This window comes from Rattus norvegicus, chromosome X (genome assembly GCF_021556685.1).
Source record: "Rattus norvegicus strain SHRSP/BbbUtx chromosome X, alternate assembly SHRSP_T2T, whole genome shotgun sequence".
NCBI lineage: Eukaryota > Metazoa > Chordata > Mammalia > Rodentia > Muridae > Rattus > Rattus norvegicus.
This window is the reverse complement of record NC_141554.1, coordinates 83,226,842-83,298,930: the sequence shown is the minus strand read 5'-3', so window position 1 is coordinate 83,298,930 and position 72,089 is coordinate 83,226,842. Positions and strand designations below refer to the sequence as shown.

Here is a 72,089-nt window from a genome sequence, read left to right as displayed (position 1 = left end):
AGGAAGGGGAGGGGGGAGGGGGATGTTTGCCCGGAAACCGGGAAAGGGAATAACACTCGAAATGTATATAAGAAATACTCAAGTTAATAAAAAAAAAAAGTTCATCTATCTTGATCAAGTGATCAAGTAGGCTTTATCCTAGGGATGGAGGGATGGTTCAATATATGGAAATCCTTTAGTGCAATCCACTATATAAACAAACATGAAGGAAAAAAACATGATCATCTCATTAGATGCTGAGAAAGCATTTGACAAAATTCAGTGCTGCTTCATGATAAAAGTCTTGAAGGGGCTCGAGACCCCTTATGAACAACAATGCCAAGCAACTAGAGCTTCCAGGGACTAAGCCACTACCTAAAGACTATACATGGACTGACCCTGGACTCTGACCTCATAGGTAGCAATGAATATGCTAGTAAGATCACCAGTGGAAGGGGAAGCCCTTGGTCCTGCTAAGACTGAACCCCCAGTGAATGCGATTGTTGGGGGGAGAGTGGCAATGGGAGGAGGGTGCGGAGGGGTACACCCATAAGGAAGGGGAGGGGGAGGGATTAGGGGGATGTTTGCCCAGAAACTGGGAAAGGGAATAACATTCGAAATGTAAATAAGAAATACTCAAGTTAATTAAAAAAATAAAAGTCTTGGAATGATAAGAAATTCAAGGCCCACACCTAAACCTAGTAAAAGCAATATACAGCAAACCAGTTGCTAAAATTAAAGTAAATAGAGAGAAATTTGAAGCAATCCTACTAAATCAGGGACTAGACAAGGCTGTCGGTTCTCTCCCTACCTATTCAATATAATACTCAAAGTCATAGCCAGAGCAATCAGACAACAAAAGGATGTCAAAGCAATACAAATTGGAAAGGAAGAAGTCAAAATATCACTATTTGCAGTTGATATTATAGTATACTTAAGAGACTCCAAAAATTCCACCAGAGAACTACTAAGTCCAATTTATAACTTCAGCAAAGTGGCTGGATATAAAATTAACTCAAACAAAGAAAGATATTAGGGAAATGGCACCCTTCACAGTAGTCACACATAATATAAAATACCTTGGTGTGACTCTAACCAAGCAAGTAGCTTTGTTAATTTCATGCCTAACCACTTACAGTGATTTTTCTTTGCATCTGTACTGGTTTTCTGCTTTCTCCTTTCAGTAAGGCCTCTTTGAAATCCTACTTTTTTTCTGTGAACTTGTAGAAATTCTAAATTTTCTACATATATACTGAGATAGTAGATGAATATATATTGTTTGAAATATAAAATATTATATGAGAATTAATATTAGTAAGCAAGATTTAAATAAACTGAAAGAGGTTCTGATGAGATGGAAAAATGGGTAAAGCGACTTCTTCACAAATTAAATCCTTAAGACCCACATGGTGGGAGGAAAAAAACAACTATTCTGACATGTATATTGAAGCATGTACACATGTCCTGAAATCATAATACATAAATAAATGTAATATAAAATCCTAAAAATTAAAATATAGTAACTTTTATTTGCCTCAGCTAGATGGCTGTCAAGGAAATTCTGGACTTCTTGGCAAACTGAACCAAAGAAACAAATGTAGTTTGTGAATTTATTGTTATTCTGACAATGGGTATAGAAACAAATTTATGTAACTGTGTTCCCAATGCTCTCAGAAGACATTAATAACACCAAGAAATTTTCTTATGCTAGCAAAGTCTTTTAAAATTCAATTAAATTCTGACACTAACTAGAGTTAGAAGAAACTCTAAGGAGATTACTTCTAGTTTTAGGTAACCTCTGAAAGTTCATGTTATAACCAATTCCTGAATAACAAGGTGACTAGAAATTAGAGGTTGCCATGACCTCCATTTCGACAGTTCTTGTTTGCTGGAGTGGGTCATAGAACTCTGGAAAGCATTTTATTTGCCATTCATTATTTATTATGAGATAACACTGAGGAGAAGTGAGATACAAGAGATGTACAGTGCATGGCATCGGGAAACAAATGGAAACCGTACATACTATCTCAGTGCATATGGTCATGTTCAGCACTTTGAAAACCCTTCACTTAATTTTTTTTATTATTTTAAATGAAATTTTCATTACATGAGCAAAGTTGGTCAGGATATTTCCCTTTGGCCACTCCTAATTAAGCTAGTCTTAGACTTCTTTCTCATTCCTGAAGGTTGAATAGTACTCAAATTTCTTAGCATGTAGTTAGAATTTTGTTTACCCAGACATCTAGTGTCTTAGTTACGGTTTTCTGCTGTGAACAGACACAATGACCAAGGCAACCTTTATAAGGACAATATTTAATTTGGGCTGACTAAGAGGCTCAGAGGTTCAGTCAATTAGCATCAAGGCAGGAGCACAGCATCGTCCAAGCAGGCTTGGTGCATGCAGAGATAAGAGTTCAACGTGTTCATCTGAAGGCTGCTAGCAGAATACTTGCTTCTAAGCAGCTAGGATGAGGGTTTTCAGTACTTCTTTGAAGTGGGAACAAAATATTCAAGGAAGGAATACAGGGACAAAAAGTGGAGTAGGGACTGAAGGAAAGGCTCTTCAGAGACTGCCCCTCATAGGAATCCATCCTATATACAGCCACCAAACCCAGTCACTATTGCTGATGCCAAGACCTGCTTGCTGGCAGGAGCCTGATATGGATGTTTCCTGAGAGGCTCTGCCAGAGCCTTACTAATACAAAAGAGGATGCTTCTAGCTAACCATCAGACTGAGAATGGGGACCCCAGTGGAGGAGTTAGAGAAAAGACTAAAGAAGCCAAAAAGTTTTGCAACCCCATAGGAAGAACAATAACAACCAACCAAACCCCATGGAACTCCTGGGGACTAAACCACCAACCAAAGAGTACACATGGAGGGACCTATGGCTCTAGCCATATATGTAGCAGAGGATGGCATTGTCTGGTATCAATAGGAGGAGAAGCCCTTGGTCTGCGAAGGCTTAATGCCCCAGTGTAGGTGAATGCCAGGTTGTTGAGGAGTTGGTGGGTTCTGGAGTGAGAGCATCTTCAAAGAAGGAGAGGGAGGGAGGGGAGTTATGGGAGTGGGGGGAAAGGGGATAACACTTAAAATGTAAATGCCCGAAGTATCCAATAAAAAATGAGCATAAAAGTTTCAAATGCAGTTTCCTCTTGGGCCAGGGATGTGGGCAATACAGAGGTGAATGCTAGCAGCAAGCCACTGAACTGAGAACGGGACCCCAGTTGGAGGAACTAGAGAAAAGACTGAAAGATCTGAAGGGGCTTGCAACCCCATAAGAACAACAATGCCCAACAACCAGAGCTTCCAAGGACTAAATCACTACCCAAAGACTATACATGGACTGACCTAGGGCTCCAACTGCATATGTAGCAAAGGATGGCCTTGCTGGGCACCAGTGGAAGGAGAAGCCCTTGGTCCTGCCAAGGTTGGACCCCAGGTGTAGGGGATTGTTGGGGGTGGGGCAGGAAGCAGTAAAGGGGGGTGGATGGGGACAGAAACAACCTTATAGAAGGGGAGGGGGAGGATTTAGGGGGCTTATGGACAGGAAACCTGGAAAGGGAATAAAATTTGAAATGTAAGGGAGGGGGAGGGGCTAGGGGGATGTTGGCCTGGAAACCAGGAAAGGGAATAACATTTGAAATGTAAATAAGAAATACCGAATTTAATAAAGATGGAAAAAATACCCAATTAAAGAAAAGAGAGAAAAAAATTTCAAATGCTTCTAGTAACTCTCAAATTATATAATTGCATGTTTTCACTATTAAATGTACTCAGCCAAGAAAATAAATGTACTTAATCATTATAATTAAGATTTATATAGTTAATTCCAATTAAAATCTATAAACGTTATTTACCTAATTTTTCTTTTAATATTCTACTGCTAGTAGGCCTGGGTTTAGGCAAGTCATAGAGAATTTGCCTAACATGTATAGGACCTTGTGTTCAATTTCCAGAAGGACAAACACAAACAATTATAATTAGTTAGCTTATGTTATTGGTTACTCTGACAAATATTTCTTTTTTTTAATTTTTTATCTTTATTAACTTGAGTATTTCTTATTTACATTTCAATTGTTATTCCCCTTCAGGTTTCCGGGCCAACATCCCCCTAGCCCCTTCCCCTCCCCTTCTATGTGGGTGTTCCACTCCCATCCTCCCCCCATTACCACTCTCCCCCCAACAATCATGTTCACTAGGTCTTGGCAGGACCAAGGGCTTCCCCTTCCACTGGTTTGAAAAATATTTCTTAAGAATCAGAATAATAAATTATATTTTACCCTTGCTTTGTTACTAGGTATTAAGTTTCGTTTTAATTATTCATTGTAACAAGCAACATTACATGTGTTTATTCATTTTGGCCTATGTATTGGATAAATTTATTGGAATAAGATAGAGTTAAAATAATGAATTTGGATAATTACTGTTAAAATTTTTTTGTAATACTGACATTAAAGACACTCATGAACTGTCATTATGGGTTAGAAAGTGCTAGGCTCACTACTCTTTTGCCAGGTTTTAAATATTTCTCTTTATCTATACTTAGTAGAAAACTTGTCATAGTCTGTAGTTTCTATTAATAAAATCCTGAAATGTTATTAACATAAAATTTATGTAGGTTTTTAGTGTGAATTTTGTATTGTGCAATGTTCTTGTTTTCGTTTGCCTATTTGTTTATTTAAGTTTTGCACACTGTTTATAAATATTTATAGATAACACAGTTTTGGTTCTCTTTCATCTTTAGATGTTAAAAAAGCCAACACTCACAGTGACACACCTACTCCAACAAGGCCACACCTCCTCCAATAGCACCACACCTTCTAATAGTGCCACTCCCTGACTCAAGCATACACAAACCATCACATGTAGTTTCTATTCTAAGTATCCAAGTTGAGTTCTCAGTAACGCTGAATGTGGCAGTGTACACCCTTAATTCCAGCATTTGGAAGGTAGAGGTAGGCCGATCTCTGAGAGTTCAAGACTAGTCTAGTCTACTTTGGCATCTCCAGGCCAGCCAGATGCATAGTCAAAACTTGTTTCCAAATGAACAAACAAACAAACAAACAAAATTAATTTCTAGCTATTAATCACTCAGTAGCATATGAAAGATGCTTACCACTTTAAGAATCCTAGTACATTAGGAGTTAGAAGCCAGAAAATGAGGACAAACTACAAATATGTGCTTCTAATTTTAATCATGCAATTGAAATGGAAAAAAGTCTCATTGTCTCAAAGTATTTCTCTATAAGATACTGGTATGTTATCTCTCATAAGCATGTTCAGAAACACAGATGAATACATTTGTAGTTATCCACAACTTGGGAGACTGAGCTAGACATAAAGGAGTCTCTGTGGGACAGGTGACATAACAAACCAAAACGCTCTGGGATTCTGTTGGAAAAACTGCAGGCAGAGATAGGAGGAGAGATAAAAAGTCATGCCCACCTACAGGAACCATGTTTGTGCTATATGGGGTGTTTCAGAGACTGGGCTGCTTCTGTGTTCATGTAAGGGTTCATTCATTCTCTATCCTCAAAATGGATAAAAACTGCTTTGAACATGACCTCTCAAGACAAGAAAAACTCCGAGTCACTGTTTTATGCAATATAAAGCAACTAAGGGCAAGGCTCATCCTGGTCTCAACAGATACTTATTAAAACCACTAGGAAGAAGAATAGATTAATACCAGTACCAGTGGTTTAAAGTACATTTTCTGGACAGTGAAATGCGTTTCAGACTTACATAAAAAGAACTGTTTAAGAGATGTGAGGTATGCATAATTAAATATTTCTGGTTTAGGTGTGGTCTCTTTAATCATTGTCTCATGTTTCTGAAGTGTTCTAAAAAGGTGCTATTGTTTAAGTTAATAAAACAGAATAGTCATTATTCTTGCTGTAAGATGCAGCCTTGACCATAAATAATTGTCCTTGTTTGTAGGTGGTCTGCATTGGAGACATTGTTGTTCCTGAAATCCAGCTTGACTTTAGGTTTAGAAAAGTGACCTATTACTTTGAGTTCATCTTTCAATCGGGAAGGCAGGTTAGATAGACACTCCTTGAGATATTAACATGCATATGTGTAGAGATGAACAGATGAACCAATGCAAGGGCACAGACACAGAATTAACACAGAGATGCCAGCCTTTATTTTCTGTATTTTGTATTTCATGCCCAAATGAGAAGTCAGTATTCCCTAAAGGCACATTCTAAGTGCCAGTTTTAATTTATGATTGGAAGGGCAACAATGAATTAAACACCATCCGTTTTTTAGTACTTCTATTCACTTCTCTCAGAAATGCTATTGAAAATATTTTTTATGTACTTAAAGACGGTTATCGTGCAAACAGTAAAGATTTATTTCGGATTTGCTTTACCTTAGTACCTGAGTATAGATATGATTGGTCAGGAAGGAAAGGAATACTTGTTTAAAAACTGAGCAGTGATTCAGGATGCATTGAAGGTTTAATAAAGCTAAATAAAGCAGAAAAAAATAAAATGAAGCAAAGCTCTGTTATTAGAATTTTATAGTTGTTCCATATATTCTTTTAAAGACTCTGTCTCTTGAGTACTGAGGACTCTCAAGTTCACAGAATGTTATAGGATTCGGGGTATTGTTAGCATTCCTAACGAAAAAGACATTAAAGAAAGAACAAATAGCCAGAAAAGGACCAGTTTCACTCAGAAATAGAGGTTGATATTTGCTTTGTGAATTGAATACAGTGAAATGGATTAGCCTGGGTCACAACCCTAGTGTTGCTTTTCAAATCAATTGTACATTTCTTAATGCAGCCTGCTTCTCCATGCGGGAAGCTCAAGACAAGTAGATTTCTATCTTTGATGTGCTTATTAAGCTCGATAAGCAGTCTAATGCAAACAATGGATATTTAATTGCCATATTATCACTTGACTAAATTTTAATTAAATGCTCATTTAAAGCACCTCAAATGTTATCATTCATGTTAATGTGAATTTGATTCTTTATAAATCTACTTAAACTTTCTGCTCTCCTATTTGACAATGAAACATGGATAGTTTAAGATTTAGCATAGAAGCACATTTTCCATTACATTATAAGACATTTTATACACTGATAATATTCACCACAGTATCATTTTAACATTTATATAATACATGAAATTCTGTTGCATTATATAATCTATTACATGTATATTGGACATACTTAAGCTATATTAAATGGGGTTCATGTATTCTCATATTTTCCAACTTCATTTACACTATATGATTCTTTCTGTAATTCCTTACTTTGAGGCTACAGTGTTCATTCTAATTTATTTGTTATTCACTCATTCCATCTTCGGTACCTTTTAAGAGCAAGGGGTCATGTTTAATGTTATGCAGGGTATAGAAGTAGACAGGTCCCACTTTCCAAGTTCCTTATAGCATTTGATTTAGTAGGGGAAGTAGGGTGAGAATTAGAACAAAAATATACTCAATTAGTGAAATTAAAATTTTGAAAATGATATATGAAGTTATAGCTATGTCACAAAATCAAACACACACTCTGTACAATTTAATGTGTTTACATTCACAAAGAAATACTCATGTGTGTACATATATACATAGGTATTATACATATATTATTGTTTTTATGTTCTATTTGTTTTGTGGTAAGATCATTTCAAAGGAGATATAAATTCTTAACATGTTTTGTGGTCCAACAAATGTTCAAGTTTTATTCATCTGAATAATTTGAACTTTATCACACTGAAAAATTCTCCATATCAATAAGCTCTCCCAATTCAAAATAATTGCTATTCTCACCTCTTTTTTGAGTTTTATTTAATATGTCTCCGATGAGTGGGATCCCTGCTATTTTTCATTATTTCACTAAGCCTGCAATTATTGTGTCTCTGTGATTGGTTTATTATTTAGCATAATACCAACCTCCTAATGTTCATCCATATGGTATTATGTATTAACATTACTTTTATGAGATTTTTTATTAGATTTTATTTAGGTTTATTTATATTTTTTACATGTGGGGGTATTTTATCTGTAGATATGCCTGTAAACCTGTTACATACCTGGTGCCTATGGAGCCCAGAAAAGGACAACAGGAATTAGAAATGGTTATGTATCATCTTTTGGATGCTAGGATAAGAAGTGTTCTTAAACACTGAGCCATTGCTCTAGCAACATTTATACCGTTCTGTGTATATGTCATTTCCTTACAAAGACTGAGTAGTACTCAATTTGCTTTACTTAGTTTCCATTGCTGTGAGAAAGTACCCAAGAAAATAACTTGGGGAAGAAAGGATTTATTTTATTTTAGCTAATAGTATCAGAAGTTTCATTTCATGCATGGCTGACTTGGCTGCTTTTGTGCCCATGGCAAGCAAAAATAGTTACAGTGAGAAGTTTGTGTCACTACTGACCTGTTAATATCATGACAAAGTGGGACACTAAAAGAGAGTAAAAGAAAAAATCAATTATGATACACACACATCAAATGCTAATCACCAGTGACTTAGTTCATCAAAATAGATGTAACCTTTCCTCTTACTATTCAACAGTACCAGCACTTTATGATTTCATGAAATGGAATAATAAACAGATTAAATAAGAGCCTTTGTTCAATGATCTGTTAGTGGTTTGTTGCTCAAGAGACCAAGAATTCAACAGTTGTCATGTTTTACATATAGTTTGTATTCACAAGGTAACACTGTTCTGTGCATATGTCATGTTTTCTTATCTAACCTCCCATAGGTTGATTCTATGTGTTGACTGTTAGGAATAAAGCTGAAATGAGCATGACATTCATTGGCAATATTGCTTATTTTAAATTGTGCTTATGTGTATCTGTTATGTATTGGGGGGCATGAGCACTTTCAAATGTGTGAATGTGGGTGCATTTTGCCATGGTGCACATTTCAAGGCCGAAAGACAATCAGTGGTGTCAGTCTTAGTGTTCCTCTTGGTGTGTGTGTGTGTGTGTGTGTGTGTGTGTGTGTGTGTGTGTGTGTGTGTGTGATCAGGATCTCTTTTTTGATGTTTGCCTTTGTACATGCCAGGTCAATTGAGCCATGAGTTTCCAAGAATTTTGTATCTTTTTCCTATCTCATCATAGGAGTACTGTGATTACAGATGCTTGATACTGAAACCAACATTTAAAAAAGTCCTATTACTGAAATTATAATATAATTGCATTAGTTCTTCCTTTCCTTTCCTCCATCTAAACTTTTCCATGTACAATTTCTTCTCTTTCTAAAATTTGTGGCCTCAAGTAATAATATGCAGACCTCAGCTTGTACATACATATGCATGTTTTCAGGGCTAACCATTTGGTATCATGTAATCATTTCAGTGTGCTATATCCTGTAGAGGATGGTTTCTCTAGCTCTCATCATTCCTTAGTTCCCTGTAGCTCTTTATGTAAGATTGAGCCTTTCTTTCATTCATGTTAGCTTGTCTATTTTGCTGTCCTTTTTTCAGATGAGCTTCAATTAATCATGTTGGGGAGTATAGTGGTTCTAATAAGAATGTGTCCCAAAGGCTCAAATAAAAGAATGCTTAGTCATCAGTGAGTGACACTAATTGAGCAGGATCAGGAAGTGTGGCCTTATTGAAGTAGGTATGGCATTATTAGAAGCGTATTACTTGGGGTGAACTTTGGGGTTTCAAAATCCCAAGCCAGGCTCAATGGTGGTTTTCTCTGTTGTGGAACCAGAGGCTAAACTCTCAGGTACTTCTGCAGCAACATGTTTTCCTGAGTGCTGCTTTGCTCCATCATGATTCAATTAACTAAACCTCCAAAACGGAAAGCCACAATTAATGCTGTCTTTTATAAGAGTTGTTACAGTCATGGTGTTTCTTTTCAGCAATAAAAACCTAAGTAATAGTTTATGAGTGTAGTTTATGGTATTACTAGGAGTCACAGCGTTACAGTAAACACCCAGATTCTCTGGTCCTTACAATCTTTCTTGCACCTCTTCCACAATGATTCCTGAACCTTTGTCTGTAGGAGTTGTATTGTAGATGAATTATCCACTAGAATGGGGCTTGAAAAACTGCGTTTTTATTGGCTATGGTTTGTTATCATGGTCTTCATGTATTGAAAAAAGAAGTTTTCTTTTTTTCTTTTTAATTTAAATTTATTTTTTTACTTATTGACTTAACATCCAACTCACGTTCACTGCCCCCTCCCGATTACCCCTCTTTCAATCTTTCCCCCATTTTCCCTCCCCTCTGCATCCCTTGGGTATCCCTACCCACCCTTTTACTTCAATTCAGTTTGAGGATAGGCACTTCCTCTCTCAGTGAGGCCAGACAGGGCAGCTCAGCTAGTAGAACATATCCCATAGATAGGCTACAGCTTTTGGGAAAGTCCCTGTTACAGTTGTTCTGAACCCTCACGAAGGCCAAGCTGCAGATCTGTAACATATGTGAAGGGAGTCCTAGGTCCATCCTTGTATGTTCTTTGTTTGGTAATTGTGATACCAAGAGCCCCAAGGGTCCAAGTGAGTTTAATTTCTTTGTCTTCCTGTGGAGTTCCTATCCCCTTTGGGGCCCACAATCCTTCCTCCTATTCTTTGATAAGAGTGCCCAAGCTCTATCCACTGTTTGTTCATAGGCATCATATCTACGTATGACTGCTGGTTATCTCTTGTCTATGGAAACTTGCATGGTGCCCTTGGTTACAGTGAAAGCTAGTCCCCAGAGAGGAGGCTTTCTGGAGAGATCCATTTCAGTAGCCTCTATGATCTATGTCTGAAGTGTACAGTTTCTTTCAGAACAGTGACTTACATCCTCCCTCTGAGACACAACCAAGATCAACAGCATACCTATAATGTTTGGAGACTCTCTTGGAGAACCCTGACCAACAACTCAAAACAGAGCTTGTCATGCTTGCCTCAATTATATGTGCAATTTAAATATTTGTTCCTGGATCCCATGCTTGTGTGGCAAGCATTTTATACACTAAATTTTCGTTATAGTTTCTCATTTTGTTTCTTTAGACATGATCTCATGAATCCAGGTTGGTATTAAGGTTGGTATACAGATGAGGAAACCTTGAACATATTGTCATTTTTCCTTCCAAGTGCTAAGATTACAGTCCTGTACCATATATCTGAAAATGCATTATGTAGGAAATGGTATAGCAATTTTTTAGTTTGATAAACATCAATATATTTTAATTTCTTTCAAATTTTCATTGACATATTATTATAATGCACATACATGGGAAACAATGAGACAGCTGAACATATGGGCATAGTATGAACTGACAACATAAATATAGTCTCTTTCGTTCTTTCTTTCTTTCTTTCTGTCTGTCTGTCTGTCTGTCTGTCTGTCTCTTTCTTTAAAGTTATAATATTTTAACACTTTTGTCATACTTCTTCATAAAATATGTGAGTGTATGTGTGTCATTTGGAATTATAGTTATCCCACGCCTATACTAGAAGATCAGCTTTTGTTTGTATTATAATTTTATATACATATTCATACCTTCTTTTATTCCACCTGCTAAACTTTCCAACCTATAGCAATCAACAATATGCACTTTGATACTTTTAAAACAACTCACATATGACAGAAACCATGTTTATTTGTGCCTGGCTTGTGACAACTAATATTCAGTCTAAATTTCTAAACAATCTACTTCTTTCTAGTCATCTGAACATTCATTTCATGTGAATCTCGTGTTCTTTTGAATATAACAACTTTGTAATGTTTTGAAACCCAGTACAATAATATCCTATTTTATTTTTAAGATGAGTTGCCTATTAAAAAGTTTTTGTCATTTTGTATTAATACTAAATGTGTTCTCATTATTTGAACAATACTACTTGCATTTAAATAGTGATTTTTAAGACTTTGTGCAAGAGATATATGTAAATAATTTTGATTGCATAAATTTATGAACATGGGTTTATTTTTATATGGTGTTTCCTCCTAATATTATAATCATTTCTGTTCTATAATTTTCTTTCATTGTTACTTCTTTTTCTTATTTTTATTAGTTCTTTAATAATTTTGTAAAATGTGTTTTGAAAATATATACCTACATATATATCTATACTCCTTCTAGATCTGTCCCTCCTCTCCACCCACCCATCTCCAGGTCCTCCTTTTTATTTCATTTTTGGTGAAATCCACAAAGTTTAGTCAGTAATAATCATACATACCTGTGTGTATGGTCTTCACTGAAGGGTGGTATATCTTCCAGGAACTGCACATGAAAGAAAACTGACTGATTCCCTCTCAGTAATGATCAACTACCAATAGGTCATTAGCTAGGGGTGCAGGACAAAAGGGGTCAGAAAGATTTTGAGGAATGAATGGTTTCAGAATAAAAGGCAATGGCATTTTTCAGACATAGGTGAACAGTTGAATATATGAATTCATAGCACTTAAAGTAGCATGCACAGACCTCCACAGGCTCAGAATAGACAAAATCCCAGCATGGAGAGGGAAAGAGGGCATGAAAGTCAGTTCTGCAATTTTCATTGCAGAGATATTTCAATGCTTTGCCATATTTATTCTTAATTATTTCAAATTTTGTAGCTATTTTACATAAATTACTTTTCCCATTCCCAATTTAGAGAGATCACTATTGGTATATACTCATACTACAGTTTTTTATGTTTGTTTAGTATCCTAAAACAATCTTTGATTCACTAATTATCTTTATTTCTTCTTTGGTTGCTTCTGGGGATATGTATACATAATCTTGTCACCTACAAAGAGTCATAGGTTAAAATTTTTCTTTAATTTGAGTGGCCTACATTACTATTATTTGCCTTATTATTCTGCCCTGGACTTGAGCAATACTTTGACTAAAATTGGCTATATTTTGTATTTCATTTTATTGATATGATTAATATTTTTATTGATTTCTACATTAAACTATTCTAACATCCCTGGAATAAATACCACTTAGTGATGATAAATAATATGCTTCTAATGTTTTAATGAAGATTTTCCACATTTATTCCTCAATGAAGCTTGTCTGTAAGTTTCTGATTTGTTCTATTATTGTTATCTAATTTTAGTATCAGGGAAATAGTAGCCTTATATAATCTTTCTGAGAGATTTTCTTTCTCCCTGGTTATGAAAAACCTTAATTTGAGTTGTTCATTCTATCAATTACTTTTTTATTTCTGTAGCTAAATCTCTGACTTAACTTAAAGTCAGTAATGATTTCCCTTAGCTAATGGGTTTAGTGGAGTTAGCCTATGGTTGTTTAGATAAATGTAACTGGGTAGAGCACCCTAGTGGCAGAAACATGTGATGAAAATGTCAACAACATGATTGCCAAAAGAAGCCTCGTACAGTGACAGCACCAGTTAAAATGCCAGCAAAAATGGGGAAAATTTTACATCAAACCCAACCTTAGTATGAAAAGGTACAAGCAATCCGTGATGCTGAAAGAGGGAGATTCAATTTTCCCCAATTGTTATAGACAATACTGCTATTAAATTTGAAGTATCAGTCTTAAACAAATGTACATTTTTACACACAAGTAACATTAAATAGACTCAGTAGAAATAACAGAAGAGGCAATGAAGTAAAAGGGAGTGAAAGAGGACATGAAAGGAGGTATATTAGGGAGAGGAAGGGGTGGAAATGAAATACACAGTACTCATGCATGCGATTCTCAAAAAATTAAAGAAAAATTGCCTAAAACTGAAAGAAAAATAAACCCTGAATCCAAAGCCTTGTTTGTATTGGTAGTATATGATATAAGCATAGATGCCTTCCAACATTTCTTCTTAGGAAAACTGCTTATCTAGAATCCCCCGTAGAAATAGAAAAGGAAAGTTAAATACATGTAAGATAGAATAGCACAGACTGTGCACTTTGCATTATCATTCCAGTGAATAGAATATTAAGGGACATTAAGACAAAAAGTCCAATGTTTTAGTTAGAATTTTACTGCTGTGAACAGACACTATGATGAAGGCAACTCTGATAAAGACAACACTTAATTGGGGCTGGCTTACAGGTTCTGAGGTTCTGTTCATTATCTTTAATGCAGGGAACATGGCAGCATCCAGACATACATATTGCTAGAGGAGCTGAGGCAAATGCCCTCAAAGCATTTTTCCCAATGATCCAGTGAAAAGTGTTTTCTTCTTTTCAAGAGCAATATTTTTAATGATCATATGTTACATAAAATTTTCTTCTGAATCAAAACTTGTATTGCTATGAACAGCCACCATGACCAAGGCAACGCTTATAAGGACAACATTTAGTTGGGGCTGGCTTACTGGTTCAGAGGTTCAGTCCATTATCATCAAGGTCAGAGCACGTCAACACCCAGTCATGTTGCATGAGGAGCTGAGAGTTCAACATCTTGTTCCAGAGGCAAATAGGAGAACACTGGCTTCCAGGGAGCTAGGATGAGGGTCTTAAAGACCATGCCCACAGTGACACACTTCCTCTAACAAGGATACACCTTATTTAACAAGGCTACACCTCCAAATAGTGCCATTCCCTGGGCCAAGCATATGCAAACCACCACCACATACAAATAACCCCCCAAAAGACTGAACCCTATGTTTAGCATTGAGAATACTCAATGATGAGCTTTAAGTAGCCTCAGTTTTGCAGTCTTGGTATTTTTGGTTTAAATAGTTACTCTCTTGATTCACTTATTATCTATAGTCTGTTTTTCTAGATTTTCCATATTTCTTGGATCACCATTATTCCTGGACCTATACTGAAGAATATTTCTCACCTTTTGTGCTTCATTCATCTGACATTCAGGCAGCCCTTGAAGAAAACACAGCCCTGCTACAAATTAACAGAATTCTACCATAAATACATGTCACTGGAAGACTTTTTGGCACTTTAACCCTTGTATTTTTTTTTTTTTTGGTTCTTTTTTTTCGGAGCTGGGGACCGAACCCAGGGCCTTGCGCTTCCTAGGTAAGCGCTCTACCACTGAGCTAAATCCCCAGCCCCTAACCCTTGTATTTTTAATACCTACGAAACCAACAGCATCAGGATAATAGCAAGGTCAATTCCTTGTAAGTGAACATCCAGAGACCATAGCTGCAACTGTTTATTATTATCTTGGTAGCTAAGATCTGATAAATAGTTCCCTATGTGGGCATTTTAAAATTAAGGGATAAGAACTAAGATACTCAACAGTGGTATCCTGCCTACAAGATACAATTGTGGCACAAACTTTGTGTGAGTAACCAACTAATACATGATGTGACTCAAGACCCATTCCGTGAAGTGGAACTCATACCCAAAGATACGTGCTTAACCAAGTACCTGAGAATAGATAATCCTGGAAATTAGTGTAAAGTCAAGTTCTACTGTTCTTTAAAAAATAGCAAAAATGATTCCTAATGACATTTTCCCATATTCATACATCAGTGCCTTGCTCAGTCAGCATCAGAGAAACCTTATCCTGCAGCAGATAAGGACAAATACATGGGCAGACAATGTGCAAAGTGAGTAACCTTGAAACACTTGTCCCTGTGTGTGATACCTCTAACAAATCCTTCCTCTCAAGGCTCAGGGAAGGAACCCTTTGGAAGAGGATTCAGGAAGAGTGTAAGAGCTAGAGGAGATGGAGGAAACCAAGAAAACGAGGCCTTCTAAACCAACATTATGATTGCACATATGAACTCAGAGATGGAAACAGCATGCACAGGACCTTCAGGGGTCTGTACCAGATAGAACCACATAGCTGAAGGGAAAAGTGGACACATGGCCCAAGCCTAACTGAGAAGCTATCTCCAAATTATGACTATTCTCAAAGGAAAATTTATTTCCCCAATGGAGTCTCACTGGTAAAACAAACTACTCATCAAGGTAGGATTCATGCTCAGCACTAGATGAACAACAGAAAATGAACTCATAGGCATCACTGGAGGTTCCTTGTCTCATAATGCTGTGTCAGGACTTTTTTTTTCTTACATTTTATATTATTTCTTACTTTTACTTTATTTCTCGTATTTGCACATTTTTCTCTCTTTGTACCCCACAGGTCCTTCACATACATACAATGGATTAATTATAGCTCAGTGTTTTCATGGAATGCCTAAATATGCAAATGAGTGGGTTTCTGCATCTGTGTCTGTTTCATGTGCCTTTTGGGGGACTCTTTTATGTTTGTTGTTTTTCTCTCCTGCAATGTATTAGTTTTTGTTTTATTTTATTATATTATACTTTGTATATTTTAGTATTGTAACTTAAAACAGGTAGTATTTTAAGGAGAGACAGAAAAGGGGTGGATCTAGATGGGAGGGCACTTGGAGAAGAACTGAAAGTAGTAGATGGAGAAACTGTAATCAAGATATATCATGTGAGAAGAAAATGCTATTTTCAATAAAAAGGAAAAGTAGTAACAGAAGACAAACTGAACATTGTGTTAATGAATTTCTAATAGGCTTTAATACCCAACAAACAATTTACAGAAGACACAAATAAGAACATTGTGTAAATTGAAACGATTCCGCTTTATGTAGGAGTTATTAGTTCTCCTCTTCCATTCCCCCTGCAATGTATGCTTTACCCTTGCAAAAATTTATAATGAAGATGGAAGTTCTCTTAGCTTACATATTTGTTCAATACAAAGTAAAGACTTATGGTGCTGACCTGGTGACTGTATTGAAAATGTAACTTTTATTAGCCAGATGTAATTGTTATCACCGAACCTTCATGCTGAATAAGTGCAACCTTTCTAGCCCTTTTCTAAACTCTGACTGGCTAGTACAACTTAGCTGTCCCGGTTCAAAACTCCTCTCCAAGCTGAGTGATTTCATCTGGCTTCTCTCAGCTTCTCACTGAGTTGCTTTGCATAGCCTGAAACTAACTCTGTGAATTTGTTCTAATCTTCTGTTTTCTTCTTATACTCCAGTTTCAACTACCTCTGCACAAACTCACAAAGGAACCCAACTCTACTGCACTGTACTCATTCAACTGAACTGTACTTAACCCACCTTCACTCAGCTGAACTGACTTGAACATCCTGGCATTTTCTTAATTCAACTGAACTACTCTCACTAAATTGCCCTCCACTCCTGACTCAGTCTTCACTGGCCTTAAGTCCTCTCTTTCCTGTGCTGTTCTCTTAAGAAGCCACTTTCCTGGTTGTTCTTGTGAGAGTTTGGTGTATTCTATCTCTGACTTATTGTGTCAAATCTTTCTCTGATTAGACGTCCCTTTCAAGTATGGTTGCTTCTTTCTACAAACTAACTTTTCCTTCATTATTTGAGATTTAAAAGTGTATACTAAGGCCATGTTGTGGGGTGTCGGGCAATGAGAGGTACCCTGATTTCTGGTCGAGACAGGTTAAATCCCCAGGCAATCCTAAAAGGGATGGCAGGCATTCCCAGCCTCCCCACGCCATGTCTGTATTGCAGCCAGAGGGATTCATCCCAGCTGGATCACATAGACCTAGAAGGTCTTTGGATGTGATGTTGGATGTGATCCCTTGCCAGAGCAGCCAACTTGCAGGACTAAAATTCCTCCACACTGTATGAACTGTGGATCTGGATCCAATAACAGATATTGAAGTCTAGAAGAAATTACTTGGGCCTGAGCCAGGCTGGCTAGTATTGACTAATTACATTGCTATCATCAGGAGTGATGAGATATACAATGACTATTGCATCTTATCATGTATCTTAGCTGCTGGATTAAGGAACCCAGAAGGCTTAGAAAAAGTATCCATGAATTACATGATTTCTGGATGGGGTAGTGTTTTCATTCATTCCATGGTATCTAAAAATCACTCTTGAGGAAAGAACTGAGTGATAAATATTTCTGTAGTATGTTGGATCTTGGTAACATTTCTGTTTCTTTCTTTTTTCTTCCTTCCATCCTTTCCTTCCTTCCTTCCTTCCATCCTTCCTTCCTTCCTTCCTTCCTTCCTTCCTTCCTTTCTTTCTTTCTTTCTTTTTCTATCCTAGACAAACAGGCACTTATTAGGAATGTAGGACAGTCTTCCTTCAGATATTTTGTTCAGGGTTTGTAAAAATATGTTGTTACATAATTTTAACCTCTAAAGGCTTTGTTGATTTTTTTCTTTTAAAGATTTTATGTGCTCCTCCAGCCGAGCAAGATGCGCAAAGGAAAGAAGGCTAAGGGGAAGAAGGTGGCCCCGGTCCCCGCCGTGGTTAAGAAACAGGAGGCCAAAATGGTGGTCAATCCTTTGTTTGAGAAAAGGCCTAAGAACTTCGGCACTGGGCAGGACATCCAGCCCAAAAGAGAGCTCACACGCTTCGTCAAATGGCCCCGCTACATCAGGCTGCAGCGGCAAAGAGCCATCCTCTATAAGCGGCTCAAAGTACCTCCTGCCATCAACCAGTTCACCCAGGCCCTGGACAGGCAAACAGTGACTCAGCTGCTTAAGCTCGCCCACAAGTACAGGCCAGAGACAAAGCAAGAGAAGAAGCAAAGGCTGCTGGCCCGCGCTGAGAAGAAAGCTGCTGGCAAAGGGGACGTCCCAACTAAGAGACCACCTGTCCTCCGAGCAGGGGTCAATGCAGTCACCACCTTGGTGGAGAGCAAGAAGGCTCAGCTGGTGGTGATTGCCCATGATGTAGACCCTATTGAGCTGGTGGTTTTCCCGTTTGCCCTTTGTCGAAAGTTGGGGGTGTCCTATTGCATCATCAAGGGAAAGGCCAGTCTGGGGCGCCTGGTCCACAGGAAGACGTGCACCACTGTTGTCTTCACACAGGTTAACTCGGAGGACAAGGGTGCTCTGGCTAAGCTGGTGGAAGCTATTAGGACCAATTATAATGACAGATATGACGAGATCTGCCGCCACTGGGGAGGCAACGTCCTGGATCCTAAGTCTGTGGCTCGCATTGCCAAGCTGGAAAAGGCAAAGGCTAAAGAACACACCACTAAACTGGGTTAAATGTACACTTAAGTTTTCTGTACATAAATATAATTACAAAATTAAAAAAAAGATTTTATGTATGTGAGTTCCCTTTTGCTGTCATCAGACACACCAGAAGAAAGCATTGTATCCCATTACACATCATGAATCACAATGTGATTGCTGGGAATTGAACTCAGGGCCTCTGGAAGAGGAATCTGTTCTCTTAACTGCTAAGCTATCGCTTTATCCTGCTTTATAGATTTATCAAAGCTTCTAAAAGTTACAGGCACATCTCAAGAAGTGAGGATGGGAAATATTCTTGGGAATTCAAAGGGATTCAAGGCCTAGGCAGAGTTGTAAATTTATTATGAGATTGAGAGTATTATGGTAGAATAAGATGTATATGGTATCTAACAAGTTATCTTTAAAATTCTATAACAACAACAATGACAATAATAATAATAATAATAATAATAATAATAATAATAATAATAATAATAATACAAAAGGGCTGCAGATAGTCTTGTGATCCTGGGTAAATAGTGGATTTCATTCATTTTCACCACTGGCAAAGTTACCTATTCTCTATATAACTTGATCAAGAGGGATGTTGACTTATTTAGGGTATTATTGCTGTGAAGAAACACTATGACCATGACAACTTTTATAAAAGAAAAGGTTTAATTGTAGCTAGCTCACAGTTCATATATTTAATCCATTGTCATCATAAAATGGAGTGGGAAATATTGTGGCAAGTATAGCAGCACACAGGCAGACATGCTGCTAATGTAGAAGCCGATAGTTCTATATAGTGATCATCAGGCAGCAGGAAAAGAGTGACATGACCTAGATTGAGCATCTGGGACCCCAAAGACCACCCATAGTGACATGCTTTCACCAACAAGGCCACACCTACTCTAACAAGGCCACAGTTGCTAATAATATCACCCCCTATGAGCTTAATGGGGTCATTTTCATTTAAACCACCACAGATCATGTGAGACTGGGATAAAAAAGGATCAAGAGCCTTTCAAATAAGCCAATATCCTCATAGGATAGATAGGCTAAGCAGATGTGTGGCTATTTGTTCCTCTTTCCCTTTATCCCTTTCTGTTAAAAGTCACTATGTGCTTGTGAATCTATAGCTCAGAGCTGAGAATGAAACAGCCTAACCAAGTTGTTTCAATACAGTTTTTGAACCCAGTCAAAAAGGGGGAAGAATCTTAATATACATTATTATAACAGCAATTTCTATCTGTATATAAAGCACTGAAATAAATGGAAACTATCACTTGCCCCATCTCCATAACAATAAAAATAGTACATTAAATGTTACATTGGAAGCTGGCTTAGTTATTTTTCTGTTGGCATGATAAAACACACTGATAAAAAAGCTTTATGTTGATTTATAATTTCACCTTATAATCACAGTCCATTTTGTTAGGAACAGGAGTCTAACTGGTCACACTGCTTCTGTACTCAGGGAGCAGATAGAGAATAGGAAGTAAAATAGGACAATAAACACTCAAGGTTGATCCATAATGATCCAATTCCACTAATGAGGCTCTGTCTCTTATGAGTCCAACAATCTTCCCAACCTATACCACCCTTTGGGGACAAACAAGTAAGCCTATACGTGATTTTTTTACAATAAAACCACAATAAACATCTTTTGATAAAGACTTTTCCTATGGTGACAGCAAATCAATACCTATAAATACTTATATAAATGGTGTAGTGTCTGTGTATACCCAATCGCTAATGCAATACAGGCTGTTCTATGGCCAGTGTCTTATTGAGCCACTGAGCACCTTCCAGAGACTGGATCAATATAGATAAGGCAGATAAAGTGTTAAAAATGGATAATGCCCATTCTTGTAGATGCCTGGTACATAAATGGTATAAGTAGGATCACCAAAGTGCATGGGTAGCTATAACAATGCACGTAATCACTGATACCATGTGAGGAGAAAAGAAGAAAAGGGAAAGAGTAGCCAATGGAGTGAAATAAAAACTACAATGATAATAGTAACTCAAGAGATTTGGCCTCTGACAATCTGTAATGACAGTTGTGTTGTATTCAAAGGTCTAAATTTGTGGATTGTTCAGTGGGAAAAGGAAACCAAGCAAGCACTTGGTCAACTCTCTGAGAACCACAGATGTACAAGTGAGTATACAATAGAATTCAACAGAAATCAGAACCTTATGTGATAGTCTGTTGCCTGATGAAACTATAGCCCCTGCTGTTGGTTACAAGCCCATACAACATAGGTAGATCCTGTTGCTGAAGACATTACATACTTAGCTGATGGCATGAAGAAATCAAGCTAGGACTAATTGAAAGCACCCTCTGTGCTAGTTTGCTTTCATCATCCTAGAAGTTGTCATGTGGCTTGCTCAGAATGAATTTGTTATCAACAATTTTGCCTCACTATAAATCTTGTGTGCTATAGTATTAACATGCCAGACAACATAATTTCACTCACAAAAATGTGACATGACTATTACAGACACAATCACCTGCTTTCTGTTTGGATTAAAGGCCTTGTTCATATAGTGGAATTCACATCTGGTACTGTAAGCAAATGCAAAAATCTATGGCTAGTCATTTCATAGACCCCAGTGAAGAAACCATGGAAATTGCCTTGTAAAATGTATGTGATATTCTTATCACATGGTTTTCTAAATATTTGTGTTTATACTCAGAGATCATTGGGATTCTCAGCCTCAGTTGACCATAGAAAAACTTCATTGTACAATAAGAAGTGTACCATATAGATCTGTGAACACATTTCTGTTTCTGTGATACAATTGCTCAAAATTTAGCCATAATTGGACATTGGACATCTACGTTACCACTCCAAGGCTAAAAGCATCACAAAAATGGGGATCTAACAAATAGAAGTGGTAGAGTATTTTGCTGCAACTTCTTCAAAATTGAAGATATCCCTTCCTACAGGAAGAAGGCTCATAAAACTCAGGAAGTAAACAATCTTAGAGATCCTAAGAAACAGAAACTAATGAGGTTTATGAGACATTTCCCCAAAGTGATAAAATCAGGAAGCAAGTGTTGGAAAAGAGGTTTTGATCAGTGGACCTGGTCTGGGAGTCTCTCTGACAGGCTTTGTACAGGGACACTCTCCAGCCAATTTGGAAAACTCTTTGAAAGTCATGGGGTGAAATTCAGGGATATGGCTCTTGTAAGTCACCTTCAAGTTGTGTTTTGGGGGTTTGTTTTGTTACATTTCAATGATTATGCTGCCATTCAGTACCCACTCCCCCATACTCGTTTCAGTAAGTCCAGTAAATTCATTGGTGTGCAAAGTTGGAATTCAGAATTGCTGCCTAGGTTGATCAGCTGCTCTATCTGCTGGAAGAGATGTTTGTATACAGTTTTCACATTGCTGTGATAAAATACGCTCACAAAATCACCTCATGGAGAACAATTTTATTTTGGCTCACAGTTAAACACACAGCCTATCCTAGCAAGGAAATTAACATCGCATCCATAACTAGAAAGCAGTAGAACAATGAATTCATGCATACTAATTCCCCCTCTCAATGGTCATTCTTTGCCTATACTATTTTGTCTAGGGGATGGGGCATGAGATTTCACCCTTCAGGTTACCATGTCTATTGGTGTTTTCTTTTCTAGGTGGCTATATCATTGAGTTATTGGTGTAGCATCCCTGTCCTTTTTAGGTGATACAATCTCACAGCTGACTTTCTGTTCCTGAGGCTCTTACAACCCTCCCATAATCTTCTGTGATATTACTTGCGTCCCATCTCAGGTTCAGGAGTTGTGTTGAAGATACATCAGTTGGTCTCTGAATTTTGTTTAGTTGTGGTTTTCTGAAATACACTGCATATATTTCTGAGAGAAGCCTCCTTGATGAGGGACAAGAGCTACACTTATATGTGGATGTAAGGGTAAATATTTATAATGTAATTAAGAATTATACTGACTTAGCAAGGTCATGATAGTAAGTTTTACTTCAGGATCCAGGAACACACTAGCTGCAATTATTTGGCTAGGTTTTTATACTAGGTATTATTTTCCTCTTGTTAAGCTGACCTTATATCTAACTAGATTAATTCGCAATCTAGGAGGGCCACTAGTGCACCTTTAGTGATATCTTGCCATGTTGGTTATTGTGGTTTATAAGCGTCACAGCTGGGTAAGGCTATTGCTTACTTTCCTCCATTGGAAGGCTGTGTAATGCCTTCTAGTACTATAACAAACTCAAGAATTAAGCTTTCAGGACAGATACATTTAGAATCTTCTTAGCATTGTCTCAAAATGTGTAATGTCTTCAATAATTGGGACTTAACGTCATCATTTAGGAAAGCAACTAAGGGCAACAGCAATAGTCTATATTGTTTTTAGAGACACTTGGACTAACCTGGGCCACCATTTTAAAGCATTTTTTGTACCTGTCATATAATCTATGGCACTTTCTTGTGGGGTAGCATTCCCAGTCGAAATGGTATAACTTCATTTATGTGTGTGTGTGTGTGTGTGTGTGTGTGTGTGTGTGTTTGTGTGTGTGTTGCATGTGATTTTAGGCAAACAAAGTAATGTTATCCTTTAAGGCTTTTTTCAAACATTCTGAGAGTTATTTGCCTATCTTTCCATCTCCTTTTGTATGGAACTTTCTTTTTTTCCCCCATCTTTATTAAATTGGGTATTTCTTATTTATATTTCAAATGTTAGTCCCTTTCCCAGTTTCCAGGCCAACATCCCCCTAACCCCTCCCCCTCCCCTTCTATATGTGTGGAACTTTTTATTCTAGACTTTCTGATATGGTTATTAATTGCTATAACTTCAATTTTCATAGTCTCTTATAGTTTGTATTACTGATGTTTATATATACATTTGAGTTAGCAATTTTTTAAAAATCCAATTTGTTTTATTTCATGATTGAGATGATATCTAAAATGCAATTTTATATGTTTTGTGTATTTTGAAGGTTTTCTTGTTATCAATTTCTTATGCTATTACATTATATACAGAATAGATATACAAAATGCTTCCTATTCTTTCTTTATAAGATATCACATATTTAATCTCAGCAAAAAACTCCAGGTGCTGATGAGAAAAATGTGTCTTCTTTAGTCATTGAATATGATGCTCTATACCATTCTACTGATCTTTGTAACATACATTATATCTAAGATAACTGTTTGTCAGCCTATTTCTTTGTTAAATTTCCATATAGATTATTTGCCAATTTCCAAAAATGGGATATTAAAAGTTTATATCTATCTTTCTAGGTATATTAAAATTTTCTTCATAAATAAAGTTCTGATATTGGGTGATTGTATTATCGAGAATTGTTATTTCCTTTTGTTGAGATGCATGCTTTATAATCATATAATACTCCTTGCATCCTTTGACTGCCTTTGGTTTAAAATTTGTTTAACATTTATCTAAACGAAGTGTGACAAATCTTGTCTTCTGTTTGCAGAAAATATCTTAGACCACAAATTTTCTTTCACACTATGTAAAAGTGAAGTTTTGTAAAAAATCAGTGACATTTCCTCCTAGACTGTAAGATTTCTTCCAAAACAAAAAAAAGGCTGTGCATTTTATATATTAAGTGTTTTTTCTCATAACCTGGAAAAATTTCATTTATTTTTTTACTTTTAGGAAATGGTGTATATTTTCTCATGGACTTGAGTGAGTAAATTTAATTGTTGATATTAACCCTCTTTTGTCCACTGACAACTTTTTCTAGAATTCAAAAGCTTCCTATGACTGATTTTTACACTTAAATGTTTTGATAGTATTTTTAAACACCAATATCTAAGTATTTTCTTTTGAAAACTATACTAGAACATTCATGTAATCTGTCTTCACTTTTTATCTTGATTTGTTTCCAAATGCCTGTTTGCAAACACAATGCATCTGTGCTCACTGATTCTTTAGTTTAATGCTGTCAACTCAACAGCATCTGGAATCACTTAGGAAACAAGGATCTCGGCCTTTCTGTAAGGGGTTTCAGATAGTGTTAATTGAGCTTGGAAGATCTACTCAATTTTATGTTTTTGAAACTTTTAAAGACTATAAAAACTCATAAAGTTAGATTGAATATGTTTTGCCTTGAGATTTTGCTATGAGCCTATGAGGATAAGATTTGGAAGAATATGATTTAAAAGTGTGGCTGGGGGTGCACCTTCTCAGAGGCAAAGGGGAGGGGAAGGGGGTGAAGAACTCTAGGAGTGGAGACCAGGAAGGAGAGCAACATTTGGAATGTGAATAAAACAATTAAAAAAGGTAATGTTTAAAAATATGTTGAGAAAGGGTGGGCTTGTGATAAATTTGTAAAAGTATTAGGATCCAGAAGGATATAGGAAGGAAGACTCTGAGAATATGGGTAACGGGTTTTTTAGATGAGGTTAGATAAAGTGGGAAGAGCTCCCACCATACAGGCAGGCAGACAGACAGACAGACAGACAGACAGATGCATGCACACATGCACAGACACTTTATGGTAGCCCTGTTCTATGGATTGCAGGTCCAGATTACAAGCAAACAAACAAGCAAACAAAAAACCAAAACAAAAAACAGCAAACAACAAGAAAAACTGAGTTAAGCACCAACAGTCTTCTGTTTCCTCAATGTACATGTAACACGCATGAGCTTGACTCATATTCCTACTGCCATGCAATCAACACCTTGATGGATTATATCCTCAAATTGTGAGCCAAAATAAACCTTCTCCTCCTTTAGTTGCCTTAGTAAGATTTTCTGTCACAGCAATGTGAAAATCAATAATGTATCAAATATTAATTTTACCAAGGATAGTGCTCAGTTATTTTTAATTGTTTTAAACTCCTGATAAATTTTCTTTGTGGATACTAAAATATTCTGTTGTTTTCAAACTCATTAAACCTAGTTAAATAACAGTTTTAAAATTCTATGTGAGAGTTTGTCTATACTGATTACTGTCTGATAAGTTCTGTTACATGATGATTTCGTAATTTTCTGAACACTCTTGACACCACCTATGATTTAAGAATTATTTTTGGCTGCTTTTCTTCTTGCTGTAATAAAATACCTGATAAAGATGTTAAGAAGAAAGAATATGTTTTAGTGTATAATCTCAGAGGGTACAGTTCATTACAATAGGGAAGGCATGGTAACAGGAGCACAAAAGTACTTGTTCACACCTGGGTAAACAGTGAAGCTGAGGAGACAGCATAAATGTGCTTTCTCTCCTGGCTTTGCCTTTTGTCTCCTTTCTTTCAATGTAAGCAACCAGGCCATGGGATGCTGCTATTCACTCAGAGGTGAGTCATCCCTTCAGTTAATTGTCTCTTGTAACACCCTCACAGACATGCTCACAGGTGTGATTCATCAATGCCCCAGGCATTTCTTGATCTAATTAAACTGCCAATCAAAGTTAACAGTCCCCAAGGATTAGGTATTTATTCCAATCTTAATATGGATCTCTTTGTACTTGCTTTCTAGAAATGTAAGCAAACTCTTTCTTTTCTCTGGACCTATATCTACTCCCACTATTCTACCACTGAGTAATACCATAGATGATGTTTACTAATGGTCCGCTTCAAATGTAAGCCCTCATGGACACACTTTAACTAGGTTTTACCAACTCGTAATAATCTCTTCAAAAATGTAAAACATCTATAGTTATACCTATCAATTAATATGATTAGTGATCTAGCCATCTCTAGAAATACACTAAAAAGTCTGTCCAACAGGCATCTTCCAACACAGTGAAGTTTACAATTATGATTATCAATCATAGATGATTTCTACTTTGATTCTCTTGTGTTCAGAAAGACATAAATTTCATGTTTTTATATGCTAAACTTGGTCCACCTAATTTATAGTCTATTTTCAGGAACACTTCATATGCTGATGAAAGAATGTGTTAGCCTCACCTGGTTGTGCACGTACCCTCTAAATATTTGTTAATTCTGTTCTGTCCGATTTTTTGTTTCTTTTTCTTAATTTTTTTCCAGATGATTTGGAAAATGATGAGACTGGTATCTGAAATTTCTCACTATTATTCTTTGGGATAAAACTCTCTCTTTAGTCTCCTGTTTGTTATGTAAGATTGGTTTCTCTACTACAAGATGGATACAAATTCATCAAAATAAATTACATATATTACATAAGTATTTTTCTTTGTACACTTGTAGTCTTAAAGTCTATTTTGTCAGGGCTGCGTGAAAAAACTAGGCTCAGCTAGTAAGAGCAATTATAGCTCTTGGAGAGGTTAAGGGTTCAATTTCCAACTTCACCATTGCCATCACCATTACCTCATCATCGTCTATAATTCCAGTTCCAGGTGATCCAAATGTAAATGCAAGCAAAATATTCAAAAAGGTAATTAAAGTCTAATTTATTTTATATAAATATACTGCTTACTTTTTCTTCTTTTGATATAGAGTATACTTATACTGTTAAAATTTTTATTCTGTATGTTTTTCCTGATGTTAGTTTCTTGTAACTGGTTTATTTTTCTTCATACAGACAGTGTGTGGAATATTATACATTCATGGTAATTAATAAGTAATTATATATTTCTGCTATTTTGCTAATTTTAGCTTTGTTTTTTGAATATCATTTGCTTCTTTTTTAGAGTTATTTCATTTATTTTCATGTCATTTATTCTAGTGTTCACTTATTTTAGTTTTAAAGTATTAATCACTTTGGGTTTTTCTTTGTAACTGCTCTTCACATGGATTTTATATATGTCAATATTCTCATAATGGTAGTTTTCTTTAACTTTTTTTCTGAAGGTAGAACTCTTTTAATCATGATTTCAAGGTGAGTCTTATGGTAACATATTTCTTTTTTGTTTTTGTTTCTCTTGGAAAATTTTTTTCTTCAATTTTGGTGGATAGCTTTGCTCAACAAATTATTTTAATTGTATTTTAAGAAGGTAATCTGCCAACAATTAGATTGTGTTATCTAATTTATCTTCATGTATAATAGGTCTGTTCTGAATTGTGCTGCTAGTCTAGTCATGAACTGAGGCTGAATTACACTTTCAGAGGTTTAGTCCATTGTCATCATGGTGTGAAGCACAGCAGTATCCATGCAGATATAGTGCTAGAGAAGGAACTTTGAGTTATATGTTTTGACCCAGAGAGAGCAGAAAAAGACTATGTATTACACCGGATGTAGCTTGAGTATAGGTCTCCTATACTCAAGCCTACCACACAGTGACATACGCCCTCTAACAAGGCTACACCTCTTAATAGTGCCACTCCTTATGGGTCAAGTAAACACATGAGTATATGCGGTCATACCTACTTAAACTAACACACCCTTGAACTAACTAACTAACCCAAAGAAAGAAGATTCAAATGAACAGAATCAGAAAAGAGCATAGAAACAGTACAACAGACACTGAAGAAACACAGAATATTATAAGGGGTACCATAAAGATCTCTACATCATGATATGAGAAAATTTCAAAGAAGTAGATGGTTTTTTGAACCACACATTCTACTTCAGTTGATCCTTCTCGTTTCTGCTTGCTCCCAGAGCTAATCCTGTGCCACAGCTGTCTGTACCCAGATCCCACTGGGAGAAAACCAGGCTTCTGGAGTGGTGACACACCTGAGAGCACAGGTAAGACCACCAATTCTCCTCTGAGGGACCTGCCCAAAGCCCTCAGGACATAAGAAACTAGGAGCAGTCTGGGATAGGATCCTTCCTGTTTCAGCCTGCTCCCAGAGCTGGCCCTATGCCACAGCTCTCTACATCCAGATCCAGCTGGGACAAACAAGGTCTCCAGGAGTGCTGACACACAGGATTACAAGAGGATCAGGCCACTGTCAGAGACAGCAAGACCAGATAACGCCAGAGATAAGCAGATGGCAAGAGGCAAGGGCAAGAACCTAAGTAATAGAAACCAAGGTCACTTGGCATCATCAGAACCCAGTTCCCCCACCATAGCAAGCCCTGGATACCCCAACACACTGGAAAAGCAAGATTTTGATTTAAAACAATAAATCATGATGATGTTAGGGGACTTTAAGTAGGACATAAATAACTTCCTTAAAGAAATATAGAAGAGCACAGGTAAAAAAGAAGAAGTATATAAAGAGGAAACACAAAAATACCTTAAAGACTTAGATGAAAACACAACCAAACAGGTGAAGGAAAAGAACAAAACATTCCAGGATCTAAAAATGGAAATAGAAATGATAAAGCAAGCACAAAGAGAGACAGCTCTGGAGATAGAAAACCTAGGAAAGAGATCTGGTTTCATAAATTCAAGATTCACCAACGGAATACAAGAGACTGAAGAGAGAATCTCATAGGCAGAAGATACCATAGAAAACAGAGACACAATAGTTAAAGAAAATGCAAAAAGCAAAAAGCAACTAATCCAAAACATCCAGGAAATCCAGGACAAAATGAGAAGACCAAACCTAAGGGTAATAGGTATAGAAGAGAGCAAAGATCCCCAACTTAAAATACCAGTAAGTATCTTCAACAAAATTATGGAAAAAACTTTCCCTAACCTAAAGAAAGAGATGCCCATAAACATAGAAGAAGCCTACAGAACTCCAAATAGATTGGACCAGAAAAGAAATTCCTCCTGTCACATAATAGTCAAAACACCAAATGCACAAAAAAAGAATATTAAAAGCAGTAAGCGAAAAAAGTCAAGTAACATACAAATGAAGACCTATCAGAATTACATCAGACTTCTCACCAGAAACTATGAAAGCCAGAAGATCCTGGGAAGATGTGATACAAACCCTGCAAGAACACAAATGCCAGCCCAGGCTACTATACCCAGCAAAACGCTCAGTCAACATAGAGGAGAAACCAAAATATTCCAGGACAAACAGTATCTATCTAACAATCCAGCCCTACAGAATATCCCCAGAAGGACAACTCCAATACAAGGAAGATACTTACAACAAAGAAAAGACAAGATCTCACAACTAAGCCAAACGGAGAAACTACAAGCACAAAAGCTACATACCAAAAATAAAAAAAAAAAACCCAAACAAACAAAAAACCAAAACTAAAACCAAAACCAAAACCAAAAATAAACAAATATAACAAGAACAAACAGTTTCTCACTATTACTGGACTCAACTCACCTATAAAAAGACATAAGCGAACACATTGGATATGCAAACAAGATCCAGCATTTTGCTCCATGCAAGAAACACACCCAATATCAAAGAGAGACACTATATCAAAATAAAAGGATGGAAGAAGGTCGTCCAAGCAAATGGTCCCAAGAAACAAGCTGGATTTAACATCCTAATATTCAATAAATTAGCCTTCTAATCAAAGTTATCAAGCATGATGAGGAAAGACACTTCAATTCATCAAAAGGAATATCCACCAAGAGAAAGTTTCAATTCTGAACATCTATGCCCAAATCCAAGGGCACCCACATTCATAAAAGAAACTTTACTAAAGATCAAAACACACATTGAACCCCACACCATAATAGTGGGAGACTTCAACACCCCACTCTCACCAATGGATAGGTCTTTGAAACAGAAACTAAACTGAAACACAGTGAAACTAATGTAGGTTATGAACCAAATGCATTATCAAATATTTACAGGACATTTCACCCTAAAACAAAAGAATACAACTTCTTTACAGCACCTCAGGGTACCCTCTCCAAAATCAATGATAAAATTGGTCACAAAACAAACCTTAACCAATACAAGAAGATTGAGATAATCCCATTCATCTTATCAGACTACCATGGCCAAAAACTGGTCTTCAATAACAGCAAAAGCAACATAAAACCCACATACATGCAGAAAATGAACAACTCTCTACTCAGTGGTAATTGGGTCAGGGATGAAATAAATGAAGAAGAAGGTTTTTTCAGTTGAATGATAATATTCACACATCATACCCAAACTTATGAGGCACAATGAAAGCAGTGTTACAAGGAAAAATTCATAGCACTAAATGCAGTTGTAAAGAAACTGGAGAGATCTTACAAGTTAATAGCACACCTGAGAGCTCTATAACAAAAAGAAGTAATCTCATCCAAGTGGAGTAGACAGCAGGAAATAGTCATAACTCAGGAGTGAGATCTACCAAATGCAAACAAAGATAGCAATACAAAGAATCAACAAAACCAAAAGCTTGTTCTTTGAGAGAATCAACTAGGTAGATAAACCTTTAGAGAAACTAACTAAAGGGCCCAGAGGCATTATCCAAAATTTACAAAATCAGAAATGAATAGGGAGACATAACAAAAGAAATGGAGGAAATTAAAAAAAAAATTATCAGAAACTACTACAAAAGTCTATATGCAACAAAGCTGGAAAATCTAGATGAAATGGATGGTTTTCCAGCAGATACCACATATCGAAGTTAAATTAAGAGCAGGTAAACTAAACAGGCCAATATCCCATCAAGAAATAGGAGGTCATTAAAACCTTCTAACAAATTAAAGCCCAGGGCCAGGTGGATTTAGTTCATAATTCTATCAGACCTTCAAAGAAGACCTGATATCAATATTCCTCAAACTATTCTATAAAGTAGAAACTTAAGGAATACTACCTAATACATTCTATAAAGCTACCCCACACGGACCCTACCAAAAAAAAAAAAAGAAAACTTCAGACCAATCTTACTTATGAATATGGATGCAAAGGTACTCAATAAAATTCTTGCAAACCAAATCCAAGAACACATAAAAACCATCACTCACCATTGTTAAGTAAGTTTCATCTCAGGTATGCAAGGTTGGTTCAATATACAAAATTCCAACAATATAATCCATCGTATAAACAAACTCAAGGAAAAATTCACATGATTATCTACTTAGATACAGAAAGATCATTTGACAAAATATAACACCCCTACATGTTAAAAGTATTTGAGAGATCAGGAATTCAAGGCCATACCTAAACATGATAAAAGCAATTACTGCCAAACAACAGCCAATATTGAACTAAATGGAGAGATACTTGAAGCAATCCCACTAAACTCTGGGTGAGACAAGGATGCCCATTCTTCCCATATCTATTCAATATAATACTCAAAGTACTACCTAGAACAATAAGACAACAAAAAGAGATCAAGGGGATACAAATTGGCAAAGAAGAATTAAAGGTATCACTATTTGCAGATGATATAATAGTATACATAAGTGACCCCCAAAATTCTACCAGAGAACTTCTACAGCTGATAAACAACTTCAGCAAGTGGCCAGATATAAAATTAACTAAATAAATGAGTAGCCTTCCTTTATACAAATGATAAAATGGAGAGATCACCCATGCTCATGGATTGGCAGAAATAACATAGCAAAAATGGCCATCCTACCAAAGGCAATCTACAGATTCAATGCAATCCCCATCAAAATCCCAACACAATTCTTCAAAGACATCCAAAAGACATTCAAAGAACAAGTCTCAAATTCATTTGGAAAGGCAAAATATCCAGAATAGCAAAAACAATTCTTAACAGTAAAAGAATGGCTGGGGAAATCATCATCCCTGATCTAAAGCTATACTGCAGAGCAATACTGATAAAACTTGCATGGTATTGGTACAGAGACATAAAGGTGGAAAAGAAAGCATCTTCAATAAATGGTGCTGGTCTGCTTGGCTGTCTGTATGTAGGAAAATGAAAATAGACACATATTTGTCACCATGCACAAAGCTCAAGTCCAAGTGGATCAAGGACCTCAACATAAAACCAGACACACTCAATCTAATAGAAGAGAAATTGGGAAAGAGCCTTGAACTCATTGGCACAGGGAGGATTTTCCTAAACAGAACTCCAATGGCTCATGCTCTAAGATCAAGAATGGATAAATGGACCTCATGAAACTGGAAAGCTTCTGTATGGCAAAGGACATAGTCAATAAGACAAATCAGCAACATACAGATTGGGAAAAAAATCTTGACTAACCTCACATCTGATAGAGGGCTAATATCCAAAATATATAAAGAAGTCAAGTAGCTAACCACCAAAAAAAGAAAAGCAAAAAACAAACAAACAAACAAACAAAACCAATGGAATAAAATGGCATATAGAGCTAAACAGAGAATTCAGAACAGAGGAATCTCAATGACTGATGACTGAGATGCACCCAAAGAAATGTTCAGTGTTCTCAGTGATGAGAGAAATGCAAGTCAAAATGACCCTGAGATTCCATCTTACAGCACTCAGAATGGCTAGCATCAAAACTTTAGGTGACAACACATGTTGGGGAGGATGTGGAGAAAGAGGAACACTCCTCCATTGCTGGTGGGATTGCAGACTCATGCAACCACTCTGTAAATCAATTTGGAGGTTCCTCACAAAATTGGAAATAGACCTACCTAAAGACCCAGAAGTACCACTCTTGAGAATATATTCAAAAGACGCTCCATCATGTCACAGGGATGCACGTTCCACTATGTTCATAGCAGCCTTTTTGTGATGGCCAGGAGCTGGAAACAACTCAGATGTCCTACTACAGAAGAATGGATATAGAAAACGTGGTTCATTTGCACAATGGAATGGTACTCAGCTATTATGAATGAGGACATCCTGAGTTTTTCAGGCAAACGGATGGAACTATAAAATTGTACTGAGATAACTCAGACCCAAAAGGACATGCATGGTATATGCTCACTAATAAGTGGATATTGGCTAAAAAGAAGGTTCAGATTACTCAAGATACATTTCACAGAACTCAAAAAGGTCAACAAGCTGAAGGGCCAAGTGAGGATGCATTAGTCCCCCTTGGGAGGGAGAAGAAAGCAATCACAAGGGGGCAGAGGATCAGACAGAGGAGAGAAAGGGAATGGGGGTGGAGGAGGAAAGACCACGATCTGATATTGAGTTGGGTAAAAGGACTGAATTCCTGACAGCCAGCAGAAAGAATGGAAACAGGCAACCTCGGAAGGATGGAGGTTGAGAGGACCCTCAAGAATGTACCAGAGACCCGGGAAGTGAGAGACTCTCAAAACTCTGTGTGTGTGTGTGTGTGTGTGTGTGTGTGTGTGTGTGTGTGTGTGTGTGTGTGTGGTGGGGGGTCTAGATAAAATGCCTGGGGGAGAGGGAACTTGTAGAGCCCACCTCCAGCAGAAAGACAGGGTGTCAAGTGAGGACCAGAGTTTTGTCCCACAGTCAAAACTCTGACAGATAATTCTCCCTGTCTGGAAGAAACGAAGGTATTGAAATCTCAATGGAGAAGACTCTGAGGAAAAGAAGTCTCAGTGACTGGTCCAAAGTTGGATCCAGTTAAAGAGGAGGCCCCAACGGGGTTGGAGATTTAGCTCAGTGGTAGAGCGCTTGCCTAGGAATCGCAAGGCCCTGGGTTCGGTCCCCAGCTCCGAAAAAAAGAACCAAAAAAAAAAAAAAAAAAAAAGAAAGAAAGAAAGAGGAGGCCCCAAGACCTGATAACATTACTGAGGCTATGGATCGCTCACAAAAAGGGACCTATCATGACTGCTCTAAAAAGACCCTACAAGCAGCTGAAAGAGTCAGATGCAGATATGTGTACCCAACCAATGAACAGAAGCTTCTGACTCCTGTGGTTGAATTAGGGAAAGGCTGGAGAAAGCTAAGGAGGAGAGCAACCCTGTAGGAAGACCAGCAGTCTCAATTAACCTGGACCTCTGAGATCTCTCAGACACTGGATCACTAACCAGGCAACATACACCAGCTGATATGAGACCCCCAACACATAAACAGCAGAGAACTCCCGAGTCTGGGTTCAGTTCTAAAAGATGCAGCTAACCCTCAAGAGACTGGGGCACCAGGAGGTTTAGAGGTTTGGTGGTGTGGGTGGAGTGGAGTCATCCTTGTGAAGACTGGGGCAGGGTGGGGAGAAGGTATGGGATGTGGAACAGTTGGAGGGTGCATCGTGGGGGCAATAAAACCTGGAATGTAAAAATAAATAAAAATTTTAAAAATAAAAAAATTAAAATTTAAAAAATTAAAAATACCTGAAAAAAACAAAAAAAAGCATTGATCTTTCAATTTTCAAGCTCTTTCTTAATAATTGACCATTTTCATTGAGTATGGGAAAAATAAACATTTTTATAGGATTATGGTCATTTTAATGCATGTTATAACAAAATATCCTTTGTTCAACTTTAGCTGATTGTAGAATTATTGTATCATATATCTTTAGCTTACTTTTTCTCTTTTGAGGTTAAAATTTGTTTTGTTTACTGCAATAATCAGGAAGATGAAACTACATCACAATGTTGATCAAGGATTAATACTTTTAACTTAAAAGAATTATCCTTTGAGGCAATTTAAAGAACTGTGATAAATATCTGTGAGGAAACATACTGTTTATATATGTAATCATGTTTGAACTTTAAATATATTTGAACCTGTAATAGATGTAAATGATTATTAACAAGCATATAAAAGACTAGCATCTTGTAATTTTATCATTAACTTTAAATAAGATCATGTGATGATAGAATTTATGTATCAAATAATGCTACCTTATGATATTTAACTGCCTATAGAATACAGCTAGCACCCAGGAGGCTAATTTGTTTGCATTAGTTGGTCAGGTCAACTGCTTCAAAAATGCAGATTGTAGAACTACTGGTAGATTGCATTACACCATTTAAATAAATAGTGGCAATTTGTCAATGTCATCTTAACTTCAACATTTCCTTTGAAACATCAGGAAACAGTAATTCCCACTAAACTGACCTTTTCTTTCTTTTCTTAAATGTGATGACCTAGATATTTTTCTTAGTAAATTTTTCTTATAAGTTGATTTATTTTGAATAGCATCCTTTTAGAAAGGAGAATCAGAAAGTAATGAAAAGTTTTTGGTGAAATTTAAATATTAAATTCTAAAATTAAAAATGAATCACTGTGCTGATATAATTCCCAAAGGAATTACAATCAGAGATTTCTCTGTCTCTGTCTCTGTCTCTCTGTCTCTTTGTCTCTCTGTCTCTCTGTCTCTGTCTCTCTCTGTCTGTCTGTCTCTTTCTCTCTCTGTGTGCATGTGTGTGTGTGTGTGTGTGTGTGTGTGTGTGTGTGTGTGTGTGTGATTTGTATGGAGAAAGGGGGGATGGTGAGAGGTAGCCTATATATGTATACATATTTCTCAACATTTATATTTCTGGGCAAAGTTTTTTATTCTGTCTTTTATCAAATTTTATTCATAAAATTCACTCTTTGCTAAGAACTGTATTGTTAATGCTATCTGTCCAAAAATATCAGTGGGGATATTTATTTTATTTATTAACATAATCCAAAATAAAACATAACAGGAGGGGCAAGAATATGATACTCTATCATCTACTGGTACAGAAAGTAAACAAAGGTGATTTTGACAAGAAAACTTACTTCAATCAAGTCCCGTGGAAGTAGAAAAGATTCCTAATTTATCTAGTAGGAAAACTGAGTGATACAATTCTTGTTTGTTTGTTTGTTTGTTTTCTTATTTATTTATTTTTACACTGCAGATTTTATTCCCCTCCTGCTCCACCTTCCAACTGTTCCACATTCCAAACCTTCTTCCCCTCCCTGTCCCAGTCTCCACAAGGATGACCCTACTCCACCCACACCACCAGACCTCTAAAATTCCCGGGGCCCCCAGTCTCTTGAGGATTAGGTGCATCTTCTCTGACTGAACCCAGACTTGGGAGTCCTATGCTGTATATGTTTTGGGGGTCTCATATCAGCTGATGTATGCTGCATGGTTGGTGACCCAGTGTCTGAGAGATCACAGAGATCCAGGTTAATTGAGACTGCTGGTCCTCCTACAGGGTTGCTCTCCTCCTTAGCTTTCTCCAGCCTTTCTCTAATTCAACCAGAGGGGTCAGCAGCTTTTGTTCATTGGTTGGGTACACATATCTGTATCTGACTTTCAGCTGCTTGTAGGGTCTTTTTAGAGCAGTCATGATAGGTCCCTTTTTGTGAATGCTCCATAGATAGCCTCAGTAATGGTGTCAGGCCTTGAGGCCTCCCCTTGAGCTGGATCCCACTTTGGGCCTGTCGCTGGACCTTCTTTTCCTCAGGCTCTTCTCCATTTCCATCCCTGCAGTTCTTTCAGACAGGAACAATTATGGGTCAGAGTTTTGACTGTGGGATAGCAATCCCATCCCTCACTTGATGCCCTGTCTTTCTGCTGAAGGTGTGTTCTATAAGTTCCCTCTGCACACTGTAGGACATTTCATCTAGAGTCCCCTCCTGCTTTGAGTCCTGAGAGTCTCTGAACTCCCTGGTCTCTGGTACATTCTGGAGGGTCCTCCCAACCTCCTACCTCCTGAGGTCACTTGTTTGCATTTTTATTGCTGGCCCTCAGGGCTTCAGTTTTTTCCCCCACCCAATACCAGATCATGTTCCCCTCTGCCCCTACCCCAGGCCCCTTTCCCTCTCAGATCCCTCCCTCCCACCTGTGGTTGCTTGCTTCTCCCTCCTAAGTGGGAGTGAGGCATCCTTACTTGGCACTTCAGCTTGCTGAACTTTTTGAGTTCTGTGGACTGTATCTTGGCTATTATGTACTTGTTTTGGGGGGTAATATTCATTTATTATTGAGAACATACCTAGAGGCATGTCTTGATACATAATCAAGTTGAAATTTTAATTATTAAAAAAGTATTAATTAAGTAGTGGTTCTCAAGAATCAGAAATCCAATTTGATTGAACAACTCATTTTGTTACTATTGTCATAATTTTTCTGAATTCTTACTATTTACCAGGCAAAAATGAAGTATTTGAAACCCATCAAGTTTAGATCTAAGAGAAGAAAAGTATTTTTAACAAAGTCAGCAAACAATATAAATTGATGATTTTCAAGTTATTGTAAACCCTTTGAAGAAAAATACAAATGACTAATTATCAAAGTAAGCAAGTATGATGAATTGATGAAGTTTTGGGGAGAACTACTAAACACTCTGTGAAAACATATTTAAGCAATGACTTATAAAAATGAGTAGGAGCATTTTGTATAGGCATGAAAGCATTGTAAGAATAGTAAAACTATATAAAGCTCAAAATTAGACAAGACATTCACCTGTGATCTTAAAGGACAGTATAATGTGCAGTAAGGGAAAGATGGGATGTATGGCATGAATGAAGGTAAGACAAGGGCTCGCTAAACCATGAGTAATTTAATTATTTTTATTAAATTATTTTACTTATTTACATTACAAATATTTCCCCCTTCCTAGTCTATCCCTGAGTCTGTCACTCCAACCCCCCTCCACTTTGCTTCTGAGAGGGTACTTCCCCACATACACCCCATCCCCACCTCACTCCCATCAGCATCCCCTTCCCTGAGGCAACAAGTTTCTACAAGATTAAGTGCATCATCTCCCACATGTAAGTCCTCTGCTACATATGTGCTGAGGATCATGGACAAGCTCATGTATGCTCTTTAACTGGTGGCTTATTCTCTGGGAACTGTGAGGGTTCCTGGTTTGTTAATACCGTTGTTGTTCCTATGGGGTTGCCCTCCCTTTCGGCTCCATTAGTCCTTCCTTTAACTCTTCCATAGGGGTCCCTGACCTCAGTTCAATGTTTGACTGTGAGTATCTGCATCTGTCTCAGTCAGCTTCTGGTAGAGCCTCTCAAAGATAGTTCGTGTCTGCAAGCAAAACACGGCTTCAGTAATAGTGTTAGGGTTTGGTCCCTGCATGTGGGATGAATCCACATTGGGATAGTCACTGGATGGCTTTTTCTTCAGTCTCTGCTCACCCTTTGTCCTTGGATTTCCTTTGGACAGGAACAATTTCAGATCAAGAATTTTGAAGATGGGTGGGTAGTTCCATGCCTTAATTGGGAACCCTGTCTATCTATTGAAGGTGGTCTCTTCAAGTTCCATCTTCCCGTTATGGGCACTTCGGCTAAGGTAATGTCCATTGAGTCTTGGGAACCTTTTACATCCCTTGAATCTGGGAATTTCTATAGGTTCCCCTGCCTCCCATGCCTTGCTGCTGCATATTTTCATTCACTCCCCTGGCCTTCTGAGCTTCTCTCCTGTTTCTCCTATGCCTGATCTTGAAGCCTTTTTCCCTCCCTTTCCCCTTTCCCACTCAGTACCACCCATCCCTCTGCTTTCTATGATGATTTTGTTCCCTGATCTAACTGGGATTGAAGTATCCACACTAGAGCTTTCCTTCTTGTTCAGCTTCCTACCATAGTTTAGTTATTTTTAAATACATGATTTCTGAATTAATGAAGACTGGACATGATAATACTAGCTTCTTGCAGTTGTTTGTGTGGTATAAATAAGATAATTTAACCACTTATAAGATGTTCAACAGATTGTTATTAGAGAATTTGCATACACACACACACAAACTATTACTTCTTTTGGTCACTATCAACTATCAACCTTGACAAGTTGATTCTATTTATATACCTTTATATTGATTATTTTATTTATTTACATCTCAAATGTGCTCCTTCCAGGTGTCCCTTCTGCAAGATCCCCATCCTCTCTCCCCTCTCATTTGCCTCCAAGAGTGTAATTCCCCACCCGCCCACTAACTCCCACCTCACCGCCTCTCTAGCATCCCTTTACCTTGGACAACAAGCCTCCATAGGACTAAGTGGCAGCCCTCCCATTGATGCCAAATAAGGCAATCCTCTCCTACATATGTAGCAAGAACTGTGGACCTACTCATGTGTATTCTTTGGTCAGTGGTTTAGTCCCAAGGAGCTCTGAGGTGTCTGGTTGGTTGATATTGTTGTTCTTCCTATGGGGTTGCAACCCATTTAGCTCGTTCACTCCTTTTTCTAACTTCTCCACTGGGGACCCAGTTCTCAGTCCAATGGTTGGCTGTGAGTATCTGCATCTGTCTTAGTCAAGTGCTGGCAGAGCTTCTCAGAGGACAGCCCTACTGGGCTCCTAAGAAACTAGTGACCAACTGAAGTCAATTCTAATTACCAAGTTTTCAGGCCTTTAATGACATGTCCCCTGGCTTCAAAGAAACCACAATCCGGTTTTTATAACATTTAAGACTGAAAACACAAGCATGTGGTATGTTGGAAGCTCCCAGTCTTAAGCATTGATAACTTGAAGAGAGGCTCCATCTCCTTCTGTCCAGTAATCCTTGATAAACATTTTCTATTACTTAGTACCTACTCTGTGACAAGCATAGTGAAAAACTATAGAATAACTAAAACAAATGATATTATAGCTAGCTTATACCTTAAAATATCTCATATTACAGAAATGTTCCTGTTACCTAATACCATAAATGGAGCAACTGATAATTTTACTTAGGAACACAGACAGGAAGGTTTTCATTGAATAGGATATATTTTTGGTTTTGTTTTATTCTTGTTTGTTGTTTTTAGTGTAAGATTTTAAGAAATTAATTAGCTTTTTAAAGTGCATAATCCTCAATCTTTTATTTGATAATTTTAACTAGCTTCTTCTAACCTTGATTTTCTCTATTATATAAATGAAGTTATCAATGATAATGGTAATATTTCAGAGTTGTTATAAAGATAGAATTTAGTTCTTTCTTACCCAGAAACTTGTATAATGCTGAGGACCGTTACATGCCTCAAATCAATTATGTGTAGTAGGTATGCATTTTAAATATCCTTTGTGTGACTATAATGATCAATCAATATTAAGAAATGCAAAGACAATACAAATAATGTCTTTAGCATGGAAATTGGCACAAATCACACTAAAATAATGTAGTTATTGTCAACATTGCTACTATTGCTTGTGTTTTCACATTATTTTATTTTGTAAGTATTATAATAGTTTATCAATGCTGTTACTACGAAATGAATGTTTTTGCCTGCAGTATTTTATATAACATCCATTTCATTCTAAGTTTTACTCTTTATTATTTCTTTTAATTTTATTTATGTTTAATTTGCTCGCTCTAGTTTTTTTGTCAGTGTTTTCTAATATTTACAGTGGAGAGCTAAAGTTTTCTTCAAAAATATGACTCTAGAACCTCAGTGTGGTTTGCATTTTGCTTTGCGTGGACTTGGTGGAGTGGATATTTCCTGAAGATTATAGGGTGCTCTTGCCCTAAATGAGATCTCAAAAGATTCAATGTCTAAGATGGCAACTTTCAAGGACCAGCTGGAGGAAAAGTTCTCCCAGAACAAGTTTACAGTTGTTGGCCTTGGTGCTGTTGGCATGTCTTGTGCCATCAGTATCTTAATGAAGGACTTGGCTGACAAGCTTGCCCTTGTTGATGTCATTGAAGACAATCTAAGGGGAGAGATGATGGATCTGCAGGAGGACATACTTTTCCTTAAGGCACCAAAAATTTTCTCCAGCAAAAACTATAGTGTGACTGCAAACTCCAACTTCACCGTTATCACAGCAGGGGCATGTCAGCGAGAGGGAGAGAGCCGGCTCAATTTGGTCGAGAGATATGTGAACATTTTCAAGTTCATCATTCTGAACACTGTGAAGTACAGTACACAGTGAAAGCTGCTCATTGTCTCAAACCTGGTGGATATCTTGATCTATGTGGCTTAGAAAATCAGTGACTTTCCCAAAAAGCAAAGATATTAGAAGTGGTTGCAGTCTGGATTCAGCTCGGTTCCCTTACCTGGTGGGAGAAAGTCTGGGAGTTCACCCATTGAGCTGTCACAGGTGGGTCCTAGGAGAGCATGGAGACTCCTGTGTGGCTGTGTGGAGTGGTGTGAACATTGCCAGTGTCTCCCTGAAGTCTATGAACCCAGAACTGGGCACAGACGCAGACAAGGAGCAGTGGAAGGATGTTCACAAGCAGGTAGTTGACAGTGCATATGAGGTGATGAAGCTGAAAAGGTACACATCCTGGACCATTGGCTTTTCTGTGGCAGACTTGGTTAAGAGCATAACGAAGAACCTTACATGGGTACATCCCATTTCCACCACGATTAAGGGTCTCTATGGAATCAATGATGATGCCTTCCTCAGTGTCCCGTGTATCCTGGAACAAAATGGAATCTCAGATGTTGTGAAGGTGACACTGACTCCAGAGGAGGAAGCCTGCCTGAAGAAGTGTACGGATACCCTCTGGGGAATCCAAAAGGAGCTTCAGTTCTAAAGTCTTCCCAGTGTCCTAGCACTTCACTGTCCAGGCTACAGCAGGTTTCTATGAAGACCATACACTTCTCACCTGAGCTGTGTAACCAGCTCCAGTGGCTTTGAGGTAGTCAGAGGAAAATCTCAGTTCCCACAGCTCTACCCTGCTGCTATGTGGTACATGTGTAGTGGTAACCTGGTTAGTGTGACAGTCCCACTGTCTCCAAGACACACTGCCAACTGTTTGCGAGTTTTGATTACCCTGTGAGCCTGCTGCATTGCTGCACTGCTGAACTGTGCATCCTCATCAAACATGCCTAGGGCATTGAGTTCCCAGTTAGTTTTAATCTAGCTCTAGTGTGTAAGTCCATTATGCGTATCTTATGCATAAATGCTCTACAGGATATTTTCTGTATTATATGCATCTGTAGTGTACATCACAATATTATATGAAATGTAAGAGCTGCATATGGATGATGGAACCAACCACTCAAGTGTCATGCCAGTGAAAACACCAAATAAACCTTGAACAGTGAAAAAATATAACTCTAGATACATTGTATTCATTTTAGTTGTAATTACGCTATCATTTAGATCAAAATAGTTTATATTATTTGGTATAAGTCATTATTTGAAGTGTAGGGTATTAAGAAATATGTTATTTTATTTAATGTGGCCAAGAGAACTTCTGATTATCTTTTTGCAACTTATTTCTAGCTGAATTTTTTTGTAGTTGAGGAAAACTTTTTATGGTTTCTGTGTTTTGAAGTAAAACAATGTCTTTAACAACCAGTATATAGCTCATGTCTGTGGATAATATAATAACTTATGTTCCTTAAATCTTCTGTACCTACTGATTTTCAGTTGCTTTCTCAGCCGAGGGGAACGTATACTCAAATATATGTATCATTCTTCTTCATTGTTTTGAGAATTTCATACATGAATATAGTACATTTTGATCAAATCCATCCCATTCCTCCTTCCAATTATCACATATTCTATCACCACCTTTTCCTCCCCCTTTTTATATTTTAAGGTCATCAAATTAGTCCAATTAGTGTTTGCTGTTTGTTCATGGGTGTGGGAGTATCTGCTGTAGAATGAGTAGACTCTTAGGGCCCATATTTCTAGTTCTTTATCTCACCATATCAATCAGGAGTCAATAGTACCCTAGATAGGGGTAGAATTTATGAACTTTTCCCATCCCTGCTGGGATTTTGTCAGGCTTGATCTTCTGCAGGTCTAGTAGATACAGTTCGAGCTACTCCAAGTTCATGTCTACAGTGATGTTTTCATGTTGAAAAATATTATTTTGTTACAAGTAACTATTTCCTTCATAGCTTCTACACTAAATCTATGAAGACCAAAGCTCCATTGTTATCTCCTATGAATACTCCAATTTAAACACACATGTCTAAAGTTTCAGGTCTAGTATCCATGTATGAAAGAGATCATGGATTTGTGTTTCTTTGTCTGGGTCATCCCATTCAAAGTGATTATTTCCAGTTGTATTCATTTATAGGCAAAATTCATAATTTGTTTTCTTTTATATCTGAATAATATTCACACACAAACACATACACACATATTTGAATATATATAAATTTGAATATTACCAAACCTATACTAGTTTTCAGCTTTTACCTTTAAAAACTATTTTCTTTCTTTTGTTTCTCTATGACATTTATTTTCTCTTTTACACTATATAGAATTCTTTGGTCTATTTCTTATTTGAAACTTGTAATTCTATAACTGAGTACATAGATTATCGATCAAAATTACTGAATACCTGATTTCATATCCTCAGTACTCCTCCAGGAAGCTGAATGTAACATCAGGCATGCCTATAAAGCCCGGCACTGTCCAGTTCAGATCATTGGAGATGCCAATCTACATCTGAGTCCACTGAGATACCTTAACAAAGGCATACAAAGCAGAAAATGATAGAGCAGTTTACCAAACATCCTCCTTTGGCTTCCACATGCTTGCACAGTTTGAGCATATACCACATATATGCACAAAAACCTGTTATTCCAATTCTGATTGACACTTACTTTTTGTAAAAAATTCAGCTATATCTGACTGCTTCTTGATCCATTAATATTAATGTTTTGTTTCTGTCCTCCACTACTTTTTACTTACTTTTCTTCTGTTTTGTAAAGATTTGCCTAGATGAATGTTATATTTTTCTCAGTAGGTATTTGCAATCATGTTCTGATGGTTTAGCTTGATGTATTTCTTAGTTTTGAAAGTTTCTGTTCTACATATTTATATAGAAATGTATTTCAGGTATTACAAAAAAGACCACATTTTTTTAGTCTTTGTATACATAATTTCATAAACATTGCATCTTTAGACAAGAGCTTATCTATCCCTAACATTCTTTTGTCTTTTTTTCTGACATTTTATTCTTAGAATTTTAGTATAAAAATTTTGCAGCGACTTACTTTGAGAACATTATTCTTGATTTTTACTTTGTATAATCCATAAAGTAGTTTATTAAATATGTTTTGAACTATAGCCAAGATTATATACTTCAGGATCAGGCTTCTTTAGTCACCTTAATTTTATTTTATGCCTCTTAAGCTCTGTTAAACTGTCAAAATCTTTGAGCTACTATTATGTCCTCAGCATGTACCTGAGGATTCTGATTCAAATCAGAACACCTCCTGTAGGGTAAAAATGGTCGAGAATGTTGGAGTTACGTCAATATTTTCCTTGTTTTTGAGATATTGGCCTTTTAAGTTTGAGCAATTTTGTTTGTTCTATGATTATTTCAGTCATTTCACCTTATTTACTTAAACTGTTTATTTGTCCTCTATGGTTATTTTTGTTATATTTATTACAAACATGCTTTTTAGTCATATTGAAAAATAGAAATTCTATACTCGTGTACATTTCATAATTGGGTATAATTTTTACAAAATGTGTTTTTATAACACTTAGATACAGAAGTCAAAACCAGTTCCAAAGATTCCACAGAACATATACATACATTTTTAAGTAGCTTTCATTTTCCTGTTGTTCCCATTTCTGTATATGTAAATACAAAACTGTCAAATATATACTCAATCCAGAATGAGTCTCACTTCAAATCCTAGGACAACTGCATTATGCTGCCTATTAATTCTAAGAAAATAGAATTTTAATTATTTTGAGTATGTCAATTTTATTTTATGTATATAGTGATTTGCTTGCATGTATTTTTATGTACTACCACTTTGTTCCCGACGGCCATAGAGCCAGAAGAATATGTTGGATTCCCTAGAAGTATAATGCTGATAATTAAATACAGGCTTTATGGAGGGAGCAGTCAGTTCCCCAAACTACTTTGTTTTAAGTAAGTACATTTGATATTTTTCTTTTATACCATAAATATTTCCTATATATCTTCTTAAAATGCTAAATTTATTGAGGTCCCATAGGATATTTAAATCTCTTTCATTTTCTTAAGAAATATCTTAGGAAACATTTCTTGAAAAAGCAATAAAACATACAAAAACTAACCGCCCATTTGAATGAAACTTTAGAACTGAAAAAACTATTGTCATTTGAAAATTCTAGCAAAGGTTTGTCAGATAATTTTTCTGAACCTATTTTAAAGTACCTAGTAAATTTTTTGCATGAAACCAAGAAGTTAAATAAGTGATTTAAAATTGGTATGCTTATTCATTTTTTATTAAAAATATCTATATGAATTTTACTCAGGTTTCATTCCTGGTCAAATTAATCACAGGATTATTTATATTAGTTTGGATAATCAGATTCAACCTTGACTAAAATGTTGATGGTAATGTGCCATTGTGGTACATACCTTTAGTCACAGCATTCCATGGAGGGTTCAAGAGATTGTTATAGTTCCATGACATTAATGCTAATCTGGTCTACATAAAGAGTTCTATGGCAGGAAGAACTGCACAGAGAGACCCTGTCTCAAAACTACAGCAACAAAAAACAAAATTATAAAAATAAACCTAACTATTCATAAGGAAATTTGTTTCACATCATTTTTAGTTTTACATGTAGTTGACTATCTTAAGATACATTAGGCCTTTACATCTATTTTCCTGCATTTCTGAAAAGGCTTTCTTTTTTCTATTTCCCATTTCACCTCTACTTTCACCTTAGGCTTAAGGTAGAGCAAGTGACTGAATGCAGAATAAATGGCAGTCATGTATAATTTAATTCAAGATCTTGTGTAGAGATTCAACTATGGAAATTATGTGCTTCTATTTCTCTACCTCTGACCAGAAAATGACCCAACTCTTGTAGGGATGGTCATCCTATTCAAATAGTAAATTGTTTAAGATATTTCTGCTTGGAGCAAGAAAATAGGGAGATAGCACCTTGTTTTACCAGCAAGATCATCTAAGCATCTCTGGCATTCAATGTGGTAACAAATATCCCATCTCAATTAAGCATAGTTCTAGGTGTAATTGGTGAAACAATAAAACTGTCAATATGTGGCTGTATTACATGATTGTTAATTCTGGATTGCTGTGACTAGAATTAAAAGCAATGTGTAAGGTGACTATCAACCATATTTTGAGTAATTTTTTTTTTTTATAAAAAAGAAATGTCTGATTGGGAGATGCTAACAGGTTGAAACAATTGCATGTTAGATACCATGTTAAAACTTTTAGCATTTTTATTTCCTATATTTTTTCATCTTCTGATGAGGAAAAATTATACAGAAAGGAAAATATAGAGAAAGGAAGAACCTGGTGTTCTTGAACATTACGTAGGTCAAAGAGTTGCATATAATAAGAAACCCTCAGAACTTTAACAGCACATACCTTCAATATGTACCTTTACTAAGTTGTGTTGGTTCAAATTTCAGAATATAGCTCAGATATGACAATTTCGTATCATTTCTGTTGACGTTGTCTTCACAAAAACTGCAATTGTCTTTTGCCTAATTTAATATAATAACCTGTTAAGTGGTTTCTCTGGAAACTATTTAAGCTTTCTGCATAAAATACACCATGATTTTTCCATAATACTTAAAACGGAAGCACAATACCATAGTAAGCCCTATGCCAACTCAAAGAGCAGTCATAAATAAGTAAAAAGTGTAATTAAAGCTGGGTTATGCTTTGTGATGCAATTGTGAAGGCAACAGGAAGCTCTGAAAGTTTTCCCTTTGAGTGATTATGCTAGGTCACAGAATCTGGGAAGGTAATGGAGAAATAGGAAATTTCGGAGTCTGTAATGGTGATATCCAGAAGGTGATGAGATTAGAATTCAGTAGGCACACCGGTGACTCACAGATACACTGACTCAAGAATAGTCCACTTAGGAACATCCACAAATCAGTTAAAGGGCCTTACGTTTTAGGCAAATAGAAAAGGATCTGCACCAAAGTCAGTCAGAAAATTTCTAGAGCATCTCCACTCTATTTCTTCCCCTTGGTTCATTATTGCAAAATAAAGACGAAACTCTAAACATCTAGTTTTTCCTTGACAAATGCATTAGAAATAAATATAACATTCAGAAATTTTGGTGGAAGAAACATTCTAAAGAAAAAGATGGAAGTTTGTACTAGCAAATATCACTAGCATAAGCCCTTCCTCTTGCTCCATTGGAAAAAACAGGAGAAAACTAACCCTTGACTTCTTGTGGGAAGGATTACTTGTCACGAAAATACAAAATTCTAGTTTTCAGGACCAACGAGCAAAATTTATGTTTTACCTATCTCAGAGATTTGATTAGACTTAATATATTTTAACTACACATGGGCTACTGAAAACAAAGGAAAGCAAGGAGTCTTGCTGATGATCCAAAGGATCAAAAATACAGCACAGTATGACCAGGATAGCTAAATGGCCCCCTGTTGGGGGAAAGGTTAATTGGGCACCTGTTCAATATTGTACGTTTTTGATAGATTGCCCAAAGGATCAATTTCTGTCTTCTCAAATATGAGATCTTCATGAAATTTAGAATTTTATGACTTCCATTAGATGCCGGAAAACTGTGAACTGGTAGCATTGCTTCAAGGGAGTAAAGAACACAGAAGTATCAAGGCTTAAATGGGAATAATAGGATAAGATGGGTTAAAATGGGGTGAAGAGGCAAAGTAGAGGAGAAAGTATATATGAGTTAAAAAGAAATAATTCTATAACTAAAATGACAATACTCATATAAAATACCATATGCTAAAAATGAAATTCCTATTGCCAGAAATGGGTTATGTCCTGTGGACTTGTCAGCTGGTAAGGTCTATAGGCCCCCAAACATCATACACTACTGCCAATCTGTGTGTTACCCTCCATAATTGGATTGTAAAAAACTATTGCTGAAAACTATATACTTGAGTACAGAACATTAGAGACTAATATAAGTAGGAGGCAAAGTGTAAGAGTGAAGGACAGTGAATGAATACAAGGAAATAGTATGTTCCAGACATGAAAGAACATGTGCACATATAAACTCATATAATCATGAAGGATGTACAAACCTTTTGTAAAAGTAAGCTCAAACCAGACAAAATCTCAGTATATAAAGGGGAGAGTTGAACATGAACTCTCACCCCTAGTTAAAGAGCTATGGGCAATTGATAGTTGCTGGAAGATTGATAGTCATTTTCTTTAAGATTTTTCCCTCTGATAAATGGGTCATGATTTAGTGGAAGGCACACATGCAAGAGTGTACAGATTGTACAAACTGAACTTGATGGATAAGGAAACAAAACAAAAAGTAATGTCACAAAGACAGGTGGGTAGGAAAGGTGGACAGGATCTAGGAGTTGGGCAGAGGAGTGAATATGAACATAAAACATAAAAATAAATTTAAAGTTTAAAAATTACTATTAATTTGTATAGTAAATAAAGTACATTCTATGTTGAAATTATTAAGACTTATAAAACAGTAAAAAAGTTACTGGCTTTGTGACTTCAAATACATAGTGTTGTTAAAATGTTCCTAATAATAATAGGAATTCCACAAAAAATTTTAGAGTAATAATTATTTGCTTCAAAAACCCCACTCCTGCTTATTATATCCAATAAATAAAATAGTATCAAATATATATAAGCATTTCTATATCAACTAAACTATTACAATGTATGATCAAACTACTCATCTTTACACATATGGGCAAATAATAAAATATGATGTGTTCAGTCATGGGGATAGTTTCATCCTTAAAATAAGATAATGAGATCTTGTAATCTAGTACAATATGGATGAACCTGAAAGACATTATGCAGAGTTAACTAAATCAGACCTTGAATCTTACACATAATTTGTTACCAAAGTAAATCACTTATAAAAGTAGATTGTAGCCTACCAATGGATATGGGATGCAAAGAGGGTAAAATTGTATTTGCTGCTAAGCTCACATTGAGTTATATTTATGTAAGATTTTATACATTCTAGGAGTATGTCATTTAACAATATTCATACAGCTAAAAGTATTGAATTGTATGATTTAAAATGTCATAGGCTGGCAGGTCTCATGTTCTGTGTTCTAATTTTATGTTTTATGTTAAGGTAATACATTTAAATACGTATGAATAAAAATAAGTTTGAATATACTTCTGAGATTGAAGAATTGTACAAGACCATTCTTGTTGGTAAGCAATAGAATGCTTGAAATTGAAAACAATATATGCATACACACACTAAGGCTATGGTAATGGGTGCTTGTATGTGACATTATTCTTTGAAGGGAGCACTTCAAAAAGGATAATATGACAGACAACATGTGGAAAAAGTGGTAGACATTTTTAGTAGATATACAAATGAATTTTTAAATTTAGAATTAAAAGTCTATAACATAATCTATATATTTAATTTTATATGTATATATGACAACCATGTGACATATGATGCATGTAGTAATGATGCATGGTGTAAATTAAAGTAATCATGTCATCTGGTCTTCTTAAAAATGATTTTTCCCAGGGAAAATATTAAAACTCTTTTCTTCCATCTTTCTATGGTGTACAAATTATATAATATATATTATACATACAAATATGTTCATGTATATAATTGTCCTTATTTGTGATATCTTTCTATGCAAAAGAATATGTGACAATAATTCTATTGTTGAGTCAGAGGACTTTGATCTCATTTCTGTTTTATTTAATACTCTAGTCAAATAGTTAAAGACAAATAAATCTAGGGATATTATGAGACTAAAATAGTGTGTTCTTTTTGCTCTTTTCTGGTAAATTCAATATGAGAAAAATAATATTACTTTCAACTACTTTATAAAAGTACTTATGAGGAGAAGTTATTTGAGATGTCAAATTATATTAAAAATATGTTTGCCTATATGATAAAGTGGGATAACAGCATGTAAGAAGAGTTTAGAAGACACTATATAGATGGAACAAATAAAATCCAAATGCTTTCCTTTTTCAATCTTGGAAACAGATCCATTAATTATGTCAGTATTCATTTCTACACTTTGCCTACAGTGGTTCTCCCTACCTAGTCACTTGGCACGTAGCCTTACCAATTCATTCAGCAGGAAATGCTGTTATCATATAATCTAGTCTCTGCTTCAGGCTGATAATATAGCTCTTGCAGTATAAACCAAACTTTAACATCTTTGGAATTAACTTACCACATGGCTAAAAATTATTTCATAAGTAGTAAGCTATAGGCATTGAGAATATGTTTTTTTTTCCATTCAGGATAATAACAAAAAGAGGGAAATAAATGGTTTTGGAAACAAATGCAAATTATTTAATACTTTATAGTCTTTTATAAAACTAGATAGAAGCTAGAATTATTTGGAAAGAATAACCTGAAGTGACAAAGTGCCTCAGTCTCCTCCCACACCTGCCTGTCCCCTCTTTTCACTCCCCATCCTCTCTTCCTCCCAGGTCCCTCCCTTCCTATAACTCCCGTGATTGTGATTATTTTGTTAGCCCTTCTAAGGATTGAAGCAGCCACACTTTTGCCTTCCTTCTTGAGCTTCATATGGTCTGTGAGTTGTATCGTGGGTATTCTGATCTTTTTGCCTAATATCCACTTATCAGTGAGTACATACCATGTATGTGACTGGGATACCACCCACATATTTTCTAGTTCCATCCATTTGTCTGCAAATTTCATGTAGTCATTGCTTCTAATAGCTGCCTAGTATACCATTGTGCAAATGTACCACATTTTCTGTATCAATTCTTCTATCGAGGGACATCTGGGTTATTTCCTGCTTCTGGCTATTATAAATAAGGCTAGTATGAACATAGTGGAGCAACTGTCCTTGATATATTTTGGAACATCTTTTGGGTATATGCCCAGGAGTGGTATAGCTGGGCCCTCAAGTAGAACTATTTCTAATTTCCTAAGGAACCACCAGTCTGACTTCTAGAGTGGTTGTGCCAGTTTGCAATTCCACATTCTTGCCAACGTCTGCTGTCATATGAGTTTTTTATCTTAGCCAGATCCCAGAGTTCCCAGGGACTAAACCACCAACCCATGAGTGTACATGGAGGGACCCATAGCTCCAGCTGCATTTGTAGCAGAGGATGGCATTGTCTGGCATCACTGGGAGGGGAGGCCCTTGGTTCTGTGGAGGCTTGATGCCACAGCTTAGCAGAGTGCTAGGGTGGTGAGTTGGTGGTGGGTGAGTAGGAGGGTGAGCACCCTTATAGAAATAGGGGGAAGGAGATGGGATAGGAGGGGAAACTGGGAAGGATGATAACATTTGAAATGTAAATAAATAAAATAACCATTTTTTAAAAAAAGAAAAGTAAAGGTGTCTCAATCAGATTCCCTATGGGCAAATCTGTGGGACATTTTCTTGATTAATGATTGATGAGGGAGTGTCCAGCTCACTGTGGATGGTACCATCTCTAGACAGGTGGTCCTGAAGTGTTTAAGAAATCATTTTGAGTTCCTGGCCTCTAGTTTCTGCTTAACTTCTATGCCCTGACTTCTTCTCTTCATGATGGACTGTACTTCAATGTAAACTAAGCTCTTTCTCCCCAAGTTATATTTGTTTATGGTGTTTACCACAGTAATAGAAACTTAAAACAAGTATAATAGGGATACTTAAGGGTTAAATATAACTTCTTTTCAAAAACATTCTAGGCCTAGATAAAATTGTATGGAGGCTAGAAACATCAAGTAGTAGGCCTACATTAGGAGACAGAGGCTTAAAGTACTTTGTGGGTAAAGGTACTTGCTTCCAACCCCAACGACTTGAGTGGGATCCACGTGGCAGAAGGAGAGAAGGTACTCATGCAATTTGTTTTCTGACTTTGAAATGCACATCATTGCATAAGCCCCCCACACACACAAACACACACACACATTCAACAAAATGTAGTAACATTTAAATGACAATAATTCTACAAACATATGTAAAATAAAAATTCAATCCATGTAAAGTGAACCTGGTTGGCTTCCATTATGAAGAATTTGTTTTTTTTAAGCATCACATTTTTATTTATTCAACTTATGCTCAATCCGCATTTGAATGGATGTGTACCTGTGGAGGTCAGAAGACACAGTTCTAGAGTTCGTTCTCTCCCCCCAGCCTGTGGGTTCTGGGGAATCTGACATTGCCTTTTTTCCTTAGTGGCAGGCATCTTTACCTGCTCTGCCATCTCTCTAGCCATGTATTTCATTGATTCACTGTGTTACCTGGTTCCTGAGTCTTGTTAATTTTTTCTTGCCTCTCATGGGATGGGTCTTAAGTTGGGACAGTCATTGGTTGGCCATACCTTCAACCTCTGTTCTATCTTAAACCCTATACATCTTGCAGGCAGGACAAATTTTAGGTAGAAAGTTTTTTGGGTATCTGCCTCCCTATGGAATTCCCACCTGGCTACAGGAGGTGGTCATATCAGCTTCTATATCCTCTGCTGGTAGGGTCACCCTGATAAACTCCAGGAAGTCTCCTTATTTCCAGGTTTCCAACTCCTCCCAGAGATACACTACCCCCACCAATTTCCCTCCTCTCTCCCAGCCCCCCAACTCCTTTCATCAACTAATCCCCACCAGAGTTCTATTCCCCATCCCTTCTCTCACTCAGGTCCTTCCCTTCATCCATTTCTAATGTCTATTTTATTTCCCCTTCTGAGTGAGATTAAAGTTTCCTCCCTTGAGTCCTTGTTACTTAGTTTCTATGGGTCTATGAATTGCAGCATGGATCTCCTTTACTTTATGTATCATATTCACTTTTCAGTGAGTGTACATCATAAATTTCTTTCTCAGTCTAGGTTAACCTCACTCAGGATGATATTTTCTAGCTCCATCCATTTGGGAGAGAGCCAATCCCTGACACTATTAATGATACTCTGCTATGCTTGCAGACAGGAGCCTATCATAACTGTCCTCTGAGAGACATCATCAATCAGCTGATGGAAATAGATGCAGAGAGACCCAAGGTAGAGCTTGGGAAGTCTTGTAGAAGAGTGGGAGGAGGGATTAGGGCATCAGAGAAGGCAAGGACACCACAAGAAGACCTGTAGAATCAGCTAATCTGGGCCCCTGGGGTTCACCAAGGTTGAAACACTAAGCAAAGGCATGCGCAGGTTCAAGCTTAGGCCCCCTAGACATACGTAGCATTTTTGCAGCACTGTCTCCATGTCTTAACAATTGGAATAGCAGCTGATTCTGATGCTGTTGCTTATCTTTGAACTCTTTCCCCTATCAGAGCTGCCTTCTCTGTTCTCAGTGGGACAGGATGCCCCTAGTACTGATGCAATTTGATGTGCTAGGGAAGGTTGGTACCCATGGGAGTCCTTCCCTTCTCAGAAGCAAAGGGAAGGGGTAATCAGAATATGGGGAGTGATGGTGAGAATGAGAGGAAAAGGAAGAGGGTCTGTGATCTAGATGTAAAGTAAATAAATAAATTAAGGAAGAAAAAAAGTTATTCTTGCCTACTTAATTACATGGAGATATTAGTAGTGTGTAGAGAAAACAATTTATAGAACTGGTTATTAAAATTAGAGTTTAGTATAAAGACTTCAGTTGTTCATGAATTGACTCCAGTGGTCTACTACATTTTCATTCTTGTACATTTGTTTTTACATATAGGGAAAATTCTATAGATTGCAAAATAATCTTAGATACACAATATTTCCTTATGCACAAGCACACACAGTATGAAGCAACAATATTCGCAGACATCTTACATCTTACCAATTAGTGAGTGGCCAGACCCAACCACCAATCTTACAACATCAGAGACTTGTAGATGAGGAAAACCAAATCATATGCTGAAAGTACTCATACTGTTTTTATGAAAGGTTCACGGGATTATTTTCAAACTTGTGTATGAGTTTTTGTTTTTTAATGACTATTTTTGGTGCTTTCCACAGAATCCTTTGTAAATTTTATTTCTTGGTATCTAGCCTCGTATCACTTCAAAATCAGAACATATTGTTGTTGAGGTTTGGAAGTTTGCTATGTATTATAATGCTAAATACTGGCCCAAAAAGTCTGGTTTGTAAACTTGCTCCCAAATTATCCCTGATTGGTGAATAAAGATGTCTAAAGCCTATAGCTGGGCAGAATTTAGATAAGCAGGGGGTGGGTTTCCCACACTTGGCATCTGAGGAGAAAGACAAGAGGGAGAGAGAATGAAGATACCATAAGTTAGGCGAATCATGAAAGGATAGCTGTGAGGGCTGGCCAATTGAAGTTAAGAACAGCCCAGACTGAATGTGGCAAATTATAATTTGGGGCTAGATGAAGAAATAAATTCTAATAGCATAGAGTGTAGATATCTGGCCAGGGATAGTGCTGATTAAGGCTCATTATAATAATAAAAGTAATGTGTCTTTTATCTCGGAACTGAATGATCAAAGGCAGGGCAGAAGCCCCTGACTGAGATTACATAATTCTGACAACGCATTATATGTTCATAAATGCAAAAAGCGCTATAAACTATTTAGAAACAACTGTTTCTAAATCTGTTAAGAATGAATCTGAATATGAGTCCACTTATCAACCTCTCCTATCTTTAGCATAAATGGCTACATTTTGTTACCTCTATTTATGCATTTTGAAAATAGTACAGATGAAAAGAGAGAGAATTACAACCATTGCTATAAGAATCATAAAGGGCCCAGCAATCTCTTTCACACTGTGTAGAAGAGGCAATAAGAAAGTAGATGGAGTTCCTCCAGTGGTTTTACTTTATTTTAAAGAGGAGTAATAGCAAGTTACCAAGAAAGACTGTTGATAAAAGCAGAAACAGGGGACATCTTAACAACTAAATTGTTCTATTATTCCTCGCAATCATCAGGGTGGACAGATGTTATAGCTGTATCACTCACATATCCCTAAAGTAACTGGGCTTTCTTCCCAAAGACAGTTTCTTCTAAGTCATCTGACTATAGTAAAGGTGTGTTTAATAGGACCCAAAAGGAGAAAGCTTAGCAATGGTGTGATCGATTCCAACAATAATCCACATGTTTCTAGCATTAGGGTTTTGTGTTTTGTCTGTAAGAATACACTCTCAAGTGTTTTGGTGTGATTGTGAGGTGATTTAGAAAGAAACTGTGGGCGAAACCATTATTTCTCTTTTAAATCTTTCTATCTTATTTTGTTAGTTTGTGTTTTATATAGTAGTTCTCAAGTTCATTCCCAGCCATTATTTTTCTCAAAAGGTAGTAATCATATCCACTTAAATTTCAATTCAACTTTGATTTTAATAGAATTAAGTTCACACTAATCAAACACAACCACTAAAGTTCAAATTGATTAATTTAATAAATGAAGCATAATATAAAAAGCAGCAACAAAATAGAATAACCTGTAGATTACAGCAGCAATACCTTCTGAAAGGTTTATGAGGCATTAATTTCATTTAGAAACTAATTGTGGGTAGAAAAGTATAAATGAGTTAAATTTACTCCTTCATTGCTTTGGCACCTAATTATAACATATATCAGTTTATGAAACTGAGCACATCTTTTCACTGATTCTTTTTGAAAGGGTTTAAATTTCCATAAGGTCAGTTGTAGTAACAAGGTCTGTAGTCTAACACGTATTCAGTAAATGTTTGATAAACTAACACCTAGAAAACAGCAACAATTCTACTGTACTTGATGGTCTCGCCATCTTTACATAAACACATTTAATAAGTTATTTTTTCAATTAATTTTTAAAAATTTAATATTTCTTTTATTTGTGGGAATGTTTTTCCTGTGTGTATGCAAGTAAACCAGGTGAATGCAAATCTCTGGGTGCCACAGAGGATATCCAGTCTTCTGGAACTAGAGTGACAGATTGTCAAGAGCCTCTATGTCTGTGCTGGGAACTGAACTAGTGTTCTCTATAAGACCAACTGTGCTCTTACATGCTGAGCCCTTCTTAGTGCCTGTTTTTAGTTAATTTCTAACTCCTAATCTCTGTATGTTCACCTTATTTTATTAACTAGATCACAAAGGGTTTTATGTGAAATATGTATCCTCATTGTCTATTTTACAGATTCTAATACTATGCTTTGAATGACTTTTGAGGAAGCCAATAAACCTATGTTAACATCATTGGCAACATGTCATGGATACAAAACATGTTAATATGGCTTTAAATATGTGTAAGTCATTAAAGAATGTGAAAATAAGATGAGAATAGAACAAGCATATTTATGAATGGAAATTACTGGATGCTTGATCTTCAAAAGGTAAATTGTCTCCTGCTCAGAAGTAAGTTTTCAAAATTTTTACCCTCAAATTGGCATTAAGTAACAAAAACATTGAAATTTTAATGCCGGATGCAAGGCTTTCTAGGTTATAATTGTCTTCAGTATAATGATTGGATTCAGAATAATTAATCATTCATTTTCTTTATTATTTTTGTCAACCACCTTCGAAATTGAAGTTTTGCATATTAAGAGGCACACTTCTTTGAATATGAATAGTGATTCAGGGAAGGTGTTTAAAAGTAGAATTCCCTGGATACCAGGCAGATACAATAGAACAGTTACTCCAAGAAGGAGCTTTTTAACATAATCCACTTATTTCTGACATTGAAACTGTTGACTGTGAATGTATTTTAAGTTTCATAGTAGAGGCTAGGACTATTTTCCTGATGTGAGTTGTAATACATCAGTTAAGTCCAAAATAAATAAAACAATGGTATTTTCTTAACAAGTTGCTTTATAAATTCATCCACATAAAACAAAAATAAGGCAATTACTACTGTTGGGGAAAAAGTATATTTAATAATTTTCTCCTTTTTGAGCCATAAAAGGAAAAAGAAGGGGGAAAAACCTCCTTTTTGTGTATAAAACCTTTTGCACTTTGACATAAGTCATTCCAGCCAAACTCTTTTTGATTGAAACAAACTTAAACCATATTCCATTTCACAAAAGCAAAATGTGCTGAACATGTGGCTTTTAAAATAGAAGCATGTGCATCAACTGTTCTACATGAAGATTCTTTCTGAGAAAAGTCTCTAGGGAAAGTTCATTACCCAAAGCCAGAGAGCACAGGAAAAGGGTGAAATAGAATGAGATCAAGCCTTCCCAAAGTGGATAGTCCAGACAGAGGCATAAGTGATATTTAATATGCACGCCCAAGGGCTCCTGTTGAGTGCCCTGTTTGGTAACCCGGATCAGGATGCTTGTTTAGTGGATAAAAGTGTAACTTTAGAAATTGGCAGGAACTCTTGTGCTTGGCCACCTGTATTCTCAGCCAGAGATGGTGGAAGGGGTTTTAAACAAGCACACATTTCAAACTTTGTATTATTTTGCTTTCTTCAAACTTTCCAGTTTCAAAAGAGCCATTTATGAAACTGTAAGCTTAAGGATGCATAGACAGCACACAGTGGGAATTATGATAAACTTTATATTTTATCTTTCCCTTGCTAAAATAATACTTTTATAAAGCTGTAAGTTTAAACTGAAGCAAAAGTATACATTATGCTAGATGCAATAGCCTCGGTGAATTGCCACATGAATAGATATCGTTGTTACAGACTTCTGACTATCAATAATACTATTTATATCTAAAGTAAATACAGTGAACTCTGAAAGTGGTCTGCAGAGTCAATCAACAGTGGATATTAGCACTTCAAGGAAGTCATCCCTTCCAGCCTCAGAAAAAGAAAAAAAAAGAAAGAAAAGGAGATTGTGTTGTGAATTTTGACCTAAGAATATAATAACGTCTTCCTAGATCTCATTATTCTTTATGCCCATTTAAGGCCATCTGGGGCCTAGAATGATGAAAGACTAGTGTAAATTTATGACCCCAGATCTAGCAATAGCCTTTTGGATATTAGGTTGGATTAGTAGATTTACTGCTAATCCAAACACTGTGGACCAAATTCTGCCTGACACATCTGCACTGTGGGTCTCAGAAAATTGTAGCAAGTTGAGCTTTTGAAGGGCTGACAGCATCCTTTATGCTGCAGGCACAGGCTGCATGCATTTTGCCATCAGGGGTAGTTCTTCAGATCTGCATTCTCTCCACATTTGCAGTGACAGCTTTCCACCCCCACTTCACAGTAATGGTCATTGTCAGCAGAAGCTTAGACTAGTCATATGTTCCTTTCTCAACTGAGAAGAAATTTAGCCAATTTTATGTGCACAGATATGCGTGATTTTTAAAGGCACTTACATTCCTGATGCTTGTTGAAAATGTAGCTAAATCATGTTCAGCTGAAAGTTTGGGTCCCAGCAGTGATTATGAGAGAATACTTTTTGGAGTTTCAGACTGTTTCAAGCTACTGAATCTTTGATAGCAAAGTACATGACACTGTATTCAACTCTGAAATAATACACTGCATTTTATAATACAATAATGTGGAGAAATCAGAAAAGAAATCATGTCAGCAAACATTAGTTAAAATGTAGAATGAATCAAAAATTATATGGGTTATTTATATTGGATGGAATTAATTCTACTAGATGTAACCTGGTCTGTTACATATAAATTTCTTAACTAATAAAATATTCAATAATATTGACAACATTTGCATGCTTTGAATCCTTTACTACGTACTGCATTTTTTACACACATTGGGACTTGTCTGCATATATAAAATAAATATTAACACATTTTGATACTTGTGTGGCATGATCTCATTGTATAACCCAGGGTTGGCATTACAGATATATATCATCATGCCCAGCTGGTGATAAATATAATAGTTTTAAACCACAATTTTCTTATTATGTTGACATATATGAACTTGTATATGAAGTTAATGTTATGTGGGAAATTTTAATATTGAAACGTCTTAGTATTAATATATTCTTTGACCAGAACATGTTTTTTATTTATATGTTGAGTTCAATGTTGCATGTGATATACTGAATAAAATATAATGAATTTGATCAGTCTTTAGGAAATCATTTGAACAGAATTATTTTTTAATGCATAGAGTATTTCTATATGATGGTATAAAATGTTTTAGAATACTTTGGGAAAGGTACTGAGAATTACTTTAATCAAAATACACATGAAAAGACAACATACGAACTTTCAAATATTAACATGCACACAGAAGAGATTGCCAAAAGTTATGTCTTGTGGAAACAACTTTGAATTTATTATATTCTTAATCTTTATGTAGTTTCTGTTTATGAAAGTTGTGATTGACACAAGAAAATTATTTTTTCTTTATTCTTCCATCATATTCACTTTTATTAGTAATCTATTATATTAGATGTAACATCCAATAAAGTAGATCTGATTATTATAGTAAGAAGTGACTAACATTATTAAACATAAAATAAATCATATTAAGTGACCTCCATATTGTCTTCTGGAACAACTTTACCATTTTGCAATTCTACCAACAGAATCAAAAAGCACCGGTATTTCCATATCATGACTATGACAGTTATTATTTTAAAATTATTTTGTTGACAGCTATTTATCAGGTGCAATTCGATATATAACTGCAGTTTGTTTTGTGTTTCCATTATGACTATGTGATATTAAACATTTTTCATATGCCTGTTGCCCTGTGCTAAGCTAAATAAGTTATCCAGAGACAGACAGACACAGTATAATTGTGCTTATGTGAGCTAGTATATAGTATAGACAAAGAATGAAAGTTAACTGTTTGCTGCCAGTGACTGACAATCCAAACTTTAGTCTAGAGGGAAAATTAGCTTTAGACATATGTGGTGTAACACTGTAATCATTTATTTGCAAGGAAACATTACTGTACACTTGCATTTTAAAAGGTTGATTGTGCTAATGTTTTTCTAAAATATAACATAAAATATAATTTATCTGTTTAATTTTTCGTACATCTAAGTAAAGTTAAAGCTGGTTTGAATAAGTACTAACAGCATTTTATTAAGTAGATAAATACAACTGAGGTATTTTTAAAGCTGAGGAATGGTTATATCAAATCTAGAAAATAAAAACACCCAGTGATAATTAGTTTTACTACTTCTCAGAGTTACTCATAAAACTTCTTTTAAATTTAAAATATCAAAATGTAAATGGATGTAAAATACAGAATGATAACAAGGTAATTTTGGATATGTAGTTCATATTCTTTTTTATTTTTAAATAAAATTTTACTGTTTAGTATATTTTTTTATTAAAGACATATATAATATATATGATGGTATGTATTTAGCATGGTTTTCATTGGATACCTTAATTCTCTGACCATATTGTCTGGATGATGATAATAACAATAACCAATTCAATGTTTATCACATGTTAGTTAAACCTTTTATCGATTACTATTTTAAATGTACATCCTTAGTCAATTTTATTAAATATTATTATGTATCTTATGACCTACATTTGGTAAGAGCAAAAATTATAATTTAAGTTCAATAGACTCATGGGAAGGTATGCAAATATGACATAGCAAGTATTTCATAAATATTTCATTTAGGATATTTTGTGACAGTACTTATCAGTAAGTGATTTATAAGTGATAGAAATATGTTTGCCACAATTCTGAATACTTGGAAGTATCACATCAAATTGACAGTATACTCCGTGTATAGGGAAGATCTGCTCTTTATTTCTAAAACAGTCCCTTGAATTCTGTCTTCAAATGGCAGAAGAGATAGAAAGGTATTCTATGAGGACCCATCTGGATCCCTTCAGCTCTTTTATGAGCTACTAATCCTGTTGAGGAAGAAGAGCCCTCATGGTCTAATCATCTCCTAAATTTACCAACTATTATTACTGTTGCATTGGGGATTATGTTTTAATAAAGGTTTTGGAGGTAACACAAAACGTTCAAACAATTCAACCACTACTATATAGTAACTTGTGTTTCTAAAATGCCAGTGATTGACTCTATAAATGTGATATTGTACCACTTTGTTCAAGCATAGCAAATATACATGTAAAAGTAAATTAACCAAAAACTATAAATTGAAGCATCTTGATCCCTATATCTGAACTTGTTTAATGCTTAAGTAGCATCAAACACCTAAATGTAAAACATGTTACTTTAAAACTACTACTACAAAAGAAAAAAACAACAAAACAATGCTAACACTTCAATAGATTAGTTAATACAAGCAAAGATTTTCTTTATAGGAAACCAATAAAAACAGGGAAACAAGAAAATTAAAAATGATATTACATAAAAATTAAATACATTTCCCTTTTTTTGTACTTTTTACAATAGCTAAAATTTGGAACAAGTTAGCAACCTATTAACAAATGAATGGATAAATTACTAATTATTAGCTAAGTCTACTGTAAGGTAATTACCAAGCAAATTCATATTTATAGTGATATTATTTATTAATTGTATTCAATGACTAATAAAATTTTATTATGCTTTTATGAATTTATGTATTTATTTATTTATGTTGTTGAATCATGATTTCATTTTTTATCTATGCTGGCCTCAAACTTACTCTGAAGCTTTAGCTGGCCTCAGCCTGCCATGTACTAGGATTATGAGGCTATGTCACCATATGTGCCTCAAGTATCTTCTGAATTGCATGAGTTTTGGTATGTTGATCACTTCTGTGTTCATTTTTAATATAAACTTTATCGTGAAAAATTTCAAAATCCTTTTTTTCACATTTACATACAATCATCTCTAGTTGTTGTCTATAGTCACCAAGCCTAAGAAGGATTTAAATTTTTTCCTATTGTTTATTGTTAGTTTTAGCTTTATTTTTTACTTTGAGGTACAACCTTCATATTCATAGTATCCTTAATTTATACAAGAATGTGAATTTTAAAAAATTGCTGTTCCACCATCAATTAAAATGGCAAAACTATGATTCTTGTCTCTCAATCTACTAATATGTCATATCACTTTCGTTCTAATTTTTAAAAATCTTGTTGTCTGTTTCCTGTGCTATCAGTGTTTATTAAGAAATGTGTTGGCTAAATAAATGTTCCACATTTTCTTTTAATGCTTTCAGTGTCTTCAGTTTTAAACAAAGGTCATTGATCTAGTTTGAAATGCTTTTTGTGCAGAGTAAGACATAAGAATTTAATTTAATTTAATCAACTGCTGGTAGATATCCAAATTTGTCTTTTCCATCTGTTGAAAAGGTTGTCTGCTTCACAGTGCAAGGTTTTACCTTTGTGAAAAGTTAATTATCTTTCCTGTATTGGCTTTTTTGAGGGGTCTTATGTTCTTATGGTCTAGCTGTCTATTTCTGGGCCAGTACCATGCTATTATTATAACTATGGATGTATAGTACAGTTTGAGGTTGTATAATGTGCTCTGCCACTGGCTGTGTTCTTTCTACTTAGAATTGTTTTGACTCTATGTGGTATGTGAGTTTCCTCATGAATTTAGAATAGCACAATTTGGAAGTGTGGCTTTGTAAAAGTAAATGTGAAATTGATATAGAAAGCGTGTCATTATGGATGGACTTTGATAATAACTGACCCAGATCATTAATATGGAATGAATATGTAACACAAAAGGAATAAGCCAAAAAATGAGCAAGATATTTGATAAAAGAACGGCAATTCTAATAGGCAAGTTTTTAACAATAAGTGCCTACATAAAAATTTGTAGATATCGCACTTTAGTAAATTAACAACATAACTGAAATCTCTAGAACAAAAAGACCAAATCACATCCAAATTGGAGGAGATGGGAAGTAACCAAATTCTGTACTAAAATCAACAAACAAACAAACAAAAACAATACAAAATCCATGAAACAAAATTTGTTTATTTGAGAAAATCAATACCATTGACCTACTTTTAACCAAATTAACTAAAAGGTAAGGACAGACAATATTTAAAAACTTGTTCTCTGACAAATTGGTAAATTGAAAAGAACTATACAATTTTCTCAATGCATATCACCATAAAAAGTTAAGTCAAGATCACACAAACAATTTGAATAAAGTTATAACTCCCAGTGAAATATAAATAATTATTAAAAGTCTCCCAACCAAAAAATTCCCAAGGACAGATTGTTTTAGTGCAGAAAACAACCATAATTTCAAAGAAGAGGGCTAATATCCAAAATATATAAAAAAAACTAAAAAGAACTAGAATTAAGAAAACAAATATTCGAAATGGAGTATAGATCTAAGGAGAATTCTCAAAAGAATTTTAAATGGCAGAGAAGCACATTTAAAATGTTCTACAACCTTAGTTATCAGGAAAATGCAAATTAAAACTACCTTGAGATTTCATCTTATAACTGTAAGAATGGGTAAGATCATAAAACAAGTGACAGATCATTCTGGTAAGTAAAGAGAACATTCATCCAGTGTTGGTAGGAGTACAAACTTGTATAGCCACTATGGAAATCAGTGTGATGGTTCCTCAGAAAGATGGGAGTAGATATACCTCACAATTCAACTGTACCACTGTTGGGTACATATCCAAAGAATGATTAATCCTACCACAAGTATACATGCAACCATGTTCATTGGTTCTTAGTCATAATAGCCAGGAATTGGAAACAGCAGAGATGTTATTCAACAGATGGATCGATACATAAAATATTGCACACTTACACAATAGGGTATTGCTTAGCCTTTTAGGAAGTTAGATTATATGGGGAAGACCTTTGAATGTGTTGGCATAGGAGACAAGTTCCTGAACAGAACACAAATAACACAGGAACTAAAATGAACAATTAATGGATAGGACTTCATGAAAAGCTTCTGTAAAGCAAAGGACACTGTCAATAGGACAATTTACAAAATGGGAAAAGACTTTCCCAACTTCACATCTGACAGATAGGTAGTATTCAAAATAAATAAAGAACTCAAGCAACTGTACATCAACAAAATAAATATTTCAATTGAAACTAGGGTGCATATCTGAACAATTTTCACCAGAGGAATTTCAAATGGCTGAGAAACACTTTGAAAATATTCAGTATTCTTAGCCATCGGGAAATGCAAAGAAAATAAATTTTGAGACTACATCTTATACCTGTCAGAATGGCTTCAATCAAAAACCCAAGTGACTGCCCATTCTGGTCAGAATGTAGAGCAAGGGGAACACTTTTTCACTGCTGATGGGAATGCAAACTTGCACAACCACTTTGAACATTAGTATGGCCATTTCTAAAAAAAAGGGGGGGATCTATTTAGCTTAAGAACAAGGTATCCCAGTTCTGGGCATATACCCAAAGAATGCTCCATCCTACCACAGGGACACTTGCTCAATTATGTTCATAGCATCTTTGTTCATAATAGCCAAAACTGGAAACAACTTAGATGTTCCTCATTACCCAGATAATAAATAAAATTTTGCTATATTTACACAATGGAATATTACTCAGCTATTAAAAAGGATGATATCATGAAATTTGCAGGCAAATAAATGGAAATAGAAAAAAATCATACATTCCTGCACTCAAATTCTGTGGGGAAGAGAGATGAACACCCAGGAACTGAACATCCTGAGACCGCAGAACAGACTACCACTTCTGCACACCTCTGCCCACATCCACAGTCCAAGGAATAACTGCACAGTGACTCTGGACACAGGAATATAGGACCAGTCAGCTGCCGGTACCCGTGGTCCTGGTCTGCACCCAAGACCGAACTGAACTGGAGAGAGAGCTTCCTGCCCCCAAATACTGTGGGGAAGAGAGCTGGACCCTCAGAAGTGTAGACACTCCTGAGAAGTTGGAGGAAACTATCCTCTGCCCACAATTCAGACCCAAGATGGAATCACCTAGTGCCAACAGTGCCCAGTGTGCTAGGAGCAAACAGGGGTGGACCCTTTGATTCCTGCCCATGCCTAGAGCTGGAAGCCAGTGTCCAGGAGTGCCAACACACCTGAAAGCAGAGTACCTGGCCTCAGAAAAAGCAGAAAGAAAACAGGAAAACAGTTCTACAAGAGTGCTGACACAGAGGCCTACAGCAGGGTCAAGTCACTCTCAGAAACAGCAAGACAAGCAAACAATAGAGACAACCCAATGGCTAGAGGCAAGCGCAGGAACCTAATCAAGAAAAACCAAGACTACTTGGCATCATCAGAGCCTAGTACTCCCACCAAAGAAAATACTGGATATCCAAACACATTAGAAAAGCAAGATTTAGATTTAAAATCACATTTTTGATAATGATGGAAAACTTTAAAAAACACATAAAGAACTCCCTTAAAGAAATGCAAGAAAACACAAGTAAACAAGTAGAATCACTTCGAGAGGAAACACAAAAATCCCTGAAAGAATTACAGGAAAACACAACCAAAAACAGTGAAGGAATTGAAAATGGAAATAGAAACAATAAAGAAAGCACAAAGGGAGACAACCTTGGAGATAGAAAACCTAAAGAAGAGACAAGGAGCCATAGATACAAGCACCACCAACAGAATACAAAAGATAGAAGATAGAATCTCAGGGGCAGATGATACCATAGAACACATTAACACAACTGTCAAAGATAATGTTAAATGCAAAGAGCTCCTAGCCCAAAACATCCAGGAAATCCAGGACACAATGAGAAGATCAAACCTAAGGAAAATAGGTATAAAAGTGAGTGTAGTCTCCCAAATTAAAGGGCCAGTAAATATATTCAACAAAATTATAGAAGAAAACTTCCATAACCTAAAGAAAGAGATGCCAATAAACATACAAGAAGCCTACAGAACTCCAAATTGTTTGGACCAGAAGAAAAATTCCTCCTGTCAAACACCAAATGCACAAAACAAAGAAAGAATATTAAAAGCAGTAAGGGAAAAGGTCAAGTGACATATAAAGGCTGACCTATAAGAATTACACTACACTTCTCACCAAAGATTATGAAAGCCAGAAGATCCTGGGCAGAAGTCATATAAACCATAAGAGAACACAAATGCCAGCCCAGGTTACTGTGTCCAGGAAAACTCTCAGTCAACATAGATGGAAAAACCAAGATACTCCATGACAAAACCAAATTTACACAATATCTTTCTACAAATACAGCCCTAAAAAAGATAATAGATGGAAAACTCCAACACAAGGAGAGAAACTACACCATACAGAAAGCAAGAATATAATTTCCTTTCCATGAAAGGAAAAGAGACACACACAAACATATTTCCACCTCTAACAATGGAAATAACAGGACGCGACAATCACTATTCCTTAATATCTCTCAATATCAACGGAATCAATAAAAAGACATAGACTAACAGAATGGATACATAAAGAGGACCCAGTAGGAAACACACCTCAGAGACAAAGACAAACACTACATAAGAATAAGTGGCTGGAAAATAACTTTCCAAGCAAATGCCCTGAAGAAACAAGCTAGAGTTGCCATTCTAATATCAAATAAAATTGACCTTCAACCAAAAGTCATTAAAAAAGATAAGAAAGGACACTTCATATTCATCAAAGAAAAAAATCCACCAAGATGAACTCTTAATCCTAAATAGTTATGCTCCAAATCCAAGGGCACCTACATTCATACCAGAAAGCTTACTAAAGCTCAAAGCACACATTCTACCTCAAACAATAATAGTAGGAGATTTCAAAACACCTCTCTCATCAAAGTTCAGATCATGGAAACAGAAATTAAACAGAGACACAGAGAAACTAACAGAAGTTTTGAAATAAATATATTTAACAGATATTGATAGAACATTTCATCCCAAAACAAAAGGATATACCATCTTCTCAGCACCTCATGGAACTTTCTCCAAAACTAACCATATAATCAGTCACAAAACAGGCCTCAACAGATACAGGAAGATAGAAATGATCCCATGCATCCTATCAGATCACCACACACTAAGACTGGTCTTCAATAATGAGAATAATGACAGAAAGCCCACATATGCATGGAAGTTGAACAATGCTTTACACAATGACAACGTAGTCAAGGAGGAAATAAAGAAAGTACTTAAATACTTCTTAGAATTTAATGAAAATGAAGATATAATATTCGTGAACATATGGGACACAAGGAAAGCAGTGCTAAGAGGAAAACTTATAGCTCTGAGTGCCTGCAGAAAGAAACAGGAGAAAGCATATATCAGCAGCTTGACAGCACACCTAAAAGCTCTAGAACAAAAAGAAGCAAACGCACCCAGAACAAATAGAAGGCAGGAAATAATCAAACTCAGAGCTGAAATCAACCAAGTAGAAACAAAAAGGACCATACAAAGAATCAACAGAACCAAAAGTTGGTTCTTTGAGAAAATCAACAAGATAGATAAACCCTTAGCCAGACTAAGCATAGGTCACAGAGAATTTATCCAAATTAACAAAATTAGGAATGAAAAACTGAGACATAAAAATAGAATCTGAGGAAATTAAAAACATCATCAGATACTACTACAAAAGCCTATATTCAACAAAACTGGAAAATCTGGAGGAAATGGACAAATTTCTAGACAGATACCAGGTACCAAAGTTAAATCAGGAACAAATAAACCATCTAAACAACTCCATAACTCCTAAAGAAATAGAAGCAGTTATTAAGAGTCTCCCAGCCAAAAAGAGCCCAGGACCAAACGGGTTTTTTGCAGAATTCTATCAGACATTCATAGAAGATCTCATACCAATACTATCCAAACTATTCTACAAAATAGAAACAGATGGAGCACTACCAAATTCCTTCTATGGAAACACAATTATTCTTATATTAAAACCACACAAAGACCCAACAAAAAAAGAGAACATCAAACCAATTTCCCTTATGAATATTGTTACAAAATTACTCAATAAAATTCTTGCTAACTGAATCCAAGAACACATCAAAATGATCATACATAATGATCAAATAGGATTCATCCCAAGGAGGCAGGGATGGTTTAATCTATGAAAACCCATCAATGTAATCCATTATATAAACAAAGCCAAAGATAAGAAACACATGACCATTTCCTCAGATCCTGAGAAAGTTTTTGAGAAAATTCAGCACCCCTTCATGATAAAAGTCCTGGGAAGATCAGGAATTCAAGGCCCAAATCTAAAAATAGTAAAAGAAATTTGAAAAATCATATGGAATAATAAAAACCCAGGATAGTGAAAACTATAACCAACAATAAAAGAACTTCTGGGAGAATCACCATTCCTGACTTCAAGCAGTATTATAGAGCAATAGTCATAAAAACTGTATGGTATTGGTACAGAGACAGACAGATCAGTGGGACAGAACTGAAGACCCAGAAATGAACCCACACACCTAAGGTCACTTGATCTTTGACAAAGGAGCTAAAACCATCCAATGGAAACAAGATAACATTTTCAACAAATGGTGCTGGTTCAACTGGAGGTCAGCATGTAGAAGAATGCAAACTGATCCATTCTTTTCACCCTGTACAAAGCTTAAGTCCAAGATGATCAAGGACCTCCACATCAAACCAGATACACTCAAACTAATAGACGAAAAGTGGGGAAGAGTCTCAAACACATGGGCACTGGCAAAATTTTCCTGAACAAAACACCAATGGCTTATGCTCTAAGATCAAGAACCAACAAATGGGGCCTCATAAAACTTCAAAGCTTCTGTAAGGACACTGTCATTAGGACAAATGGAAACCAACGGATTAGGAAAAGATCTTTGGCAATCCTACATCTGATAGAGGGCTAATATCCAAAATATGCAAAGAACTCAAGAAGTTAGACTCCAGAGAGCCAAATAACCCCATTTAGAAATGGGGTACAGAGCTAAACCAAACATTCTCAGCTGAGTATTATTGAATGGCCAGAAAGAACCTAAAGAAATGTTCAACATCCTTAGTCATCAGGGAAACACAAATCAAAACAACCCTGAGATTCTACCTAACAGCAGTCAGAATGGCTAAGATAAAAAAAAAATCCTCAGGTGACAGCAGATGCTGGAGAGGATGTGGAGAAAAAGGAACACTCCTCCATTATTGGTGGGATTGAAACTGGTACAACCCCTCTGGAAATCAGTCTGGATGTTCCTCACAAAATTAGACATTCTATTACCTGAGGACCCATCTACACCTCTCCTGGGCATTTACCCAAAAGATGTTCCAACATACAACAAAGACACATGCTCCACTATGTTCATAACAACCTTTTTTATAATAGAAGATGGAAAGAACCCAGATATCCTTCAATAGAGGAATGGATTAAGAATAGTGTGGTACAGCTACAGAATGGATTACTACACAGCTATCAAAAGCAATGACTTCATGAAATTCATAGGCAAATGGAAAGAACTAGAAAATATCATCCTAAGTGAGGCCACCCAATCACAGAAAATCACACTTAGTATGTACTCATTGATAAGTGGATAATAGCCCAAACGCTCAAATTACCCAAGATGCAATTCACAGACCACAGGAAGCTCAAGAAGAAGGATGACCAAAAATGTGGATGCTCCCACTACTTCTTAAAACGAGAAAAAAAAATAGTCGTAGGAGGGGATATGGAAGCAAAGTTTAGAGCAGCAACTGAAGGAACACCCATTCAGAGCCTGCCCCACATGTCGCCCATATATATACAGCCACCAAACTAGATAAGATTGACAAAACTAAAAAATGCATCCTGAAAAGGACCGGATATATATCTCACCTGAGAGACACATCCAGAGCATGTCCAATACAGAGGTCAGTGCTAGCAGCAAACCACTGAACTGAAAACAGGACTCCCTTGGGGGGAACTAGAGGAAGGATTGAAAGAGTTGAAGGAACTTGCAACCCCATAAGAAAAACAGTGCCAATTAACCAGAGCTTCCACTGAATAAACCACTATATAAAGACAACACATGGGATAAACAGTTCTCTGCACCCAAATCCGCGAGAGGGAGAGCTAAACCTTCAGAGAGGCAGACATGCCTGGGAAACCAGAAGAGACTGCACTCTGCACACATCTCGGATGCCAGAGAAAAACACCAAACGCCATCTGGAACCATGGTACACTGAAACTCCCCGAAACGGCGACGCAGATCTTCCTGGTTGCTGCCGCTGCAGAGAGCTCATGGGCAGCACCCCGGGAGCAAACTTGAGCCTCAGGACCACAGGTAAGACCAACTTTTCTGCTGCAAGTGAACTGCCTAGTGAACTCAAGACACATGCCAACAGGAACAGCTGAAGACCTGTAGAGAGGAAAAACTACACGCCCGAAAGCTGAACACTCTGTCCCCATAACTGGCTGAAAGAAAACAGGAAAACAGTTCTACAGCACGCATGAAACACAGGCTTATAGGACAGTCTAGCCACTGTCAGAAATAACAGAACAAAGTAACACTAGAGATAATCTGATGGCGATAGGCAAGCACAGGAACCCAAGCAACAGAAACCAAGACTACATGGCACCATCGGAGCCCAATTCTCCCATCAAAACAACATGAAATATCCAAACACACCAGAAAAGCAAGATCTAGTTTCAAAATCATATTTGATCATGATGCTGGAGGACTTCAAGAAAGATGTGGAGAACTCCCTTAGAGAACAAGTGAAGCCTAAAGAGAGGAATCGCAAAAATCCCTGAAAGATGTCCAGGAAATCATGAATAAACAAGTATAAACCCATAGAGAGGAGTCACAAAAATCCCTGAAAGAATTCCAGGAAATCATAAATAAACAAGTAGAAGCCATAGAGAGGAGTCACAAAAATCCCTGAAAGATTTCCAGGAAAACACAATCAAACAGTTGAAGGAATTAAAAGTGGATATAGAAGCAATCAAGAAAGAACACATGGAAACAACCCTGGATATAGAAAACCAAAAGAAGAGACAAGGAGCTGTAGATACGAGCTTCACCAACAGAATACAAGAGATGGAAGAGAGAATCTCAGGAGCAGAAGATTCCATAGAAATCATTGACTCAACTGTCAAAGATAATGTAAACCAGAAAAAGCTACTGGTCCAAAACATACCGGAAATCCAGGACTCAATGAGAAGATCAAACCTAAGGATAATAGGTATAGAAGAGAGTGAAGACTCCCAGCTCAAAGGACCAGAAAATATCTTCAACAGAATCATAGAAGAAAACGTCCCTAACCTAAAAAAAGAGATACCCATAGGCATACAAGAAGCCTACAGAACTCCAAATAGATTGGACCAGAAAAGAAACACCGCCTGTCACATAATAGTCAAAACACCAAACACACAAAATAAAGAAAGAATATTAAAAGCAATAAGGGAAAAAGGTCAAGTAACATATAAAGGCAGGCCTATCAGAATCACACCAGACTTTTCGCCAGAAACTATGAAGGCCAGAAGATCCTGGACTGATGTCATACAGACCCTAAGAGAACACAAATGCCAGCCCAGGTTACTGTATCCTGCAAAACTCTCAATTAACATAGATGGAGAAGCCAAGATATTCCATGACAAAACCAAATTTACACAATATCTTTCTATAAATCCATCAATACAAAGGATAATAAATGGTAAAGCCCAACATAAGGAGGCAAGCTATACCCTAGAAGAAGCAAGAAACTAATCGTCTTGGCAACAAAACAAAGAGAAGAAAAGCACACAAACATAACCTCACATCCAAATATGAATATAACAGGAAGCAATAATCACTATTCCTTAATAACTCTCAACATCAGTGGCCTCAACTCCCCAATAAAAAGACATAGATTAACAAACTGGATACGCAACGAGGACCCTGCATTCTGCTGCCTACAAGGAAACACACCTCAGAGACAAAGACAGACACTACCTCAGAGTGAAAGGCTGGAAAACAACTTTCCAAGCAAATGGTAGGAAGAAGCAAGCTGGAGTAGCCATACTAATATCAAATAAAATCAATTTTCAACTAAAAGTCATCAAAAAAGATAAGGAAGGACACTTCATATTCATCAAAGGAAAAATCCACCAAGATGAACTCTCAATCCTAAATATCTATGCCCCAAATACAAGGGCACCTACATACGTAATAGAAACCTTACTAAAGCTCAAAACACACATTGCACCTCACACAATAATAGTAGGAGATTTCAATACCCCACTCTCATCAATGGACAGATCATGGAAACAGAAATTAAACAGAGACGTAGACAGACTAAGAGAAGTCATGAGCCAAATGGACTTAACAGATATTTATAGAACATTCTATCCTAAAGCAAAAGGAT

At 36.3% G+C, this 72,089-nt stretch overlaps 3 pseudogenes; all 3 read left to right on the top strand.

Annotated features, from left to right (window-relative positions):
* The first annotated feature begins 18,022 nt into the window (after positions 1 to 18,022).
* Positions 18,023 to 18,829, top strand: LOC147998281 (large ribosomal subunit protein eL8 pseudogene; annotated as a pseudogene).
* Positions 18,830 to 40,788: 21,959 nt separating this feature from the next.
* Positions 40,789 to 41,163, top strand: Ldha-ps6 (lactate dehydrogenase A, pseudogene 6; annotated as a pseudogene).
* LOC147998280 (L-lactate dehydrogenase A chain pseudogene) lies at positions 40,789 to 41,770 on the top strand (annotated as a pseudogene).
* The last annotated feature ends 30,319 nt before the right edge of the window (positions 41,771 to 72,089 follow it).